This window comes from Macaca fascicularis, chromosome 8 (genome assembly GCF_037993035.2).
Source record: "Macaca fascicularis isolate 582-1 chromosome 8, T2T-MFA8v1.1".
Classification (NCBI taxonomy): Eukaryota; Metazoa; Chordata; class Mammalia; order Primates; family Cercopithecidae; genus Macaca; species Macaca fascicularis.
In genome coordinates this window covers 86,859,195-86,931,283 of record NC_088382.1, presented here as the reverse complement: position 1 = coordinate 86,931,283, position 72,089 = coordinate 86,859,195, and positions in this window count along the sequence as shown.

Below are 72,089 nucleotides of genomic sequence, written 5' to 3'. Positions count from 1 at the left end.
TTGAAATGATAAAAACACTACTTGTCAAAACTTTTGGGAAAGCTCTTGTTATTTAGGGAAAAATATATACCTTTAAACAATAATATTAGAAAAGAAATGCAGAAAAGGAAAAAAGACCAAAAATCAATCAACTAAGTAACCAAATTTCAAGAGTTAAAAGAAAAAAACTCTAAGAACGTAAAATAAATCAAATCGGGCCGGGTGCAATGGCTCATGCCTGTAATTCCAGCACCTTGGGAGGCTAAGGAAGGCGGATCACCTGAGGTCAGAAGTTAGAGACCAGACTGACTAACATGGTGAAAACCCATCTCTACTAAAAATACAAAGCTTAGCTGGGCGTGGTGGCAGGCACCTGTAATCCCAGCTACTCGGGAGGTTGAGACAGGAGAATCACTTGAACCTAGGAGGCAGAGTTTGCTGTGAACCGAGACTGCACCAAGATTGCGCCACTGCACTCTCAAAAAAAAAAAAAAAAAAGAAAAAAGAAAGAAATCAAATCAACGAAATGGGCAAACATTAATAAAATGAGAAATAAAAAAATAATGTAGTCCAACAAAACCTGTGGCCAGTTCTTTTTAAGAGCAAGCTCCATATGTACATACCTGAAAGAAGGTATTTGCAATTCATACCAATAAGAACAGATATAAATCTGGAATATATTCTACATATAAGGCAAATCAATAAGAAAATGGACATAACATGTATATAGACAATTCACAAAAGAGAGAAATTCAGACCCAACAAAATATACCCTTGCCTGAAGACGAGAAGGAGGACAGCAGTAGTAGCAATTTGTTTGAGCCTCACTTATAATTTAAAATTATGTCTAATTAAAAAATGAATCAAAATGCCAAGTGGCCCAGAAAACAGGGCTCAAAAATTATTCACTGGATTTAGTCATCTAGAGGTCGAGGGAGCTCTTTTCCAGAGCACCAGGGAAGCTAAAATCAGACTTCAGTACATTGAGAAATGAATGAGAAACAGGAAAACAGAGACAGAATAGTAAGTAATGACTTTGCTCAGTGGCGTAGATGATACAGGATGAGAAGAGATAGCTGAAGTTGGATGCATGCTCAAAGTAAAGTTGCTTTTTTTTCTTCACTTGATTTTTTCACTGTGACTGAACCATGAGCTCCTTACTAAACTAAGAAGTAGCCACAAGAGAGGAAAGTGTCCTGAAAATAAGAAAGAAAAGAAATGACGAAGCAATCAATTGCACCAATGCAAAGTGTAGCCTTGAGCAAAAGAGTAACAAGAACGCCTTAATTTTTAAATTAATGTGTATAGTAGGATACATGGCATGCATAAATTTAAAAATATTGAGTAATATAAGAAAGCAGAAGCCGGGTGCGGTGGCTCACACCTGTAATTCCAGCACTTTGGGAGGCAGAGGCAGGTGGATCACGAGGTCAGGAGCTCAAGACAAGCCTGGCCAAGATGATGAAACCCCATCTCTACTAAAAATACAAAAATTAGCCAGGTGTTGTGGCAGGTGCCTGTAATCCCAGCTACTTGGGAGGCTGAGGCAGGAGAATCGCTTGAATCCGAGAGGCGGAGGTTTCAGTGAGCTGAGATCGTGCCACTGCATTCCAGCCTGGGTGACAGAGAGAGATTCCGTATCAAAAAAAAAAAAAAAAAAAAAAAAAAAAAGCAGAGTAAGAGGCAGGAAGTCTAACATTGGGTGAAGGAGATATTAGATATAGGATTGTGAAGATCTAAGGAAATGTCAGCCCACAACTCTATTTTATTCACATAAAAAATATATAAAGTAAAATTAAACATGGGTCATTATGCCCTTAAGGAGCTCCCAGTCTACTAGGAAAAGCAAGATGCAAACAAGGTAACTAAAATGCCATTCATCTCTCTTTCTCAACAGACACATGCTATTTTGTTCTTTTCTTCTTCCATTTTCTAAGGTTATATAGCATTTTCTGATCCTCTTTCTCCCCAATTCTTTAAAGAAGGGACACATGAAAGCAGCAATATTTACCAAAGTGCCAACATTAAGCTTAGTCTCCCTTCAATGCCTTAGCATTGAGAGCTCTAAAGCAACTCATCAGAGTTGTGAAACAGTTCAGACTAAATGCATGAAAGAGATGAGGAGGAGGATAAATCATTAAAATCATCCTGTTTCTCTCATACCAAAACACACTTCACCTTTAGGAAATATATTACCTACTGATTCTCTACTGTGAAACTGACTTTTTTCACACAGTCAAAATATTTTAAAATGCACAAAATCAGTCTTATAGATCATTTCTCAAAAATCTGTTCTTTGAATACATAACATTAAAACTTAGGTTTCAGAAAGGTAGAAGTTTCAAGTTTCTATTGGTCATATTTCAAGATTCTTCATTGCAAATTGTTTTGATGATAGCTAATTAAAACTATCATTTTTAAAAATTTTATTGAAAACTATTCTACCAAACAGGAGAAGATAGTCAACATTCATTTTAAATACAGTTTATATCAGCCTTTGGTTTCAGCAGTAAATGTAAAGAACAATAAAATTATTAACAATTATGGTAAGAACAACATGTCTTTTTCTAAGACAGTAATGGTTTTCCATGCATGTTGCTAGAAGAAGCAAATTTATCATTGTCTTTAATTTTAACAAAACTGTCCTTTTTTTTAATGTCTCAGAATTAAAATAATTTGCCAAGACTCTAAAGAGATTATCATATATATAAGGTTAATCACAACTTTTTTTCATATTTAATTATGTTTCCTTCTAAAGAATAAGTATCGTTCATTCAATTAACTTCATTTTACAGTTGGCACATTACAGGGAATCACTGAGGCAGAAGAAAATGCAGAAAGGGGGATGGAGGTGGGGAGACGACCCAGAGTAAACAGTCCTCAGCAATTCCAAGTCAGTTACTCCACTTTTACTTATCAAAATGTCTTCAGTATTTCATTAATATCCTTCTTTTTAAGCACTGTAGGAAACAAAGGGTGTATGTCTGATACACTCTCACTACTTCTAGACTATGCAGTAGCACAGTGTATAAATTCACTTGGCTGCTATGAGTGACAACTTGAATTTCTTTAATATATAGTTACTTTCTCTGAAATTAAACAATTAATAAGCCAGCAGCTATGTGAATCATAAATTATTCACACTTACTATACCAATGAACATTAATCAATTATAAAGAGATACAGAAATTAAGACCAAGAGAAAGAGTCAACCATAGCCTTTTAATATTGAGACTCTGCTAAACCAGTCTCTTTAAACATATTTGATTTGTATAATAACATCAATATGCACAACTACGCTTGTGCCTGAGTTTCCAAGAAAATAACCAATTTATGAGTATACACATGCTGTCAACCAGTAACAAGCAATACTCATCACAATTCTGTAGTCTTTGAGTAAAAGGGCTTATTAGAGTTCTTTCAAATTATTGTACCTTATCAAATATTTAGTGTTAACTCTCCTGGCTTTCCAAAGAATTTGAAGCATACTGAAAAGCATCATTAGAATTCTTTTGTAGTTTGAATACCAATAACTCTATACCAATACATGTAAAATTATAATGATCACAAAAGCAAAAACGTCTACCTGGACAATAGCCCAAGTCAGTCAATTGTAATTCACTGCATCATTAATGGACACAGGTTCAGCAACAAATTCACAACTTACAATCACCTAATGAGATGTTTAACTTGCTTTTCCCTAACACATAAGGTTTCTATATTATGCAAGTACCCATTCTGATTAATTTATTTAAAATCAGTCAGGGAAAGATCTATATCTTCTAGTCTACATTTTACCAAGAGTAAAGCAACAGAATAATAAAAATATATGGATGGCAAATAGGGACTTAAATGGGGAGGTGGAATTAACCAGAGTAAGAAAATTGGAATAAACATTTGGTTATAGCTATCAATCAAATGTTGGTGTCAAGTATTACCCGGAAATAGGATATAAACTGTTCTTCAGTTGATGCTCTTCAGCAGTAATGAGCCTGTTTCTCAGCCCCTCAAGAAGAGGAAAGGGTCATTGACGGCTATCATTAGATTTCCTATTTCACTGCTCCTTGAAAACTGCAGAAAATGTAGAAGTGATGTTTTTATTATGGGAAATTAAGGGAAAAATGTATTCTACTTTTCTTGTGTCTTTAGTTAGAATTATTTTTATTTTCTGTGCCCTTGAACATGTGTAGAGATATGACACCTGTTCCTTGGACTAATATGATGTGTATTTAGTTCAAGACGATAGCCAAAGAAGTATTTTTTTTTTAAATCTTCAGTGGCAACGTAGCACCTTTTGCTATTTGAGATGGGTGGGGAGCAGAACCAGGACAGTTCCACCGGCACTCAGAAAATTTCATGACTAAAAGCAGTTCTCATTCAGCAGGCATAACAATGCGAAACTTGAAAACTCACATGATCAGTTTGAAAAATCAAACTACATGGTAGCACTTTCTTATAAAACGAATTGACAGATATCTACAGAGTTCTTAATCCATATTATCACTATGTTAAGTGCTATGAGAAATGTAGAAAAATATCAAACACAATTACTATAATGTAAAAATGCCTGAAATTTCATTAGAGGATTAATTTCTAGTAGTACAAAATAATAATACTCTACAAACAAACAAGTTACAGGCGGTAAATGATGCTATAGATAAAACCACTACCGCTAAAACACGAACAAGGTAGTTCTTCAGTGACCTACACCAATATGGTCATACCTTGTTAGAAGTGCAGAATCAGACCCCACCCCAGACCTAGTGAATCAGAACCTGCATTTTAGCAGATGTCCAGGTCTTGTGATTTGCATGCACATTCAAATTGGAGAATCCCCATCTTAGACATTTTCACTGGAAAGTTATTACCTAAATCAATTGTTAACTTAACTAGCAGGCCAAGAAAGTTAGAGAAAAAGGAGCCAGAGAATTTTAGGCAAGTTATCAGAAGAAAACAAAAGCATAGCATGAGAAAATCTGAGACATGTTCCAGGAAGAGTTTAGCTTGCCAATTTTAAAATTATTTTTATTTGTATGATTTTCTGAGACAGGGTCTTGCTCTATTGCCCAGGCTGGAGTGTAGCGGCATGATCTTGGTTCACTGCAATCTCAACCTCCCAGGTTCAAGCAATCCTCCTACCTTAACCTCCCAAGTAGCTGGGACTACAAGTGCACACCACCATGCCCAGCTAATTTTTTTTTTTTTTTTTTTTTTCCTGTAGACCTGAGGTTTCACTATGTTGCCCAGGCTTGTCTCAAACTTCTGATCTCAAGCAATCCTCCCTTCTGGGCTTCCCAAAGTGCTGGGATTACAGGCATCAGCCACTCTGCCTGGCCTATAACACCTGGCCAGTTCAGCTAAGGGCAGGTTTTTTCGGAGTGGCAAAAGAAAAGCCTTGAAATATAGAATGGATCTGGGTAGGAAAATTAGGCTGAGGGGATCCAAAGAATGTATATAAACAGATAGGTGCTTTTGTAATAAATATAATTCACTTTTCAGGTTCTGCCCTTCAGAACTCATCCGCTTAGCTACTGTAAGCATTGCTGCTGGTGCCTTAGTTGAGTCCTTCTCCGAAAATTGCCCACAGACAAAGAGAACTGCTTCACCCAAGTTTACACCTCCACCTGGAAGTAATTCACGTCCAATGGCTTGTTGATACAGGGTTACAAATGCCTGTCCTCCTGGACATCTTTGAATAATCATTCCAGTTTTAGAGTTCCCTGGATGAAATGTTATCTGGTATAAATGGTTCGCTTTTAGATCTCTCTTTTTACCCAGTCTTACTTTTCTCATTCTCTTGCAGGTGTCATTCCAAGACAGCTTCCTAATACATTTCCTGCACACAATTTTCCATATCAGAGTCTGTTTTCCAAAACTTGATCCAATACAATTTTCTTCAAAAACATATAGCATCACTAAAAAGTTTATAATTAGTTCATCTGGACAATTTTATTCTGGTATTGTTCATTAATTACTTTATTAATATGCTTTCACTACTCATCTAACATATGCATTTCTTCTGTATTTTATTTTAGGTTCAAGAGTACATGTGTAGGTTTGTTATATAGGTAAATTGCATGTCAGAGGGTTTGATGTAAAAATTATTTTGTCACCAAGATAAGAAGCATAGTACAAAATTGGTAGTTTTTTCTTTATTCCCACTCTCTTCTCACCCTCTACACTCAAGTAGGCTCTGGTATCTTTTGTTCCTAGCTTTGTGTCTATATGTACTCAACGTTTAGCTCACACTTACAAGTGAGAACATGCAGTATTTGGTTTTCTGTTTCTGTCTTAGTTCGCTTAGGATAATGACCTGCAGCTCCATCCATGTTTCTGTAAAGGACCTGATCTCATTCTTTTTTACAGTCACATGATATTCTATGGAGTGTATGTACCACATTTTCTTTATCAAATCCACTGTTGATGAGCATTTAGGTTGATTCCATGTCTTTGTTAATTTGAATAATGCTGCAGTGAATATACACATGCATGTGTCTTTATGGTAGAATGATTTAATCCCTTTGGGTATATACACAACAATGGGATTTCTGGGTCAAACGGTAATTCTGTTTCAAGCTCTTTGAGAAATCTCCTAACTGCTTTCCACAGTGGCTGAAGTAATTTACACTCTTATCAGCAGTATATAAGTGTTGCCTTTTCTCCACAAGGTTGCCAGCAGCTGTTATTTTTTGAATTTTTAATAATAACCATTCTGACTGGTGTGAGATGGTGTATCACTGTGATTTTGATTTGCATTTCTCTGATTAGTGATGATGAGCTTATTTTTATATGCTTGTTGGCTGCATGACATGTCTTCTTTTGAAAAGTGTCTGTTCATCTCTTTGCCCATTTTTTAATGGGGTTGTTTTTGCTTATAAATTTGTTTAAGTTCCTAGTAGATGCTGCATATTAGACCTTTGTCTTATGCAGTTTGCAAACATTTTCTCCAATTCTGTAAGTTGTCTGTTGATAGTTCTATAAGTTACTCTGTTGATAGTTTCTTTTGATGTGCAGAAGCTCTTTACTTTAATTAGGTCCCATTTGCCAATTTTTGGTTTTGCTGCAATTGCTTTTTAGCATCTTCATCCTGCAATCTTTGCCAGGTCCTATGTCCAGAATGGTATTTCCTGGGTTATCTTCTGGGTTTTTTTTTTTTTTATAGTTTTAGGGTTTACATTTAAGTCTTTAATCCATCTTAAGTTTTATATATGCTGTAAGGAAGGGGCCCAGTTACAATCTTCTACATTAATATATACATTTCTAAAGGTAAAGAATATGTTGTATCTTTTAAGAAAAATTTCAACTAAGATAAATACCGATTTGGATACATGATATGCATTCATCTCATACTTTATGAATTAACAATATCAAATAAACAATATTGTTAATTTATGATGAAATCATATTGTTCATTTATGTTAAAATTTATCTGATATGCATAAGATAAGCAAGTAAAAATGTTAGAAAAACACTTATAAACTGAGAATTACCTATTTCTAAGACTGATTTTAGCCCTGGGTGTCATCCAAATTACCTCTTTTATGTTTCCCTGTTACAGCACTTGAAGTACAGTAGGTACTCAATAAATGTTGGTTGACTTAGTGAATAAATGAGTAACAATATTTATTTAGAACATGGAACCCACAGAGAACTTTACCTGTGTCCTCATTTAATCCTCCCAGGTAACCTGTAGGTAACAGTGTCAGCTATAACAGGAAATTAAGCACACACAGAAACACCTAAGTTTTCAAAAAGCATAAATTCCTAGGTTCACCCAGACATTCTGAATTAGAAACTATGGGTTTTCATTGCTTCTCAAACTTAAATGTGTATTAATTTACAACAAGCTGCCAAGTAATTCTGTTGATCAGTGGTCCACACGATGAGGAGTAAAGTATAGTTAGAAAAGTGACAAGTTAAAAAGCACATCAAGAAATTCTAACATGTGGTTGCTCAGATTTTATTTTTTCTTCAAGTTATGCCAGACTCTACTTCCAATGACTCTGACTCAGTCCAGAGTCAGGGTACTGACTTTTTAGCCAGGATTGAGAACCACTGCTGTAGATTTTGCTCCAGCATAAATACCTATGAAATGGTAGAAGCAAGACTACACCTGGATCTCATTCTAGTATTTGTCTTTTCAAAAATCCCATACTACCTCCCTGAGGGTAAAACAGGGGTTCTGAATTGCCCTGCTTGCAATCAAGTTATGTTATACTCCAGTTAGCATATGAAATATACAATAGCCACTCTTACAGTTTTTAATTTCTAAAAGTTACATAGTAAATGGCAGATAAGTGAATCAGAAAGTGAAAATGGGTAAATACGATTTAATTACTGTCAGAATTCACTGGTGAAATTGTTGAATCTTTAACACATCCTTCCCCTAGGCATTCCAGAAAATAGTTCTATATAGTTATAAATAGTTATCTGAGCAAACATTTCATCATCTCTGGAAACTGCCACTTTCCAAATTCCTTCTATATTTGGAAAATACACAGTGCCTCTTACCACTCCCCAATTCCCCTGCAAAATTCTTCCTAATAGAACTACTAATAAAATTTTGTACTTATATTTTTACCCTTTTATTGGACTGAAACCCACAAATATTTGCTTGAAAAATTATAGTCACCCATCATGATGAGTGAGAAATATAGGCACAGTTAGCCACATGTGCATGACATCAATTTTTCAACATAATGTAGCAGGCGGTAAAGCGCAAAAAATTCAGCTGAAATCTCAGCCACTAGATGCCGCTGAAGTGTCTGGAGGCCTAGGAAGTGAATTCTCCAGAACTATAAAGGCTTACATCTTGGAAAATAAAATGCTGTTACTATGGTGACCAGCTGAGATTATGGATAATGAGAGTACCATGTTTTCCACTCTCTAAGGAGCTATTGTTCTCCACATATTGCTCTACGCTGAACATTGCTGACCTTCAAAATGTATCAAAATCATTGGTACTTTCCTTTCTAAAATAAAGGAAATTTCATTCAATACTTTTGTGTGAGTGAGAAGCTGTACACATCAATTATTCACACGTACATACACACACAAACACAATATGGAAAGAAACCATTATCCAAGGCATTTTTCTTATTTAGTACAAAAGTGTGATCGATGGCCTTAACAGTACCTGATGTCATAGTTTCTACAACTTTGTGTGATTCTATATTTTTTAAAGTTCTTCATCTATAAAGATAGATGAATTGAAAAAACTAGCTGAATACATGTCATCTAGATATGTAATAATATTACATATCTACCTAGCATATTACATATGTATTAGGAATAATTATAACAAAAATAACTTTTCAGAGGAACAGGGTACAAGAAATTTTCTGTTTAATTAGAGGAAGCAGACACAAGTAGTTTTCTTTTAAGGACAGCAGTAGACAGGAAAACAGAATCACAGAGAAATAGAAATATTTTACATAAAACAGTTGAAAACAGACATGGAAAAAAGATAAAAGGATAAATTATGCTCACTGTTTACTAACAAGTTATTGATTTTCTCTGAATCTTTAATTTACTATATTCAATAGGAAGTCTGTGAAGTTAAAATTCATACACTTTTAGGAAATTAAATTTAAAGAAAATCATAAATGGATATTGTGAGGTTCTATAAGTCTCTCACCACAAATATTCTTCCAAAATAATTACTTAAAATTGCATAGCCCAAGGAAATAAAAAGTAATTAATATATCTCAAAATTCAAGCAAGGGAAAAATTAATGACCAGATTTTTCATGTCAGAAGACTTTACATAATAATTAATGAGTGCGAAAAAGTAATAAATATGTCAGTTTTCATAATATATGATGAGCTCCCATTATCCTGGGAAACTACACCAGTCTTTCCTTTTAAAAACTATCCCTGAGCTGCATAAACCTAAAGTGAATTTGATATCCTTGAGTCCAGCTTCCAATGGCTTTAAATGATGCATAGAATTAATAGCTTGGTAAGTGGTTTCTTAACAGTAGTTGCATCTTTCAAAAACAAACAGAACATGGAGCTGATGGGAATATCTGGAAATAAATATCAAGGGATGTTGTTAGAATACTATTATTGGAATCATGGTTTTTCAAAATACAGGAAATTCTGAAGCACAAGTTTGTGGCCATACTTATCCAATGGTAACTTCCATGAAAATGTAATGGAGACTATAAACAATAGCATTTTATGCCCCATAGTGTATTTTACTCTCTAATTTCCTAGTACTGCCATAACACAGTACCACTAAACTCAACTGCTTAAAGCAACAGACATTTATTATTTCATATTTCTGGAGGGTAAAAGTCAGAGATCAAATATCATTAGGACCATGCTCTCTCTGAAATGTATGGAATAACTTTTCCTTGCATTCTCTCAGTTTCTGGTGGTTTGCTGGCAATTTTTGACATTCTTTGGCTTGCAACTGCATAATTCTAATCTCTACCTTCATCATCACGTGGTGAAATCCTTGTGTGTATCTGTCTTCACATGGACATCTTCTTGCAAAGACACCAGTCATGTTGGATTAGGGCCCCACCCTATTCCAGTATGATCTCATCTTAACTAATTACATCTGCAAACAACCTAACTCTAAATAAGGTCACATTCTGAGGTAATGGGGGTTAGAACTTCAATATATTCTTTCAGAGGGGACACAATCAATCCAAAACACCCTTCAATATCAGAAAGTGCTTGGTAGCATATCAAACTTTATAAAACACCACCATTTCCTCCTCTTGGCTGGCAAAGCTTTGTAGGAGATCATGAGATTCATCATCAGCTTTATGATGCTATAATGTAAACATTAGAAATGGAATCCAAATGATGAAAAGCAGGATGGACTAAAGACCTAAAAAGTGCAAAGAATTTTCCTATGGTCCATTATGACATCCACCTGCAATCAGGTAGAAATGTACCTAAATCAATTAATCTTCATATAGTGACTTTTTTTTTCCAGTTGTCATTGGCAGCTAAACAATTACCCTATGTAGATAGACATGAGTGAAATAGACAATTACTTTTAAGAAACATCTAATGATAATAATAATTTTGGCTTTATATTTTACTTGGGCATATATATCAATCACATGCCATTCTCCTATGTTTCATACAGTTATGTAAATGAGGAAATGAAAACAAATTTTTAGCTTCATAAATCTTCAGATTAACCATAAGAGACTCTGGGGCTTTAATCTGATCAACTATGGGCAGTCTAGTTATATTTAAGCAATGTGACTTTTTCAAACTTTCATCATGTATTCCTATCATATTCTCTTTCAACACTATCCCAAAAAAGAGAACACCAATGACCTCCAGAGTTTCAAAAGATCAAAAATGTGCTCACTCATCCATTGATTCATTTATCCTTTCGTCCTCATCCTTGAGGACCTACCAAATTCCAGGCATTGTGATGGGTCCTGAGTTTAAATGCTCCCCAAGCCTGGCAATAAAACTAAACTGCGGTAGTATGCATGCTCTATCTTAGCTAGACTATCAAGCTTTCCCAAATACATACTGAATATATAGTAAATTCCTTGAATTTGAATTTAAAGAAGAATGCAAAGGGCATTGCAAAATACATATTTTGTACATTACACTTTGATTAGTTTTCCTGACAGTGATGCTAATGTAATTTTCTTTTGGTTTTCAATAGAAGCTTTGGATTGATTTTGCAAGTGTTTTTATGAAGAAGCAAATATGTAGCCACAATTCTGGCAGCCTAATGGCAATCACCTATATGTCCCATCAATACCACAAATTAAACATTTTCAACACTAAACATACTTATTTGTATGCTACTGATTTATCTTATTGATACCATCACCTTTCCTTCACCCAGGCTCAAAAACAGTCTTTTCTCCTTTTTTTTTTTTTTTTTTTTTTAACATTCCCTTTGTAAGTCTTCTCATTCAGTTTCTCATTTTAATTGCACATTTTTTAAAATTCTATTCCCTTTCCTTTATGTCCACAGACACTACTCTCATTTCCTTTCTTAAACACTGGCATTCTAAATGTTCTTCCAACTTGTGTTTACAGCATATTTATCTCATTGAAGCACAAATCTGATCATGATATAACCTCAAATAAAAATCGTATGTTTCTCCCCTTGGCACAGAAGATAAAGCTCTTTGTCTAACATTCAAAGCCCTCCATAATTGGTCTCCTATCTCCATTTCCTATCTTCCGAATGCTCATCATATCCAGAACACTATTTTCAAACTAAAATAGCTGCTGTTAACCTGAGCATTCCTAACCCATGACATTACTGACACTGGTTCCTCAGTGAGAATGCTTTTATCTCATATCCAAATTCTGTTATTCAATCATAATGCTTTTTTTATTAATTATATGAAATGGGTGACTGAGTTGATTCATTGCAACTAAATGATACACTTCCAAGTCTTTCAAAATTCATACTTAGGTTTAATATATCAAACATATCTTAAGGAAATATGACATTTTCAAAATTCCATAAATTGTTACCTAATATATTCCTTTCTGTATAACAAAAGTCATATGAATTTATAATCACTCTACTCTGAAATATTCCATAACAGAATTATCCAAGAAAGTACAGCAAAGAAAGAGTAAAACCATCTGTTAACAATTATATTTCTAATTGTCATTTTGTTCACATAACTTTATATGCATTAGCCTAGATAATATTTGCATATTTAATGTGTTTAATATGATTATAGAAGGTTGGTATGAAGCAAGAGGAAAAAATAAATATCCAGTTACATATTGTTAAGAAATTTGACATTTTAGTTTTGCTAAATAGTCCAGAATTATTGCTATCCAAAATAATTATTTTTACAATGAAGACTAAATATACAAATAGAAATGGTCAAATGTATTCTCATCTAAATGTGACTCTTTCAAATCAAAAATGTCTTTAAATTTTGTTTTATTTCTTATGATGTTTGAACTTATAAAGAAGTCTTTATTAATTAAGGATGATTTGGTAGGCAATTTTGTTTGATAACATTACATTAACATGCAAAGAGGTGTTTTATAATTTAACATTTTTGACACTACAGTGTGAGAAAAAGATAAATGTTTTTCTCCGGAAACAATCTTTTAAGACTTCTAGTCCCCATGGCAAATAATGTACTTTGACATACATGATATGCACCAAATACATGGTAGTGTTTGATAAAATGTAGAATGAATAAACTAAAAATTTACCTGGACTCGTAATTAAGATAGGCATATCTGTAATGCAGATACTTAACAGGAGTTTACAGGACAAGTTCAGGGCAGCTGGTCTCTTGGATAGATCAGGCAGCAGTAACTTCTGCATGGGTTATTGAGGCAGGGGAGATCCAAGAGTCCAGAAGAGAACAGGAACCCCAGAAACAGCCATGTATATTTAATGGGCCCTTTGTATCTGTTGGCTGCATCTTGAGTTTCACTTCCACATATTCAATTAACCGTGGATCCAAAATATTCAGGGTGGCGTAGGGAGGGGCGATGGCTGGCACCTGTAGTCCCAGTTACTAGGGAGACTGAAGTTGGATGTTCACTTGAGCCTAGAAGTTCCAGGATGTAGCGCACTATGATCCTGACTGGGAATAGCCACTGCACTCCAGCCTGGCAACATAGTGAGACTCCATCTCGTAAAATTTTTTTTAATTAATAAATAAAAATATTGAGTCAAAAAATTAAAATAACTATACAAAAATTTTAAAATAATGCAAATGGAGTAGATCAGGGCAGTATAGCAACAATTTATGTAGCATTTACATTGTGTTAGGTAACATAAGTAATCTGTAGATGATTTAAAGAATATACATATTCTTTAAATTACATAAGTTACATGTAAATACCATGCCATTTTATGTAAGGGAACTGAGACTTCACAAATTTTCATTTCCTGGGTTGGGGTCCTGAGGCCTAAAATCAATCACTGTTGGGTACTAAAGGAAGACTTTATTGGAACTAGATATGTGATTAGGATGACCACACATGTTCAGTAATAAGTGTTCCAGCTTATACCTGCCATCTTTGTATTTTGTCTGGTCGAGGAAGTATTTCGTTTTCTTGCTTTCAGTTTTTCAGAAAATTGTTTTCAATCGTTGCATTAAATTAAGATGCAATATCTCTTATACTCCAAGTCCACCACACCCTGTCTAGGAGTGCATGAGTCGTATGTATAGTGAATTGAGCTCTAGCAACTTTGCCTGACCCTTTTCAGATACAATGTAGCTAACAACACATTCCAGGACAACATGCAAGTTGGTTACTGATAAACGTGTTCTAAGATGAGTAGCTAAAGCCTCCCTCTCAGCCTCTGGAGCTGGTGAGAGAAGTATTTGATGTTGGGTGGTTTAGTAAGCTATCTGCATACCAGACAATTTTTTCCATGTCCCACATTTTGGCCTATGAGATACACTTAACTCCCTTGCCACCACCAATAGCCTTGGCCTAAAATATATGCAAAACTGCCAGTTAATGTGGCGAGTAAATATTGTAGGAAATCATGAGATATGTTTTTAGAATACAGAGTCAGAGCAGTTACACTGTAGACTGCATAAACATTAGTTGGAGTGCACTTATTTAAATAATTCTGCCATTTATTGTAGGGTGAAAATATATACCTATTTCATTGCTTGCAAATAAATCTTTTTGAGAATGAGCTCAAAAATATGAAAGTTTATGATTAATAAAAAGTATGAAATTTCTGTATCTCAAAAGGTTGATGATGGACATGAAACATCAACTAAATGTTTATGTATATATGTCATTCACTATGGGGCTCTGAGGATATTACTAACTAAACAAAAACCAGAACATACAAATTTACTAAAGAAATAATAACATCTTATTCTGATTAGAAGTTGTTTTAAGGAGACCATGCATAAGATTACAGATTTACAAAGAAATTAAAGGAGGTGCAGTTTCACGCTTTCATGTGAAGCATGACTTTTCATTTAGATCAAATGACTGTTCTTCTAAGTTTATTTATTTTCAAACCAAGTTTTATTATGTACAATTGAAAAAGCAATACCTGTTTATATGTTGGACTCAATATTAGAATAACTTTGGTTATTCTAATATTTATATCCTGTTTGTAGATATAAATATATCCTGTTTGTGAATATAAATGTATTCTGTTTGTGGATATTAATATATCCTGCTTGTGGATATTTATGTCCTGTTTGTGGATTCAGAATATATCTACTTATATCCTGTTTCTATATAAGTGTTACCAAATGCTTCCCGTAAAATATAGATTACTTTCAAAATTAGATTTTTTTCCAACCAATTCACAGAATAAAACTACAGATATTGGAAATGCACTATGCTGTATTATAAACACAAAATTATTTATGAATACTGTTCTAAATTTACTTTAAAAGTTCAAATAATCAGGTAATTTTTTATTATATTTACATTTTGGTAGAATATATTTATGTAGGAATTAGTACATCTTACACATTCTTCAAAATCATTTATAGACCAATAAGAACAACAAATAAAATCACATTTTATGCATGTTTACAATGTAACTAGAAAATAGTAAATACAGGCTGGGCACAGTGGCTCACGCTTGTAATTCCAGCACTTTGGGAGGCCAAGGCGGGTGGATCATGAGGTCAGGAGTTCGAGACCAGCCTGGCCAACACAGTGAAACCCCATCTCTACTAAAAATACAAAAATGAGCTGGATGTGGTTGTACACACCTGTAATCCCAGTTACTCAGGAGGCTGAGGCAGGAGAATGGCTGGAACCTGGGAGACGGAGATTGCAGTGAGCCAAGATTGTGCCACTGCATTCCAGTCTGGGTGACAGAGCTAGAATCCATCTCAAAAAAAAAAAAAAAAAAAAGAAAAAGAAAAAGAAAAAAAAAAAGAAAGAAAGAAAAAGAAAATAGCAAATACTACAAAATTTAATGTATAACTAAGGAAATACAGCAGAGGAAGGTCTATTAAACAGATACTCAGCCTCATTTTTTTTTTTTTTTTGAGACAAAGTTTTCTTCTTGTCACCCAAGCTGGAGTGCCATGGAGAATGTCAGCTCACTGAAAGCACTGCTTCCTGGGTTCAAGTGAGTGTCCTGACTTAGCCTTCCAAGTAGCTGGGATTACAGGTACTCACCATCATGCCCAGCTAATTTTTGTATTTTTGGTAGAAGATAGGGTTTTACCATGTTGGCCAGGCTGCTCTCGAACTCCTGACCTCAGGTGATTTGCCTGCCTCAGCCTCCCAAAGTGCTGGGATTACAGGCCTGAGCCACTGAGCCCGGCCTCAGCCTCACTATTAAGCAAAATGGAACAACGACAAACTCAAAGAAAATGAAATGCCATATGTTTTCATTACTAAGTGGGGGGGGGGAGGGGGGAAGAGCTCTAGAGCCCCTGAAGATGGAAAAGAAATCATGACCCCAATATCCTTTCCAAAAAGTACATGAAAATTCATCTTACACAAAAAAATGAACAAGATGAAAATATCATATAGAATTCCAATTTCCATTTTTAAATAATTATAATGCCCCTATAGAAAATAAAAGCTAGCCACTAAGTCCTGCCTTCAAAATAATTTTAAACTGCCATTTAATACATCAAAATCAATGTAAAAAAATAAATACACGAATGGGAAAAGAACATAAATTTATAATTTAGAAAAAAACTCAAAACTAAGATGTTTGGGGAAAAGGAAAATATAAAAAGAGAGGTTACAGCATTTAGGCAAGAATTAGAAATAAATATTACATTGGAGATTTTTTTAAAAAAAACTAAACTAGAAAGCACAAAAGCATAACAGGTGAAGCTTTTAGAAAAATGAAAGATGGAAAAGAGAAAAAAATTAAAAACAAAATGCATGAAGAAAGAAAATAAGAATTTGGATATAATGATAAAGGTAGAAAACATGGAAATTCAACAAACATATGACAAATGTCCTGCAAACTAATGGCAATGGAACACAACAATGTTGAAAATCATAGATCAAAAAAAAAAAAGTCCCAATAATAAAAATCTTGAAACTACTTAAAGAGGAAAATTGACCTAAAATGGCCAACACCAAACATATATTTGTAAAACTATTGAACTTTAAAAATATTTTCTTACTGGCAAAAAACAAATCAAGTCTCCTAAAGGGAAAAATCAGATTGCTTTTAGTCTTTTTAAAAAGCAACACTTTATGCTAGATGTCAGTGGTGTAACATATTTTAAATACTGAAAAAAATAAAATAGAATTCACAAATTTTATACTTATGCCACACTTATCTTTAAGCATAAAATCCTCAGACAACGTGTTTGAAATAATAGAATTGTAAAATATTGTTCCTGTGTCTTTTCTAAGAATACAAAGAGAATGTGCCTCAAGCGACTGGAAAATCTAAAGATTATTAACATAAAGACTAATGGAACCTTGGGTCCTGATCCTACCATTAACATGGTGAGCACCTGAGGAAGGTTCAAATGCAACATCTTGCTCATCATCATTTCAAACAAGACCAAACAGAGCACTGACTTGTTCCTTTGTGTTTTAAGATCTTGAGCTGCTGGGAACCAACTCTTGCGGAGGTTCTGATCTAAGTTACTTGTTCTGTACATATTATCTTTCTTATCCAGCAGCTCCCATTAGGAAGTTCTGGAAGCTGTGTGAGTTATCTCAATTTTGTCCACTAAGCTTCTACAGGAAGTAACTGTGTTATAAACATCTTATGCCACTGTACTTACACTTCAAAAATATGAAATTATTTTATTTCGCAGCAGATTTATTTTCACAGTTGCCATGATTTTCTAATTTTACCTTTTCTCTTTCTCTCATTAAAGATCCATTTTCAAAAAGAAGAATGAAAAAGAGGAGGAGAATTAAGAGGAGAAGGAGGAGGAAGGGAAGGCGGAGAAGGAGGTGGAGGGGGAGCAGAAAAAGTAAAGAAGGAGACAGTGAGGGAGACAAGGAAGAAGAAAGAGGAAGGGGAGAAGAAAGACAGAGGGACAGGAGGGGAAGATGGGAAGGGAAGGAGGAGTATGGGAGGGTGACAAAAAACAAGGAGGACAAAGGGGAGGAGGAAATAGAGAAGGATTGGGAAACAGGATGAGAGAGAAGGAGAAAAAATGAAAAAGAGGAAAAAAATAAGGGGGAAGAGAAAGAGAAAGAAAAAGAAATTGAAAGAAGAAGAGGAGGGGAAGAATAACAAATAGAAGGAACTATGAATTCAGTAACTACACAGTGACAATGAGATTAAACCCCAGGGCAATATTAAAGTCAGACACTCCTGTGTAAGTGATAGGGACAATGGGAATTGCATATTAGAGTGACCAGGTTACAAGGCAAAGAGCAGCATGAAGGTAATTTTAATATCCAACAAGAAGACTTTGTGAAAGTGAAAAGGAGACTCAAAAGGCCAGAAGTCTCAGTGATACAGCCAGCTGGGGTTCAGAAAAATAAATTTTTCTATTATGTCTATCGTTTTATTGTTTCTTCAGGTTGATTAGGCCTAGAGACCAGGAATTATATTAGATTGAAAATCACACAAATGAAAACATTTTTGTTTATACTATTCCATGAAAAAGTTAACCAATGACATGAATAACAAGCCAAATAAATGGCTCAACACTAGATTTACCCTACCTTTGGCATTATGAGAAATATACTTGTGAAATAATAACATTTAATTGGTAAAGACAGAACTTATCTTGGCATCCTCTGCATGTTTGCAGCATATAGAATACTTAAAATTAACAAATTGCATTTTAGTGTGTTGTGTCTGAGAAACGCATCCCTCCACTTCCTTACATTCTGCAGGCAGAACCCACATGGCTTAGTTCATTTTGCGCAGCTCTAACAGAATCCTTGCGACTGGATAGTTTATAATGAACAGCAATTTATTTTCTTATGAGTCTGGAGGCTGAGAAGTCTATGATAAAGGCACTTGAATCTGGCAAGGGTCTACTTGCTGCATCATCACACAGTGGAAGGCAGAAGGGCAAAGAGACAAATGCGGTCCAAATGCACCCTTTGTAACAACATTAATCGCACCCATACTGGCAAAGCCCTCATGGCCCAATAACCTCCCAAAGATTCCACGTCCCAACATACACACAGGGGCAACCAGGTTCAACATGAGTTTTGGAGGCAATAAGCATTCAAACCATAGCACTGTATACGCTTAAGTTTGTCATTTCGTGTATCAAATATGAATTAATGGACTGTTCAAAAGTGAGAATTTTCTGTTCTTTTAGGAAGGCATTAGGTAGTCAAAATCTTTTGTAAGCTCATGTTAAACTATAAAAAATGTATACTTTAAAAATTTTTCTTCTTTATTTTTATTTTTATTGATAGATAATATTTATACATATTTATAGAGTATGTGTGATATTTTGTTACTTGAATGAAATGTGTTATGATCAAATCAGTGTATTTAAGGCATACATCACCTTGAATATTCATAATTTCTATATATGAAACATTTCAAGTTTTTTCTCCTAGCTATTTTGAAATATGCAAAACATTGATGTTAACTATAGGTATCTTACTCAGCTATCAAACATTAGAACTTATTCCTTTCCTCTAAATTAGTATACCCACTATGGAAAACAATATGGAGATTTTTCAGAAAACTAAAAATAGATCTACCACAGCATATAGCCATACCACTGCTGGGTATTTATCAAAAAAAAAAAGAAAAAAAAAGAAAATCAGTACATCAAAGGGTTGCCTACACCCTCATGTTTATTGTGACACTATTCATAATAGCCTGTATATGGAAATAATCTAAGTGTCCATAAGTGGATAAAGAAAATGTGGTATATATACACAACTGAATGCTATTCAGTCATGTAATTATTTTTAAAATGAAAATAACTAAATGAAATACGCACCTACATAATATTAGCCTATGTGTATACCTATCTATTAACTATTAAAAGTATCATGGTAAATATAACTAATATTTTGCAGAAAAGTGATCGTAAATTTTCAGTACAATTTCTCTTTCCTGGAACTAAAATATTTGCAATAGGAAATATATTCTGTTAATGTTAGATACTATCAGTTAAATTAGCTTTGAAGAAAAAAAATTGCTAAAACTTGGGAAATATTTGGGAACTAAGAGGCACATAGTATAATTTGTAATTTTAAATAAATACAAATGTCTCTTTTTAGAATTTTGTAGGCTTATATTTCCATATACAGAAACTAGAAATTGGGTTAAGTGTAGTATCCAAATAAAACATGTTTAACTAATACGCCAAAAGTATAATTATGCATCTATTTGTCCAAGGACATTTTTGCCAAACTTTTGAAAGTTTACAAAAAAGAAGGAAACAATTATACAATGATGCCTTTTCTGAAGGCCAGCTGTTACTTCAAACTTCTGTTTATTAAATGGCTTCTATATATTTGTCATAATTCTACATTCTTTGTTACCCAGTTCATCTCAAATCCAAATAAGACTTTTCATTTCAGCTTTTCAAATAGGGTGATTAAGGTGGATATTTTTAAATGACTTGTCCATGTTCACACAGATTGTAAGTGTCAAAACTGAAATTCCAATGCATATCTGTCAGAGACCAGTTCACACTCTTTTTACTATGCTATAGGAATACGATTTACTTTACAAAAAAGTTCATATTTTTAAAAAATTTCAGATAACTTTTGCTTAAAAGAGGCTCCTCCTTCAGATTTTTCGATAGAATTTACAAGAATTAATTCTAGATAACTTTAGCTGAAAACTCTCGAGACAGAGAAGCATACACTCTTTATGCAAATGAAGGAATAGTGAAGACAATAACGATAGAAGGGAGTTTGAACTCTGGAAGATCCAGGTTACTTTCCAGTGTTGTCCTTTAAAAGAGCAGTATCATCGTTATCAGTAGGGTTAATAAACTATTGTTTATTGTTATTGTTAATAAACACACCAGACATCTTGTTACTTACCTACCTTTCACAGTAAAAGAGTATCTTTACCCTGGGCTAGATAGTCATCATATACTAACCATCAATTTCAGCATTTTGTTTTCTTTTATGTGGTGTCCTGAGCCTAGAGAATATACAGGAATTTCTCTGTGGAGTAAGACAAATCTAGATTCAAATCCTCCCTTCTCTCACTTACTACTTAGAGCACAGGACATAGGAGTTATTATTTAGTCATTCTCAGCCTTTGTCCCAGAGTGATGAAATTAATAGGTACCACATAGAGTTATGGTGAAAATTAACATAACTCTGGTATGAAAGGGTTTAGCCAAATCTTGGACTCATAGCAGGCACGCAATAAAATTTAGTCACTTTGCTTTAGGTCTTTTTTCTTTTGTTTTAACCTTATAATGCTTAGTAAAGTACAATTTTCAAAAAGTTATAAGTGTAACTCCCAAACAAATAATAATTGAGCATGTGCCAGAGGTTTCATTCTACCTTTTAATTAATGAGGAATCCAATAAGATGTTAAGACTGGTTCAAAAAAGAACTTAAAAGACACATATATGTTGGCAGTCAATAATACTAGAAATGAGTTTGCCAATGAATGCAAAACTTAATATAAAATTTTTAAAACTTTGGTGTTTTTTCACATGTTCTCACTCATAGGTGAGAATTGAACAATGAGATCACTTGGACACAGGAAGGGGAACATCACACACCGGGGCCTATTGTGGGGAGGGTGGAAAGGGGAGAGATAGCATTAGGAGAGATAACTAATGTAAATGATGAGTTAATGGGTACAGCACACCAACATGGCACATGTATACATATGTAACAAATCTGCATGTTGTGCACATGTACCCTAGAACTTATAGTAATAAAACAAAAAAAAATTGGTGTTTTCATGTTTGGCAATAAAATGTGATATTTGGGGTTACATTTTTATGGGGTGAAAATCAATTGCTTCTCTACTAGACAAAATGTGTTTGTCTTGCTATGGACAAAAATCATTTGCATTGCTATTTGTTTTCTACAGGCTGACATCTACCCCTACTGAGTCGTAAAATAGCTTAGTCAATAAAAAGTTAATCAAATGTGCACACTCCTTTACAATCAAATAATCCCAGGCATTCCATTAGACAATGCATAGGCCTTTTCTAAAAGAACACCCAGAGTAATCTCTTTGTGCATTCTCAAACCTTGTACATGCTGTATAAAGTAGAAAACTTTGGTTTTGAAAATTCTTAGTTTCTGAACAAATGATTCCTAAGACTCCATTATCTCTACAAATATGCTTTTAACATTATAGGTAAACTATATACGTTTTTTTCTCATGTATTTGTATCTTTCTAAGTCTTGTATTTTGATAGTGTGTCTATTACATTGATTAAAGAACTAGTCCAGATGCATTTCTGGCTCCTCATTAACTAACTGAATGGTAACAGGCAAGTCGCTGTTGCTTTCTAAGCCTCAGTTTCCACCTGTGAGAAATGCAGATAGTAAAGACAAATACTTTAATTGTTGTAAGGGTTAAATGAAGTAACACATGCAAAATTTTATAACCATTTCTGAAATGTGATAATCATTCAGCAAATATTTTTATGTCATTGCAATGTCCTTGAAAGTTGAGATATGGAAACAACGTCCATTGAGTGTTTGCTTGTACAGTAGCCAGTAGGTGAAAATGGGAAGAGAAGCAAGTAATAGAAGTTCTAGAAACTGACAATAATGATAAATGTGATGATGAAGTACACTTGAGGACCAGATCAAAATTGTGGTTCAAAAATCAAAAGGAAGTGCATTTACTGTTTTTAGATGAGTAATTTTCTTTCTTTAATTAAATGGTTCCATGCATTTTCACTCGGAAGACTCAGTTATAAAATAGAGATAAAGGTAATTCATTAGGCCAGGCATGGTGGCTCAGTCTGTAATCCCAGCATTTCGGGAGGCCAAGATGGGTGGATCACTTGAGATCACGAGTTCAAGACCAGCCTGGCCAATGTGGTGAAACTCCATCTCTACTAAAAATACAAAACATTAGCCGACTATGGTGGTGCGCACCTGTAATCCCAGCTACTAGAGAGGCTGAAGCAAGAGGATCGCTTGAATCTAGGAGGTCGAGGCTGCAGTGAGCCGAGATTGCACCACTGCACTCCAGCCTGGGTGACGGTGTAAGACATTGTCTCAAAAAAAAAAAAAAAAGATAATGCACTCAAAGCAAAGAACTTTGCTTCACAGAAATGATAATCACCAAAATAATGTTACTTTTACACTGTTGATTTATTTTAATATAGGTTACATTTGGAGTTTATTAATTTATGGAAAGAAAATTAATTCTAACTCAAGTTTCTTTCTTTTGCTTCTTTTTTAACATATAAAATATCTCACTCCCTTATAGTCAAGAATTCCCAGAGGTTAAATGGTTCAATTTGGAAGGTAATAAGTAACCAGCCCCTCAAGTGAGACTGGTACAGAAGGGATATGCCAAAAATTACTACACGGTTACCTCTATCTCTCTACCATGTGGCCCAGAAACACATTCTGCTACAGCACGGAACCATGTATAACAAGTTAAACTCAGGTCTCTAGGTTTTTATTTTGGTATTTTGTTTTGTTTTGTAATGTTTTGCTTTTTACCCTTCAAAAATAAGGATTAGAAAAAAAAAACAGTATAATGTAACCTGATATCTTTGGGAAGAACAGTTACATGTTTATTTTAGGAAAATTATTATGCTAGGATTTCAACTTAAAAGTTCTATAATTGCTTAAAGTTTCATGACATACCAGAATAAGGTTACAAAATGATGTTTTAACCCTCACCCTTTTAAAAATATATATAAAACTTGACAAAACACACTAAATGTTATAAAGTATATCATTGGCAGAGATGACTCATATACATAAGAAAAGTCTCTATTTGCCCTGTAACTCAGAAATGGACAAATATAGAACATATCTTATGTGGGAAACAAAATTTCTATGTCCAAAGCCATGAAATTACTAACGAATAGCCAACATTTTAGTCTCATAAATTAACCAAGCCATATCACATGATGTTTGAATTACAGTTCTTTAATATTTTACTGCATAATTAAGCTGTAAATATGTAGTCTTTATATAATTCCATGGTTTGAAATTTAATTCCAAGTTAGAAAAGATTTTATAGTATATATTATTTAACCAACCACATTTTATTTTTGAAAGTAGTTGTGTTTTAAGCAAAAAAAGAAAAAAAAAAAGAAAAATCTCAAAGCAAACAAAATGGGGCAAAGTTTTGACTTGCTTTGAACATTATACATAATAAATGTTTAGAATAAGTTGTTAGATAAATATGTTAGACACTGAAAAAAATAGAAAATATAGGAAATAAATGTAAAACTTTTATTATAATTTAACCAGAAAAGCTACTGAAACTCTTTTTCTAATTCATTCATTTAATCTACTACTTTTTTGGACACTCAGAGCAAGCAAGCTAAAATGCAAATTAGCTCATAATTTGAAATAAATGCATTTTCAAATGCCAAATTGGGGCAAATCAAAGATATAACAGTGGCCTTATGAATCAGAAAAGAAATGAAATTAGATGGAAGACACATTTTACCAGTTTTAAAATGTAGTCTTCTAAAGCTAAATTTTCTAATTCTTTGTCTTCTCTGAGCTTCCATAAAAAGATTTTAAAGGGCATTGTGGGCTAACATAAAAAACGTACTACTAGGCTTAAAATTTCTTAAGAATATTATCTGCTTAGGAGATGGAATCGGATACTCAGTTCAGTGAATCTGTAGTCACTTTTCTAAAACAGCAGATTTTGGCTTTGCACCCCATGACAATTTCTTTGTCCAAGCCACACTAAAAATAGGTCTTCGTATAATGGAAATGTTGAGACCTTAACTACAGCAATGTGAGTGAGCACCACTATAATAAGGATTTCTCATCAACTCTTGGTTTACGTTATATTAACATATGAAAAAGCTATTTAAACATTAAAATTAATACATCATAAAACAATGGTAATACTTCATACAAAATATAGTTTTATTTAAATCACAAATATTCACAATAGCTATGAATATCCCCATTCAAATTGCTATCATGAATATTGTATAAAATGAGAAGAATAAACTAAAAGTAAAATTAGAATACTCCTTTATAAATTATAATATGTCAAGCTAACAAATGGTAGACTTGTCATATTGAGCAACTAAATGTCTAAATGATCATTCAGCACTCATAGTGTAGGAAGAAAAAAACATGGGCTTTGTTGCCTCTAAAGCAGTTGCTCGATTTTTCATACTGTCATTCTGCTCTATTAGCAAAGCCTAACACAATTAGGTATGAATATGCAGTAATAACATGCAAATTGTTCCCTCACAATTGCCCTAAGGCAGCAGTCTCAGCCTTTCTAAGCTTGATTCCTTCTATATCATTACAGGCTTGGCATAATTCATCAGAATAAAAAATACCTTAGCCTTATTGCAAGTGGCCAGCTAGTAAAATCACCGCTAGTTGTTAACCACTCTCCCTCGATGGTTTTGTTAGCGATGCTTGTCCCCAGCTCCCTGCCACTCCTGCACTTGTACATGTTTCCCTTGGGTAATGTTAGACACTACATTTGAGCCTGCCAGAACAATTAACCCTACTGTTAATTAGAATGAAATGTCAGGCGCACAGATGGTACAAGCTGGCACCCTGCCATCCCGCCAACTGCTGCTGAAAGCAGCTACCCTACTGCTGACAGCTGCTCAGCCATGTCCCAAACCAGCAGATGTCAAAACTTTCCAGCTGAGGAAGGTTAAAAAAAGCAAAGAGGAGGGGTTTCTCATCCCAGCAGCGATGATGACTGTTTTAGTGCTATTGTATCTATTACCTGTTGTCATACTGTACCAATCAAGAGGAAGTCTGCAAGCAGAGAGACACAAATTTAAAATAATGATACTAATCATCATAACATAAATAAACACAATATGGCTATAATTCAATACAAGTATAAAAACAGCACTGGCAACAAACAAAATCACTGAACGTTTTCACTAAGTTCACATAAGTTGAGAGGCATATTTTCACATACATTTTTAAACAGAAAAGAATATTTTAACATTCCCAAATCAGGTAATTTAAAAGGCCACAAAATATTGCCCATTTAACCTTTAGACAAAATATCCACTTTGTTTCCAGAAATCACACCTAGGGGTAAAATTGTCATTTTTCCTGGTGTCTTGTGTTGTTCATAATTTATGAACATAATTTTTGAAATGATAATTTATGTTTCCCTCTATCCTCATACACATATATGTGGCCACCAAAAAGAGATAACAAAGGATTTTCCATGAAAAATATCAAAACTAAAGTCTGATTAGAGAATACATTTGCAACTGCATATCATTTTGGTTAGAAACCAGCTTCAGAATTTTGGCCTGAATGTTGTGTTAATCTTGTAGCTAAACAAACAATTAGTGATCTTATTATGAATTACTTGGAAGTGCAAGCTCCTTCTAAACACAAGAGGACTGGACCATAAATCCCTAATACTTAGTTTTGAGATAAGAAAACAATTTTGTGTTGCTGATTGCTATTAAACATGGAAAGTGCAGAAGTGTGAAAGTAATCTCTTTTCAATTATGCTATTTTGAGTCATTCTCTTTAACAGCATGAATGCAGGTGGATATTATAACTTAAATGCCACAGGAAATATGCCATAAAATTTAAAGTTTATGTTTCTGCTATTGCTACTTCAATCAGACATTATTTATTGATAAATTATTTATTCAACATTTCCTAAGTATGTACACATACTGAAAAACACAATGTAAAATCTTTTGAACATTCAAAAGGAATTAAAAATTACTCACGTACTAACTGCTCATTCTAATCAGGCAAAAAGAAACATAACACAGATACATGGACCATGAATAATTAGGATTCTTCTGTCATGCATAACCAAAGTTAACTATACTTTGAAGATACCCATCAGGGCTTTTCTGTCCTGCATAACCAAAATTAACTTGAACTAAAAGGAGGTTTATCAGAAACGTATGAAATGGTTTATAGTAAATATTTTTGAAAAGCAGAAAGGCTGGCTTGGAAAAGACAGGGACAGCTTAAGGAATGAGGTGGCAAAAACAATGGGCAAACTAAGACACTAAGATGAATCAGCTCAAATCATTTCTTCTAGGAATGTAAAAGTTCCCCTGGCCTACTTTGCTTCATATGCCTAAGCATGATATGCACACTGTAGCTTAATTAATGATTCCAACAAGACTGAAACAAAAGTTTAGTTTGTTACTATCTGAAAATGGGCAAGTAAGTACTATGTGTCAAAAACATCAGTGTCAGATGATCAATATCTTATGAAGTCACTGCTAACGGATGCCATGAAGAGATTTCATGCAATCTTGGTTAAAACTACAGAGAAGATTATAAGGGGGGATAAGTAGGCATTCCAGGTATAAAAGCGAGAGTAAATCAAATGTTGCATGGTGAGATAACAAGCCTGGAATATTTGAGCATTGAGCATCTCACTAAAACAAGCCAGTACCATTAATAAAACAGTGACAACTATGACTACTACTACTTCTAGTAATTTATTCTACTTATTACTACATTTGTATAGCATTTTACCATTTATAAAGTACTTTCTGAGAGATTCTTCTTTGATTTTTACAATAGCCCTGAGAAATATGTTACACGTAGTGACTTTTTATATATAAAGAATCAAGAGGTGTGTTACAGATACACTAGAGTCAACATATGAACATACTATCGCTAACACATATGAAGAATTTGATGTTTGTTAGATATACCTTAATGCTCAGAAAGCTGGAATTCTTATTTCAGCTTTTTTTTTTTTTCTGGAAGCAATCTAAATAAAATGTGTTATATGCTATTTCACATTTCATTATTTTCCAAAAATATCATTTGATTAACTATCAAATGTCAGGCAGAAGTCTAGACACCAAGAATAGTGAAATGAGATATAGTCCTGCTTTCAAGGAACTTAGAATCTAATATGAAGAGACAAGTGAAGAAGTGTGAATGTTGTTTATATTTGTTACAAAAGAGACAGGATGAAGTCTCGTGGACACAGGACACAGATAGGTCAAGTCCTACAAGGGGGCCATCAAGAAAGAGTTTTGAAAGCTATGTGACTCAGTATACTTGAAAATCAATTTGTTTCAGAGATTCACAAAATATCACTTAGCATACAAACGGAGAACAAGAAAGATAACTGAATTAAAATAAGTACAAAAACCCATCAAAAATGAATCTGCCCCTAAAATGCACAGACAATGCATTAAATAAGTAAAATGCTTCTGGTTTGAATGCTGTTTTTTGTAAAATGTCTCTTTGAAAGTAATAATACTAGCATGCTACTAAATCCAGAGTATGTGTTCAACTGGAAAATATTTTAATTTAAACTACCTCTTGAGATTAAAATAACATATTAAAGATGCACATGGTATAATTTTGAAGTGTCCCTTGACTTCCACAGAAGTTCCAATACTGAAAAATATGATAATTTTAAATGAAATAGATAGGGACAAAAATAATTGAATATTTTTGCTGCAATAAAAGTAAAAATAACTCTTGCCCATTCAAAATTAAAGTATATGCATGTACATTTATATTTGTATGATTTTATTATCACTGTTAGAGTGTAGTAATTTTATGTCTTTTAATCTCGACATAATAATTCATAAAGGTCATTTTGAGCATAAGTGCCATTAGATATTAAAATATTAAACATTTTTAAATGTACAAACATATAGCAAATTCAAGTCATACCATTTAATAACAATCAGAAATAAGATAAAATATACTTTTCTTGGAAACTCCTGTTGTGGTTGCTTTTTTGTTATTCAACTCTCTCTTACAGACCAGGGCTTGTTCTTTATACCCATTCCACAGATCACAGTTTTCAGCTTTTATTTTTCCTGTCCTACATACATAACATCTGTATTTTGTTCAACATATTTAAATAGGCAGTTGAAATTTTCTAGTTGTATGCATAGTAAGAATTAATGATTGATGTGATTCAGTTGTGTGTTCCCACCCAAATCTCATGTTGAATTGTAATCCCCATTTGTCAGGGAGGGACCTTGTGGGAGGTGACTGGATCAGGGGGACAGATTTCCCCCTTGCTATTCTCATGATAGTGAGTGTGTTCTCACAAGATCTAGTTGTTTAAAAATGTGCAGCACTACACCCTTTGCTTGCTCTCTCTCTCTCCTGCCACTGTGTGATGGTGCTTACTTCCTGTTGCCTTTTGCCATGATTGTAAGTTTCCTGAGGCCTCCCAGTCATGCTTCCTGTTAAGCCTGTGGAACTGTGTGTCAAACTTCTTTTCTTCATAAATCACCCAGCCTCAGTTAGTTCTTCATAGCAGTGTGAAAATGGACTAATACAATGATCAAATTTGTATGAGTTTATGAACCATTATAAGTTTCTGAATTGCATTCACATGTAGTATTTCATGCAATCTTTACAATGCTTCAAATGAACGACAGAAGATGCTATCATCCTCACTTTTTAGTGAGTTGTTCTCCATCAAACAACTAACAAGTAGAAAAGCTGAGGCCAACCCAAAGTTGCTACCAAGCCCAATCCTGTTTCTAATTTAACACCATCTGCCTGCAGAGTGGACATGAAAGTCCACCAGCATAGTGTTAATGTCTTTTAAAAAATCAATTATGCCTGTTTTCATTTATTACAATCAAATTATAGAGATTAGCCTCAAAGAAGCAAAACACTCAATCATCTATTTTTTCTTGGCAACCATGATGCAAGTCAAAGACATCTAGATGAACCAGAGAAATGAACCAGGGACTTTTAGTGAACAGTTGTGAAATGATTCACAGTGCAGGCATTAAATATTTAAGCAGAAATAATGTAGCCTCTGTTCCCTGCAGATTTAATAGTGGATATACTTGATAAATTTGCTATCAGAAAAATACATTTAGATTAGAAGATATTCCTATTTTGAAAAATAAGCTAAGTATTGCCAGATTAAGTGTAACTTCATGCTTATACCTCTCTTTCCTCTGTAGTCTAGGACTGCACTGGTGAAGAGATAGATGAGGAGGGCAAAAGAAAGGCAGACACAGACAGAGAGGAAAACAGATACAGATATATAGGAACAGGAAGAGAGGCAATTTAGGAAACTTGTGACTGTTATTAAGTGGAGCAAAGAAACATTGTATTATTCCAAGAAGGATGATTTTAGATGGAGCTAGTCTGCCTATGCAGGTGCCCCTGAACCAAAACACTCTTCCCCTAAATATCTGAATACTTTTACTTCATTTGTCACACTGTCTCAATTCTACCACGGGATTATTCTTTTTTAAAAAAATAATAATGTTTTAAAAAATTCAAATTATCTCTGGGAGGGTTAAAACACTATTATTACTAGAAGAATAATATGACATCACTGGGAAAAACTTTATCACTTAGCTCAAAAATCCACTATTTTAAACATGAGGATGCTGAGACCTCGTCAGGTCAAGCTATTGTCTTAAAATCACAAAGCCCAACTGTTTCAGAACTGAGGCCTCCAGTCTCCTGAGTCTCCATGTGAGGAGAACTACAACAGTAATAACAGACAACATTTCTGAGTGGTCATTCTGGAGCAGCCAGTGCTCTGAGACAAATCCATATGCCATAATGTTAAATGGTACTACCTGCATATGTTTTGTCCACCTTTGTTAAGCAGAGAAATAAGCAGCTTGTGGGTTGTTTCAGTGAATGGGAAGAAGGGCAGAAGAATGGATTGATCCTGGTTTCAATGAGAGGATGTCCATGCTTACCCATGTTATGCACTGGGGTTTTGCCCAAGATTTGAGAGCACCTTTTTTTTTTTTTTTTTTTTTTTTTTTTTGAGACGGAGTCTCGCTCTGTCGCCCAGGCTGGAGTGCAGTGGCCGCATCTCAGCTCACTGCAAGCTCCGCCTCCCGGGTCTACGCCATTCTCCTGCCTCAGCCTCCCGAGTAGCTCCTTGCAATGTTTCCATTGATATCATTCATCTTCACTCTCTACTGCCAAGGAAATCTAATCAACTGCACTTTTTTTTTGTTTGTTTTCTTCTAGACGGAGTTTTGCTCTTTCATCCAGGCTGGAGTGCAACGGTGTGATCTCGGCTCACTGCAACCTCCGCCTCCCGAATTCAAGCAATTCTCCTGCTTCACTCTCCCGAGTAGCTGGGATTACAGGCACCTGCCACCACCCCCAGCTAATTTTCATATTTTTAGTAGAGACAGGGTTTCAACATGTTGGTCAGGCTGGTCTCAAACTCCTGACCTTGTGATCCGCCTGCCTCGGCCTCCCAAAGTGCTGGGATTACAGGCGTGAACCACCGCACCTGGACTGCACTTTTCTTATGAGATAAAAAATTAGAATTTATAGCTTAAAAAGGTATTTCATAAGATTCTCATTATATGTGAGAAGTTCTTAACAACCTGTCATAATATTATCTTACCTTTAAAATATTACTTAAGATCTCTGTTAGTTATCACTTTATTTATAAAATTGACAGTTATTTCAAGTGTTTGAAAACAGTAGGAAGGGCTAATCTATAATTCATCTTTGTGCTCATTTAGACTGCTGCCCTTACCTATCTAGCTAGTCTGGATTACAATAGTTCGCCTTATTTAAAAATAGGAAGATTATGTGTTTTGTTCTCTCCAGATTGGTCACTTTCCATCCCAGACTGAGAAAATTCATTTCAGCCATCAAAGTTCAGTTTGAATGCTACCTTTATTACAAAGCTTTCCCAAATCACACTGCCAGAAGTCATCAGCTGATCTTTAAATTTGTATTTGCAATTTATTTGAAGCTCTTTCCAAGGTTTACCATGTATCACTTTAGATTAGAACTATGTATGTACATATCTTATCTTTCTTCCTAGATGAGAAATGGCTTAGGACCAGGAAACCTGTGCTCTGACTGAGAACCTATAGTGCTTCCATAAATTCTCAATTAATATGTGTATATGTTTAAATGAATGATGAGCTGAAGCTATGGGGCATGTGAAGGAAAAAAAATGGGAGAAACAAGGTTCTGAGTGGACTGGAGAAAATTCCTTGAGAATTTCTTTTATGGTGCGTCACAGTCAAATCACTAAAGATTACTCTCCCAAAGATAAATCAACTTCTCACAATAAATGTTTACCTATATTTGGATCATTACAAGACATAGGTAAAACAAACTTGCCAGGAAATTATCCAAATATGTTATATACTGTCTCCATTTGCTAGCATAGATATAAACCCTTATATCAGTAAGAAAGAAAAACTGAGTAACCTTTGATCTGGCCTAGAATCATTCAATCCAAAGTTCCACATTCCAGTTCTACTCCCTTTTGTGACTATAACTTCCACTGGCTTTCAAGGGAAATAAATACAAAAGACTTGTGACAGACTCTGTAGAAAAACATGGCTATCTGATTTTAAACTTTTATGTAGCTACTTATTGACTTATGAGTTATGGTATTTAGTTTCCATTAAAATAATCTAAGATTTGCTTAAACTTTTGAAACAGCAAATTAAATTACATATATTTCAAAGAAAAAAACCTATTTTGTCTTCTGTGTACAAGGCACTATGTTAAACCTACATAGGGAAGAATCAGAGGTGGATTCTCTGCCCTTGTGGAGTTCATACTCTAGAAATTCAATAACCGTTAATCAACCTATCATACAATTAAAATTTTGGGAAATAGAAAAGGGAAACATAAATTGGAGATCTGTTTTTGACTCAGGCAAGGCTTCTTCTAAGAAATAATTTAACTTAGTTTTGAAGAATTTATTGATTCTCCAAAATTGTCATCTATAATTTCTACAGATTTCTGAATGAACAATGAATGATTTAAAGTTCTAGAATTACACACTGATCTTATTTAATCTTTTCTTTGGAATGTGTTTTCTTCACTCTTACAGAATATAAATCAATTATTTATAAACATTTATCAAACTTCATATTTATATCTTCATTAGAGTTGTGGACTGATTACACAGTTGGAACACTTGCATTTTTGCAACGTTATTTATAAAAAACAGTAGACTAAAAGAGCTGGCATTTAAACCAAATAATTTTGCTAGGATGTTCTGATATATTAAGAGGAGGTTTAAGGTGCCATATAACTACATGTGTAAGTACACCCTTATTGCTGACCTTACAATGCACTTAGTATCTTATACTTCACTAATGCTGTCTCTACTACCACAAGCAATTTATTCTGCCTCATGTTCCTCAAGTGCTCATAAATCAGCATTAGATCCTTTTTACTGAGTTGCTGATTTTAAGCCAGCACAGTTAGAAGGAGCATTTGGATTCAAAGTATAATATTGGCACACATATTGATTTTAATTAGTCTAATTAGTTCATTACACTAAAAATCACACAGACCATTTATTACATCAAACCTAATGGCATATGATCAAGGATTTAATATGATAATGAAGTAGATCAATTATCACTCATAAAGGAAGTCATTAACAAGTGTAAACATTGTCAAGTTGAATACCATTACAAATTATGAAGTCATACCAAAGAAAATTTACATATACACACTAATTTTATTTTGTAGTTAATCTTCTCTTTAAAAAATAGGTATATTTCCATTTTTAAATTCACTTTTATGTGTCTGTTATTACTATTTTAAGTTACACGCAAGTTGGTTGACATATGTTGTATGTTTAAATACCTGTATCTTGGAAATCTATATGTCGCAAAAAAAAAATAACATCGTTAGCTGCAACTAAAGTCCATTTCCATTTCTTTTTTTCCTTCTCCTTGAAAACTTAGAGTTTGTTCCCTCTGGCAGTTTAGTGGTCCTGGTTTGCATAACAATAAACAACCAATGAAGGTTCTTGAAATATCTGTGATACTTGGTATATCCTGCAGGCTAATTGATGTTATTTTTAAATCTTTAATTAAATAACAATAACAACATATAATTACATTCAGCAAGGATCAAGATTTCTGCAAAAAGATTTCAGATTACAACCCTGCATACTCATTTATTAATGCTTTTTGAGGCTTTAACATTACCAAGACATCTTAAATAAAAGCAGCCAAGTGTGCACACTGGTCCTAACTCAATGTATTGCCATTTATCATTATTATTGCTATCATTACCCTTTGCTTAGGGTCCCTTCACTCTGTTTTAAATCCATTTGACAGTAGTGCACATTCAAGCCATTGAGAATTTATTTTTCTGGTGAGAACTTGGGAGGTAGTATATAAAATATTTCCTTCATTTCGAGATACAATATGATCTAATTATCATTACCTCAATGTTAAATTTCAACAAAAAAATGCTGTCCCAGGAATTCTTCTAAATCTCTTCAGAGTTCTCAAGCAAAACACCTTGTTATTGACAATTTTATATATTTTATATATATATATATATATAACTGATGTAAAGAGCATCATAAGTGTTTTTGAGTAATAAACTACAAGAGCTAATAATAATAATAAAACTAATAAAGTAATATAAAATAAAATATCTTCCTAAAATACCACCTCATTCTGTTGTCAAGATAGCAAACCTGGAAACCAACCTCTGTGGATTCATCACCTGGTCCCTCCATTTTAATATGTGTACCTTACAGGCTTGGTGTGAGGATCAAATGAGTTAATATCCCTAACATACTTAAAATGGGGCTGGCATGCATTAGTCACTCAGCTGTTAGCTATTTTACGAAGAGGCAAGTCTTGGTGTGTTCAGTTGTCTGACATTTTTCTAGTCTAACAGCTTCCTAGAGCAGACTGTAGTGTAATGAATATGCAAAGCTCACCTTTCTGCTTTACTTTCTGCCACTAGTGTAGAGTATACATCAATAGTATAATTTCTTAATGGCATTCTCTTACCAGACACTCTCACCTCAATGTATTCTCATTGCCATTATTGTTCAAAAGTGAAATTGACTGTATGCATGTCTTCTTTTGAGAAATGTCTGTTCATATCCTTTGCCCACTTTTTGATGGGGTTGTTTTTTCTTGTAAATTTGTTTGAGTTGCTTATAGATTCTGGATATTAGCCCTTTGTCAGATGAGTAGATTGCAAAAATTTTCTCCCATTCTGTAGGTTGCCTGTTCACTCTGATGGTAGTTTCTTTTGCTGTGCAGAAGCTCTTTGTTTAATGAGATTCCATTTGTCAATTTTGGCTTTTGTTGCCATTGCTTTTGGTGTTTTAGACATGAAGTCCTTGCCCATGCCTATGTCCTGAATGGTATTACCTAGGTTTTCTTCTAGGGTTTTTATGGTATTAGGTCTAATATTTAAGTCTGTAATCCATCTTGAATTAATTTTCATATAAGGAGTAAGGAAAGGATCCAGTTTCAGCTTTCTACTTATGGCTAGCCAATTTTCCCAGCACCATTTATTAAATAGGGAATCCTTTCCCCATTTCTTCTTTTTCTCAGGTTTGTCAAAGATCAGATCGCTGTAGATGTGTGGTACTATTTCTGAGGACTCTGTTCTGTTCCATTGGTCTAGAGCTCTGTTTTGGTACCAGTACCATGCTGTTTTGGTTACTGTAGCCTTGTAGTATAGTTTGAAGTCAGGTAGCGTGATGCCTCCAGCTTTGTTCTTTTGACTTAGGGTTGTCTTGGCAATGCGGGCTCTTTTTTGGTTCCATATGAACTTTAAAGCAGTTTTTTTCCAATTCTGTGAAGAAACTCATTGATAGCTTGATGGAGATGACATTACCTTGTAAATTACCTTGGGCAGTATGGCCATTTTCATGATATTGATTCTTCCTATCCATGAGCATGGTATGTTCTTCCATTTGTTTGTGTCCTCTTTTATTTCACTGAGCAGTGGTTTGTAGTTCTCCTTGAAGAGGTCCTTTACATCCCTTGTGAGTTGGATTCCTAGGTATTTTATTCTCTTTGAAGCAATTGTGAATGGAAGTGGATGTGGAGAAATAGGAACACTTTTACACTGTTGGTGGGATTGTAAACTAGTTCAAACACTATGGAAAACAGTATGGCGATTCCTCAAGGATCTAGAACTAGAAGTACCATATGACCCAGCCATCTCATTACTGGGTATATACCCAAAGGATTATAAATCATGCTGCTATAAAGACACATGCGCACGTATGTTCACTGCAGCACTATTCACAATAGCAAAGACTTGGAATCAACCCAAATGTCCATCAGTGACAGACTGGATTAAGAAAATGTGGCACATATACACCATGGAATACTATGCAGCCATAAAAAAGGATGAGTTCGTGTCCTTTGTAGGGACAGGGATGGAGCTGGAAACCATCATTCTCAGCAAACTGTCACAAGAACAGAAAACCAAACACCATATGTTCTCACTCATAGGTGGGAACTGAACAATGAGATCGCTTGGACTTGAGAAGGGGAACATCACACACTGGGGCCTATTATGGGGAGGGAGGAGTGGGGAGGGATTGCATTGGGAGTTATACCTGATGTAAAAGACGAGTTGATGAGTGCTGACGAGTTGATGGGTGCAGCACACCAATAAGGCACAAGTATACATATGTAACAAACCTGCATGTTATGCACATGTACCCCAGAACTTAAAGTATAATAATAAAAAAATTTTTTTTTTAAAGCGAAATTGATTATACCTTTTTCCATTATTTTCTGTGAAGAGAATAAAGTCCAGTTCAAACTCCATACCATGACATTTTCTCTGTCCTCCCCGATCCTATCTCTCTACTCTAGGTTTGCGTGCTGCAGCAACACCAGGTTCTCATTGTTTCCTAACAGGCATTGTGCTTATCAGCCTCCGTGCTGTTCACTTCCTAGGTTTGCTTCCTGACAGGTTCCCTGTTTATCTCCCTGATGAATCCCTAATGGTTCTTCAATATCTATTCCCTCCAAATGTATTCCATTCTTCATTATGAGTTACACAACTCTGGGAAAATTATTTAATTTCTCCAAATTTTAACTTCTTCTCTGAAATGCGTGAATAAATATGATCATCTATGCTAACGTGTTTGTAAGATTAGGTACATATTCCACACAGAGTTCAGCATACAATAGGTGCTTAATGAATTGTAGCTATTATTATTATTATTATTGCTAAGATCGTTATTATTCCATCTACAATAAGAAAGCCTGTATTTCTCAACCAAAATATAATGAAATCTACACCGGGATCAAAGCATTTGAGCCCACAGGTACTAGGTCCCCAAACTCTAAGAAATGTGTTAACAGGTAGGACACCACCAGTGGTGAGTAAGACAGAGGTGGTAGTTTAAAATTCTGTAGCCAATGCTTATGACCTGGGTGATTAAATAATCTGTACACCAAAACTCGGCAACACACAATTTACCCATGTAACAAACCTGCACATGTACCCCTGAACCTAAATAAAAGTGGAAAACAAAAAAATAAAAACTCTGTAGTCAAAAGTCAAAGATTGCTTTGAGAGAAGGAGCTTAATTGGTAACAAAAAAGACAACTAATATGGGGGGAGGAGCAACTCCAAAGGCCAATAATGTTGCTATTATTGCCATCCTGCACAAATATAAAAAATATGTATTTTTAGAAAACATTTAAATGTAGCAAAATCCTATTATCTGATGAGATCTGAGTAACACAACATGTCATTTGTTTATGAAGCATACCTACAGATTGGTCTACTCTGCAAAAGTAAGAAGAAAAGAACACCTCCACCTCGTTTTATGGATCTGTCAAATAAGTGCTGTGCTTTCTCTGTCAAGATTACAAGCTTTGGTGAATTAGTCATGGAGTTCTTTGTTTTTAGTTCAGATAAGCTGATTGTTTGCTGTTGAATGCAGCATACAGACTTGTTGGCAAGTTGAGAGAAGGCCCCCAAGGAATGCACTGAGGACTACAGTACAACTCCAGCCAAAAGCAGTACACAGACTGCTCTCCAGATTCCACTGCATGAATACACACACCGCCTTAATTAATCCATCATTAACATCAGAGAGCGGCACAGCGCCTACCACACCTGGCTTGACAGCTGGATTGAAAGCACCGTTGACAGCTGGTGCTTATGCACTTGCTGGAAGTAAGGGGGCTGATGATGGGCTTGCCTAGGGAGCTAGCGCCCTGCCGAGAGGTTATGTGTTTGATGAATGTAATAGCAGTTAATGAGAATACTTTATGCTAGAGTTTGCGGACTGATGTAACAGCATCACAATAAAATGCACATACTTGGCAATTCAATATCTAACTCTGCTAAATATTGTAAAGCCATGTAAACATTTGAACAAATGTCTCATAGGCTAAGCAGTAAGCTCCCACGGAGCAGTATTTTTAACCTTAAATAGCTAAATAGAACCACTGCAGGTCCTTGTGGCCTGGGGGATGAAACATTCCCATAAACATCAAGGTAATTTCCTTCTAAACTCTTGATCACACTCTGCTTACTATCCCGGAGTGTAACTTTAACCCCAAATGCTCGTCTTTTCCCTAAATCAATGTTCAGCCTTTATATTTTAGGGCCTTATTCGGGTAGTGTTATCTATCATAGCAATTAGGGATGATTAAGCGACTTCCAGTGGTGATTGATGGTTCCTTCTAGTGTTTTACTAAGTTGGGAGCACTTCTCCCTTGTTAATATAACGAAAAAGGCTGGGTCAGTTGCATCTCCAGTTTCAACAGGCTGAGAATCTGATTTTTCTCTAAGTGTCCTGCTTTTGGCTCAGCTTAGCTTAGCAGCTGTGGCAGCACCATTAATAGTTTCACAGGGCCTATGGAATTAAGGTTAAACCCTGAAAACCCTGAAATTGGCACTTAGATCCTTCCCTGCCCTGCTTCCATTGATCAACCCAACCTGCCCCTTCAGACTCTAAGGTGGCTAAACTGAATTTGTTACTGTTCTCTGAAAACTGCTTTTTTTTTTTTTTTTTTTTTTGGTCTCTCTGTGCCTTTGTTCACATTGTCCCAACTCCCAACTAATCTTTCATGACCCAGGTCAGAAACCACCTCCTGATCACATTTGCTTCCTCAGAGCTATGTAGAAGAATGAAAGTGACTTGACCCACTGCTGCGAGATTTTTAAAGGCAAGGGACTCTGTCCTATTTATCTTTTGCCAATTCATTTTTGGAATAAATGAATTAGTGACAAAATCAAGAATAGAAGCAGGTCTCACTGTATAGTACGTGTTGCCCCCACCACCTTACATTATTCCCCAGCTGTGACTAAGTGAAAGACATTTAAAAAGGTAGAAAGAAAAATCCAAATCTATCCCTTGAATTACGTGTAGTGTGCTTCTCTATTAATAATAGCGGCTAACAGTTTTTAAGTCTTTATTAACTACATTCAATACATTTTTAACTTATGACTCACAGTCAACCAATGAGATATTATCACTCTCATTTTATAAGTGAGGAAAATGTGACTCAGAGCGAAAGTTAGGTAACTTAAGTTTACAACGAGAAAGTAAAAGAAGTTAGGTTTTCTAAAGCTAAGCTTTATTGAACAGATAGTATGCTTTGGAGACTGTTCTAGGTTCTTTCCCATAGTAAGTCACTTAATCCTCCCACTACTCTATGAGGTAAGTACTAATATAAATTCCAACAATGAGGAAACTGAACAACAAAAGAGGGTAAACACTGCATGTCAAATGGTAATCAGTGGGGCTGAGATTTAAACTCAAGGAGTTTAGCCCCAACTCTCAACCACTGTGCTATAGCGATTCCAGCATCTTTGACATCAAGCTCAGACTATGAACTGCTATGTGACCTTGCCTCAAAAGGAACATTTATGCCACTGTGTTTATAGTGTATGTGTGTGTACATGCCTGAACTCCCAGGCTGTGGCTTTCTCATCACTGAGCCTCCTACAGTGTCTAATTATCTAATACTGTTTTATAGACCTAGGTTTTCAATAAATATTAGAGGCATTTCACTTATGTACTCTGCCTTAAATCAACAGAAAACTATTAAGAGACAATTTTCTATGACTCTCTCACATTTCTGCACATCTTAGAGAGGTAGTGACACCATTTGTTCCAGATTATCTTCTCATCAATGCTTGTGTAGCAAATAGCCTTGAAAGACAGAAATTGTATCTTCCCCTGGAGTAAAGTGCAAGTGTGCTTATAGCTTTAGGGAGTAGAGATAATACATTCTCCAGAGTAAAAAAATGGATATGTGTACTGCATGTTACAAAAACCCAGATTCCCTAAACTCAAGATTCCTCTCCTGTAACATAACCCATTGCTTATGTAAACATCTCTCTGGGTCCCATGGGAGACCTGAAACAAATAGGCAAGAACTGATACAAATAAGCCCATGCTAGTTACTGGCCATGAGTAATAAAAGTCCTTTGTCTCTAACCTGGAAATCTTGGGTCTTCTGCCATCATGGTAAGAACTGCAGCAGGCTACCTTGTAAGTTTGCAAGTACAATCAAATCTTAGACCCTTCAGAGTTTTTACCTAAAACAACTAACGTTATGAAAACAAGTTTCCGTGGTTCTCTATAGGTAACTAAAAAGTTATTTCTAAAGTAGAAGTTGGAATTTTTTAAAAAAAATTTAAATTATTGATTTACAAGTAATTTATTTCCTAATGAATTAATTCACTGTCCAATAAAGTCTCAATAATATTTCTTTCAGAAGACCACAGGCAGCTTCTAAACTATCAACTGATAAATCTTAATGAATTCAATAAAAGCAGGAAAACACAATTATAATTATTGTTGACTAGTAATCATAGTTAGTTAAGTAACATTTTTAAACATGTCATAATAAATCTTGAAGGCTCATTTGAGAAATATCTATCCGAATTTTCTGTTCTTTCTCACATGTGCGGAGAAGATTCTGGCTGTCTTCATTCTTGCCTGCAAGAAAAGTGTGACATAATAAAAAAAGACCTGGGTTACAAAGAAAACCAATATTAAAACCATGCCTCCTATTTATGCATTCATTCACTCATTCATTCATTCAACATAGTTGAGTGCCAGGCACTGTGCTAGGCACAGGGACTCTAACGATTAATAAGACTCAGTTTAGTAAATAAATGGTTATGTATGTCTCCAATCAAGTGGCTTAGATTCTGTGGGCCTTAAATTCCTCATCTATAAAAGTGTTTCATTATATTTTATAAGTTTTTGCACATTTGAAATCATACAATTTTTTGAATAAAAACTTTAAAGGCTACCTTCAATTTTAAAGTCTACCAAACCCATCATCATAGACCATGTGGCACAAATCTAAATCTTAAAAGATTCAGAATGTTCAAATACATTTTTAGTTTTTTAAACGAAATCCCTTGTGAATCACCCTTGAGGGCATGAACCACTATAAGGTAATGTTAGGAGGAATCATTTAATCCCTTCTTCTCAAGTTAGAAGACAGAAGACCACAGGCAGCTTCATTTCTAAAAGGGAAGGGGTGAATTCACTAACTAGTGAATTTAGAAGGAACAAGGACAGCATGATTTTGTTCCTTCCATGTTTCTCCCCTCTGAGAATCTGTCCTCAGGATGCTCCAGTATCTGCTTCTCAATTGTAGCAGGTCTATAACGGCAGGATTTACCTTTAGAGGACTTACAATGAAGGAAGAGAAGCATCCAGTTTTGGGTGGATACACCCAAAAGTGAAAGTGTTAGAAAACCTAACTGCCTGCAGATTTAAGCCATGTTTTCCAAAATTTTGAAAAGTAAAGCTGATATACTGATCTCATCTATATGATTCTTATGTCTCATGTTTCAATTGTTTGACAACATGCACAAAGATAAAGGGTGGGTTTTAGTAGCCTCAATTCTCAACAGAAACATGTTTCTAAACAGTGTATGTAGTTTTGCCTTACACTGTTACAGAAATATAAAATAGTTGTTGCCAAATTTTGAAGTCTTTCAAAGAACATGTCTATTACGAATTTACCAACAATGCATAAGTTCATTCTTTATTGTTTTTCCCATTGGATCACTTCTCGGTGGAACTTGTGGACATGTCTTTCAGTCCATATGTCCCATATTCCTTTTAAAATATTATATGTTAGGAAAACAATAAACATGCGCATTTCACTTCATTAGGGATGATAATCTACAATTTGTTAATATTATTGTTGTGGGCAAAATAAAAATAAAGTTAGATTTCTTAGTGCTTCACCATCAAAGACAACATTGTATTTAATTAGACTCTGTGAAACGTCTATTTGACACATAAAGAAACTGAGATTTAGAAAGATTAAATTAACACTAGGATGTGCCAGTGTTGATTCTTAAACCCAGGTCATTTGATATGAAATTTTCATTATTCAACACTATGACTGCTTAAAAATAAGTTTGAGATTAAGACACTTCTATAACTGCTAATAATTATCTATCAACTGCCTGTCTAATCTTAGAGTTTGCATTTGTTGAACTCTTACACTAGAGTAAGAGAGCAAAGGTCATGAAGGTGGTATATGCTGTATAGTGCAAATTCAAATGACAAGAAAAAAATCCTGCTGACAAAACGTCAGTAGGAAAAAAGTGGGACTAATTCAGAAAAATAAGGGAATCATTTTAAACAACGCTGTAAGAAATAACAAACTACCTTTAAGGGTGTTGTTTGATCTTTACAACCAAAGTTTTTAATTCTGGAAACTATTTTTAGAATGCAATTAATATGTCATCAAGACTTTTAGATTATGCTCATGATTCATTGTAGACTATACAGAGAACAGACAAGAATTTTTTTTTCTTTCAACAGAAAGCATGGATCACTATTTGATTAAAAGTGTGAAGGAAATGAAAAATCTGTAGCAAATACATAGCACGCATCCTGAATCATTTAAAATAATGTTTTGCCTAGTTTACATTTGAGTGGCTTCAATCAGTACAATGAAACCTCTTTCACTGGGTATCTAAGTGTATAATAAATTAATTAAGAATGTTGGTAAAACCTATACTCAAAATATATGATAATCTCAACATATTAGTAAATTTATGTTTTATTTTTTAATTTTAACATTATAATTTTGATGAAAATTTCCACAGTGGAAAAAAATAAATACAATTCTGTCAAATAAGGAACAAAAAAGAAATTAGATAAAGTGCATTGATATTTTATTTGTGAGGAAGAATTGTATCTTGTATTACAAATATATTTACCCACAATTGGGTAGTCTTTTTACCATTTACAATACTTTTCTTTCCTCTTTCCTTCAGTTATTCATATTAAACAAGCATTTACTGCACACATACTAGCGAGCAATAGTAAAATGAAAGAGAGGCAAAGTCGAAAAAGAAGAGAGGGTTTTGAGATCCTCAAAAATCTATTGTGTTAGTTAACCAGGAGAATGACATGTAAACAAATGATGGAGAATCAACAGGGTAACAACTCTACTAATATTATGTTAAAACTGTTACAGTAGCAGAATTGAGAAAATATATGAATATTGAGAACAATCACCAAGAAAATGACATTTGAACCAGGTCTGAATTGACCAGACAGAGAATATAGATAGATCGGTCATATGCAGAGGAAGACTGTGTAGAAAAGCACCAGGCAAGTGTAGGGAAGTAGAACAGTGGTGCTGTACACATAATATATGTGAAGGTGGAGATGGGGAGAATGGACACAAGTAAAGGTAAAAAGGGACACCTGCATTAAGAGCCCTATATAGGATCAAATACTAGATCCAGTTGAATACCAATGGGAATTTTTGGAGTAAAAAAATTAAAAAATTAACACTGGTTTTTAGAAAAAATATTCTAATGAATGTGAATGGAGATTGTAGCAAATACAAATATCTCAAGCCTCAAAGATCACTTGGGAAATTCTTCGTTTCTGTGAGATGAGAGGGGACTGGGACCCAAATCAACATAGTGACCTAGAGCTGGAGATGGACTTTGAAGCACATTTGAAAAGGACAATAGCCTTCGAGCCTGGTGAGATTTGGAGTGAGAAGTTCAGAAGAATCTGAGAGAGTGCCAAGCTTTTCAATTTAGATGACTCTGTGGTACTACTATCAACTAGAGGCAATGGACAAAGTTGATAAAGGGGGATACATTGATAATGGGTTCTTTTTGAGGCATGTTGAGTTTAAGATTCCTTCAGAATCCACGGAGATATAAATAAAGGGGACATGGAGAAACATGGCACTGGAGGACTATGGGAGAGTTGAGCTAGAGCATCTACTTCTGGGGCATCCAATGTGAAAAGAATCAGTGACTGTGTATGAGATCACCCAGAGCAAGTGTGAAGAAGGTTGACTGCATAACCAAGTGGCACCTTGATTTTCAAGGCATACGTGGAAAATAGCCAGTTATAAAGACAAAAAGAATCTCAGAAGGGAAGCAGAAGGAGAAAAGTTCAAGCAGATATTGATCAAGAGTGTTCCATGTTTCAAGACAGTGAAGCAGATGAGGACTGAGGAGCATCCAATTAATTTATCATCAAAGAAATGCAATTGATGGAAATTTGGGTGTAGGAGTAAAAAGATTGTTTAAAATTAAAAGATGTCATAGATAACAGAATAGGTAGTTAACAAATAATTTTGCTTTATTAAAATATTCAAAACTACCAAAATAAATATTTTTTTCTTCATTTATTTTCTTAAGCACAGTAAGGTTTTGCAAGTCATTAGAGATTCCACTAGAAGTGAAATCTTCTGTCATAATTTATGCAAATAGAACCCAAAGTGACTGAAAATATAGGTAGGACACAGAACATCTTCTGGTATACAAAAAGAAATTATCCCAACATCTATGTTTCTTTATACACTTACTAACTTTTCATCCCAATGTATGATGAGCCAAGTGAATAAGACCCATGTTTTTATTTTTACTTTCATGTTAACCCTCTGAATTCTTTTCTGTTTAGTCCTGGCATGTTACGTTTGTATTTTCTGTCATTTCAGGATAAAAGTGATTTTTACTATCCTAAAATATATTGTTTGAATTTCCCCCTAAATAAATAACATTATGTGATTTACTCCCCAAAGCCACACCGACATTAATAATAATACCAGTGTAAATTTTGACAAGATATCATAAGTTACAAAACCATTCCATGAACTGTCTCATTTGACACCTTCTACAACTGAAGAAAGTGAATAAGGCAGATATAGTTATCTTGCAGGTTAGAAGTATGACTTTAAGTGACTTCTCACAAGTCACATGATGAGAATCTGGACTGTTCCTCTACAGCCCTGCCTCTTAGTTATCTTCAGCCTAGAAAATAAAACTCCTTAGCAAATTAAAAACATCTAATTTATTTCTGTAAAATATTCTTTATTTCAAATTCTCAAAGAGAAAACATATTGTTTGATTTTCTTTTTAATGGCCAATACACTAACTTATGTTGAATAGGACAATAATTAAATAAGAAGTATAAAACTTTTTTATATAAGCCAATTTATTTTATTATGAGAAACCATATGGCATAGGAGTTAAAGTTTATAGACTCTGGAGCCACCTAACTAGGTTCAAGTCCTAGCTGTGCTACTCACTTACTGTGCAGCTTCAGTCATGCCACTTAAACTCTCTGTGATTCAGTTTCCTCATTTGTAAAATAGATGTGATAACAATAATTGTTCCTACTTCCTAAATTTTGTTGTTTGAGTTATTACATTTAAAGCACTATGTAGGTGTGCCTGTTACTATCATTATTCTACAATGTACTAACATTTTTAAAATGAAATGAAAGGAATTAGAGAAAATACTATTTTTCGACCAGGTAATTTTTGAATCTAACAAGACTACTGAGAAGACCAAGGAAAGAAAAGATTAGAACAACTTTCTACTATCTTAATTGCCAAATTTGAGAGAATGTGAAGGTCCATGGCTGCTGATGACTTGAAGATATAAAACTAAATACCAAATTATTTTTTCCTGTTCTCACAAATTAGATATGTTTGTTTTGAAAGCAGACCGACTTTTTTAAATGAGCAAAGAACATGAGTATACAGTGCACAAAAAAAGTGAAAAGAATATAGATAATTTGTGAAATAGTGCTGCACCTGAACTCAGGTTTAGGGACTATGGAAACCCAGGCAGCCCTTGGGATCTTGGTGGAAGGAGCCCATGGGCTTCTCCACTTAATAATGTTGCCTTTAATATGATTCTGCTGCCAAAAATGCCGGTCACCATGTCTCTCATTTTAATACTGCAAATCCTTTGGAAATCTCTGATACAGTTTCCATCAGGTGTCCACATTAGGCAATTAAGCTACAAAGGAGAGGCAAAGTAATGTAGACATTTTCAGGATGAGAGAACTTCCCTATAAGCATGGTGGGCAATTCTAATTGGATGGGGGCAGAAAGTGGAGGGCTAGACAGATAACTGTCCTCAAAAAAGATACTATAAATTGTCATACAGAAATATTTGAATCCATCTACTTATATCAATTAAAGAGATTCCTTTCATAAAAGTATTTAGTTAAAAACTATTTTTGGAAGCTTCTTAAAGTATTTCCATTTCTTTTCAGAAAATTTGTTCTGTTACCTCCCTTCCCCACCCCAAAACTGACTGAAGTTGTATCTTTCCACACACCTTTGCTGAACATTGATTATTATAATTTTTTTAAAATATCAGCTTCAATGTGACAGGTTAAAAATAGTAGCCATTATGTTAACTTCAATTTTGTAAACGTTAGACAACCCACACAATTTCAATAAAGTTTTATACCACTCTTCTCTTTTTTGTCTTAGACTAGCTCAAGTTGGGTTCTCTTACTCACAAACAAAATTTGAAAAAGGAAGTTAAAAATGCAACATCGTCAATCTCAGACCACTAGTGAAAATTTGAAAATGATACATATGTATCAACAGGAAAAATGGCTAAATATGTTTGCTAAATGTTTACCAAAAAATAATATACTTAGAAATTCATTTTCAAACAATACTTGAAAGTATAAAATGTGCTCATGGTGTCATATTAGGCACCAAAAAAAATTGTTGCAAAAGCCTTTGTATACATTGCCATATAAAATGTATGAAACAAATAGAAAACAATTGAAAATTTAATTAAAATGCTACCAATAGTTATTTCTACATAGTGGGATAACTGATTTTGTTTATTTCCTTCTTCATATTTGTCTATTTCAAATTTTCTAACCATATGCTATTTATATAATCCATCAAGATTCCAAGGGCTGCCTGGGTTTCCACGGTCCCTAAACCTGAGTTGAGGTTCAACACTATTTCAAGAACTGTTTACATTCTTTTTATTCTCCTAAGCACTGTTTGTTTATTCATGTCCTTTGCTCATTTAAAAAACAGCAGGTCTTCTTTCTAAACAAATGTATCTAATTTGCAAGAACAGGAAGAAATATTTTGGGATTTAGGTTTATAGCTCCAAGTCATCAGCAGCCATGGACCTTCAAATTCTCTCAGATTTGGTGAGTAAGATAGTGGAAAGTTGCTTTACGATCTTACTCATCAAATAGATAGCAGACAGATAGTAGATAATTCTTTGTCCAGTCCTTTCTTTTCTTAGGTCTTCTCAGTAGATTTTTAGACTCCTGTTAGAATCAAAAATTGCCAGGTGGCAATTTTCTTTTAGTTTCTTGTGTTTCATTTGGAAATTGTAGCTATATTATGGAATAATAGTGGCAATAGCAAAATCTACATAGTGCTTTAAATATAATAACTCACACAATAAACTTAGGAAGTAGGAGCAATTATTATCATCACATTTATTTTACAAATGAGGAAACTGGCCAGTGTGTTGGCTCACGCCTGTAATCCCAACATTTTAGGAGGCCAAGGCAGGTTGATGGCTTGTGCTCAGGAATTCGAGACCAGCCTGGACAACATGGCGAAACCCTGTCTCTACAAAAATAAAAAATCAGCCAGGTGTGGTGGTGCACGCCTGTAGTCCCAGCTACTCAGGAGGCTAAGATTGGGGAATTGCTTGAGCCCAGGAGGTCGAGGCTGCAGTGAGCTGAGATCAGGCTGCTGCACTCCGGCCTGGGCAACAGAGCAAGACTCTGTCTCAAAAACATGGGGAAACTGAGGCACAGAGCGTTCTAGTGTCATGACTGAAGCTGCACAGTCAGTGAGTAGCACAGGTAGGATTTGAACCTAGTCAGGTAGCTTCAGAGTCCAAGTATGACACTCTGGGTTGATTAGGGTAATGTTTCGCTTCCCTTTCACTGAACTCTAAACTGTTTACCTCACTCAGTCAATGTCAAGGGGCTATGAGAATCCTTGGGAGATACAGTGTAGCACACGGAGAGTTACAGATGCAGTTCTCTGAGCAGTGGCCTGTACACGCAGAGAACAAACTGCTAAAATCATGGAGGCAGTTCTGAGAGTAGCAGAACCTGGAGGGAGCTTGAAACTTGGAGGGTGCCAGATACCTAGAGACAGGGTAACAGTGGCCCTGTGAAAGATTTCTGTATACACCAGACCAGAAAAGTCAATTGAGAACTTAATGGATGTGCTGATAATTGGACTCCTCTGAGACTGGGCCAGAAACTGATGCCTTGGCAGGAGATCAACATAGTAACGTCATCAACAACACAGACATATAAGATTGCCAGCATGTGTGGTAGACTACAATAGCTAGACCTATATTTTAATGTATAGTTGACCCTTGAACAACACAGGTTTGAACTGCATGGGTTCACTTACTTGTGGATTTTTTTAATAAATATGCTGGAAAACTTTTTGGAGATTTGTGATAATTTGAAGAAACTTGCAGATGAACCACATAACCTAGAAATAATAGAAAAAAAAATTAAGAAAACGGTAGGTATGTCATGAATGCATAAATTATATGTAGATACTAGTCTATGTGTTAATCAGCTCTTTCTGTTATCAGTAAAGCTTCTAGTCAACAGTAGGCAACTAATAGTTAACTTTTGGGGGAATTAAAAAGTATACACAGATTTTCAACTGTGTGAGAGATCAGCATCCCTAAACACTGCATTGCTCAAGGGTTAACTGTATAGTCTATTAATAACTAATTTGAGATATAGTAAGGCCAACGATCAGGAGATGATTACCACTGAAAACAGTTTGTTACTCACAGTGCCCTAGAGAGAGGGCACACCACAAAACAGGGGGCTACATGGGGAAGCACTGGAGTTGGTCATGAAGCAGAGGGAGAGAAATTGGGCAAAAGCCTTTATTGTAGTCTCCATGAGAAGGTACAGGAGAGACAGAGTAAGTAGGCTTAAGATGGCTACTCTGAATGAATGATTTCAGTAGGCTTCGGGACAAAGCAGCTGTCCCTAGTTGTCTGTACCTGGCCGTGGGGTTATTAGGGTAAGAGCATGGCAGGGGATGGCTGAGGATGTGGGCTCTGGAATGGTTGGTTTGCACTTGAAAAACACATGCCTTGAAGAGGATTCCTCCTAATGAGAGGAGTAAGCAACGAGAGATGCAGGAGGGCAAGACAAAGTGACTTAGACACATTTTTGAGTTGTCCAGAAAAAGGCATGTCGAGCCTAAGGCTGATGTTAAAGCATCAAGTTTACAGAAGCCAGAAACATGATTACTACAACTTAGCTTTTGTGAGCCAAGAAATAAAAAGAGCAATTCATTTAAGGGGCCCCAACAACTGAAGGGAAGGAAAACAAACAGAACTCACTTTGCATTATATAGAAATGATGGAATATTGGATGTAAATGTGAATACAAATAATAAAATCAGTTAAATTCAATAGATTGCTTGAAGGAAAGAATAATCATTTATGAATTATCATATGTGAGAAACTTTCTGGTGTTCAAGAGATTTATAAAGGGGTAAATGTCATGAGGAAAAAGACACAAGACTTAGAAGGTAGATTTGAAAGCCCATACATTAAAATAACAGTAATTCAGAAGGCAAAAAAAAAAAGTGGAGATAGTTTTAAATCATTTTTGATGAAAATTTCTCTGAGTTGAAGAAAGTCCTGACTCTTCAGACTGACTGTCCCCTAGCTCACTAGCATCTAGACTACATTAAGGAGAACAGAGAACCTCCCAGGCATACAGTAGCAACATTCCCAAACTCTAAACATACAGAGAAATCTCACAGGTGGCCAGGAAGAAAAACAAATGCATACAATTGAAAAATATATGTATCTGTGTGACTCCAGGCTCTTTATCTAGCATTTTGGAGGCTATGAAACAGGGGAATAGCAACTACAGAAACTCTCAACAGGAAAAGACTACAGCTTATTCTTATCAAGTTATCACTCATCTCATGTGACAAAAGTAAAATGTTTGAGGATATGTAAGAATTCAGAGTATACACCTACTAACTCCATCTAAATAAAATGCAGGCAAGAAAACTTATTACCAATTTACAAATGAACCCATTTAGAGACACAATAAAGCATGCAAGATATAGCAGTGAATAAAAAACTTTGACATTTATAATTACACTATGTTATATACATGATTAGCTCCATGTATATTTTATATCAAACATTATTAAATCTACATGGATAAAAGTAGACTTAAAGTATACAGTATAAATGGCAAACAAGCATTCTTAAAGATAAGAGATTTACTATTAAAAGCACTAATCTATATCAGGCAAAGAAGTGGTAGCGAGGAGGGGAAAGTAAATTTTCTGAAGAGCTTACCTTATTGGGGTGGTTGGGGAAAAACAGTGGAATCAAATCTGTGGAAACAGTGTTATGAGTTGAATTGTACTCCTCCAAAATTCATGTGTTGAAGTCTTAACCCTGACAACGTAATCTTTTTTTGAAAATAGGGTTGCTGAAGAGGTAATTCGTTAAGATGAAGTCATACTGGGATAGAGTGGGCCTCTAATCCAATATAACTGATGTCCTTATAAAAAGGAGAAATGTGGACACAGACATACACACAGAGAGAACACTATGTGAAAAGAAAATCGGAGATCAGCATGATGTATCTACAAACCAAAGAATGACAAGGATTGCCAGCAAACCACCATAAGCCAGGTGAGAGGCATGAGACGTACTTTCCCTCACAGTCTCAGAACGAACCAACCCTGAAGACAGCTTGATTTTGGACTTCTAGCCTCCAGAGATATGAGATAATAAATTTCTGTTGTTTAAGCCACCGAGATTGTAGTACTTTGTAATGGCAGCCTTAGCAAACCAATACACTAATATGAAAGAGCAAGTTGGTATCTTGCTTCCAGATATTAGCTGAAATAATTGCATCTGATTACATATAAAATCAGGAAAAGGGAAATGTAAAGATTAATAGAATGGAACATAAAAATAGAAGCTCTGGAAGGAAAAATCACAACTTGATTATCAAGTAATATCAAGTAAATGAGTGAACCCCGGTCTCAATAGAAATACCAAAAACTTAGCTGGGTGTGGTGGCAGGTGCCTGTAATCCCAGCTACTTAGGAGGCTGAGGCAGGAGAATCAGTTGAACCCAGGAGGGGAAGGTTGCAGTCAGCTGAGATAGCACCACTGCGCTCCATCCTGGGCAACAAGAGTGAAACTCCGTCGTGGAAAAATAATCATAATAACAATAATAATAATAAAGAAAAACAAAAAAGGAAACAAACATGCTTAGTAAAATCAAGTATATCATTCACTATAGTAAATATAAACAAAATGAACATTTCATAGAACATAGAAATCGTAATATTCAACTTTTAAAACACTGTACCTTATTTGCAAGAAACATGTTATTGTAAACATTAAAATTATTGACTATTTATTAGATTCTCCCCTTCTTCTTGGGTGTGCAGAAGACTCTAGTTGGTAAATATGTCACATGACTGGTTTTAGAAAATGGGCTATGAAACAAATAACCTTCCTTTTTTTATTCACTGCTATATCTTACATGTCCCAGCTTCCTTTTCCCCTGCCACAGTGAACCCTAACACCACAGGTTGAGATGGCAGAACTTCAAGATTGAAGCTGCCTGGATTATTGAGGGTACAAATGGAGGGCAGCTGAGTTTGCAAGTTAAAACAAAACGAAACAACTAAGAAAACCTAATTGAACTTTAGTGAGAGCCTAAAATAAACTTTGTTTCTCTAAGCCTTTTAAATGTCAGGGCTAATTTGTTAGTGGAACATAGCTTTTCCTTTCTAACTGATAAACACAATTAAAACAGAGCAAAGTTTTTAAAGATTGGAAATAACAGGATAAACAGAGATACCAGGCAAATGCAAGTAAAAGGAAAGCATGAATGGATATATGGTGAGATGGATAATTGTATTAAAAGCACCAACAATGATAGACAATATAATGATGTAATGATAAAAATCACAATTCATGAAAAATATAAACAGCCTTAAACACACACACACACACACTCGTCAATAATATGTTATAAATCAACAATATGGTAGTTTAAGGATATAAAACAAAAACTATTGAAACTGCAATAAAGATTTGACTAAATTAGAGTATGAAACTTAAAGAATTTGACAGCTCTAATAGATAAAATATAAGTAAAGTCATAAAAGAACTCAATAATAGTATATTTAATAGATATATCCCCTGTATAGAGAATATACATTTTATATGCTTAATTTAGCCACATCATAAAGCTTGACAGATTTTTAAAAGGTGGCTTTCTTTTAAAATAATTGAATAAAATTAGAAGTTAATAAAAGATTAACTAAAATAATATTGAGAATTTATTAAAATGAACTCTGGGGAGGAAAAGACTTTTATATCATAGCTCTTCTAAGCTCTTGACTCATCATCAATATAAAAAAAATATATATTAATACTATCCAACATCCCATCTTCAAATTATTCTCTACATAAACTTCCAAGTTAGACGAAAGCTTGTATTTTTTTTCAAAATGAGGGGATAAGTAGTTTACTTCCATATAAAGTCTTATGATAGCCTGGCTATAAGGAAGCAGAAGACACACAGACAATGTGAGGGAATTCAGCTCAGAAAAATATCTCAAGCCAAGTTACATTGTAGGCTTGAAAGATCCTGTCCATACATCATTGTACTGTCACCATGTAATAGGATGACCACACGTCCTGGTTTGCCAGGACAGTTGTGGTTTATGTCTGTTGTCCAGGTGTAATTATTAATAGTACTCTCTTTCACTTTCAAAAGTGTTGCAGTTTGGACAATAAATTTTATAGTCACCCTACCATGTAGTGATACAGCCCCATTGCTTAAGAGGGTAAGAATCTCAGGGCCTTTTCTATACAAAGATTTGTGAACACACCCAGACCATCCATAGACCCTCTTTCATTGTCCTGCTCTTCCCTATCTACGAAAGAAACATCAACAGAATTAAGTATTAATTAATAATGAGAATGAAATGACTGGAAACAGTATCTATGGCCCTGTACAAATATGTTTATTGAAATAGATGGTAAGGGAATCACTGCATAGGATTATACCAGATAAAATGATAATAGCATATTAGGAAAAAATGTTATAGGACCTTATTAAACATATAATACATATATTTCTAAACAAACTAAAACTCACCAATTAAATCAATCAACCAGTACAAACTGGAATACAGTCCATGCTAGTGTGATGGAAAGGATCAATATAAATTTGATCACCTTATATACATTAAAAAAATAGGCAAGATAAATTAGGAAAGCTATTGGTGTAGCTTGGATAATATATTAACTTACGATTTCGTTTTACCCAACACTGGCAATTTTTGGTACACATGTTGACTTCTACAATATACTTCTATTAAGAAATACCAATCAACAGATTTATATCATAATCATCCCTATGCTAACAAAGCTTACCTAATAATGTAAAACAAAGTCATTCATTAGTCTTTTCTCAACACTCAGTCAATGCACTACAAGTTTGGAATACAACCCATATACTTCTGCTTACTGTTTTTTATTACATAAGAAACTATGTACCACTTTATTTGTCCCTGGACAATCCTTGAGTATCTAATGTCCCTATTGCTTAAGACTCACTACTTTCTGCTTTTCATTTCACTTTCACAATGCCCACTACTGGCATAGCCTTAACTTATCTATTCCTTCCAATCTCCCAATGCAAATATCTCTTTTTATAATAAAATGAAAGCAATGTTCTTTTACATTTTTTGCTCATTAGGTAACCAGTATTATTGGCATTATAGTTAATAGCCGCCTGGTATTTAAATATTCTTCTTTACCAACATTATATTGATCAGATTGCTCTAGATACTTGCCAATTTGTATAGATAGACAAATTTTTCTTGAATCTCTGTGAAATCAGTGCTTAGAATCCCACTTTATTTATTTGTCACAGAAATCTATAACATTTTTCCTCAGAGATTTAATTAATAGCTAGTTTAGGGATAATTATTAAATATTGAACTTGAACTTTATTATTACTCCTTGTCATATACTGGTGGACCCATTGACCATCAGAGTTATTAAGTAATAGAAATGACAAATACAGATTCTTCTCAGAGGAGTAGTAGAGTTGTCAAGAAATATAAGAAATTTGTATATTTCCTAAATGCTCAGTTCCTAGAATTCAAAAGTAGCATTTGGAATATGTCCGTGGAAATTTGATAAAATGAAATAAACTTAATTTTACAAAAATCAAGTAATATTATTTTTAATGATTCAGATGTTTTCTATATGATTAAAGATAATTTCAAGAATCATTGAACTTCAGATTTTTTTAAAAGGTCAGTATGCTGGGAATTTTGAAAAGGACCAAAGTAAATGTGTCCAATGCCAACATGAAAAGAATATATGCATACATTTATAGATGCCTCTTAAGATAAACTTAGGTGTATCTCAGAATTTCACAGCTCCGATAGACAAAATATAAGTAAGGTCATAGAATAATTGAATAGTAGTTGATTTAATAGATACATTCCTTGTATAGAGAATATACATTTCCTTTATATGCCTAATTTAGACACATCATAAAGCTTGACAGATTTTTAAAAGGTTGCTTTCTTCGAAAATAATTCAATAAAATTAGAAGTTAATAAAAGATTAACTAAAATAAAATAGATAATTTGTTAAAATTAATTTGGGGAGAAAAGACTTTTGTACTATAGTTATTCAGAAGCTCCTGTCTCATCATCAATATCAATAAAAATAACTATCAATACCACTATCATCTGGTATTTGAGCTGGTTCTGTAATACCACATGAAAACGTTTTAATTGCAAGTGAGAGACTAATTCTAGTAAATGTGTATGTTTGGAAAGAGTTTATATTTCTTCCTTTTTTTTTTTTCCTTTTAAGAGAGGGTCTTGCTCTGTCATGAAGGCTAGAGTACAGTGGTATGATCACAGCTCACTCAGCTCACTGCAGGCCCAAACCCTCCAGCTCAGCCTCCTGAGTAGCTAGGACCAGAGGTGGCGGATCACCATGCCCAGCTAATTTATATATATATATATTTTTTTTGTACAGCTGTGGTCTCCCCATATTTATATTTCTTAATTAACAAAAGTAGAAGGGAAAATATTTTCAAAAAAAATTTATATATAGTTTTATTGAGGAAAACATTTTTAATTCTCTCTGTTTTCAAAATCGAGGGAGTAAAATTTTAGACATTTTAAAGCTAACACCCATGTTAATATATATGACAAAATTATTTGTCATAAAAATTACAATGGCAAAAATGGTAATGCTAAAAATTCTCTAGTAGGCACAACAGAAAACTGCAGCTACTATCATGAATGGAAAAAACAGACAAGTTTGGCTTTAGCCTATTATTCAGCCTAAATCGACATGATAGTTTCCTCCTACGCCAAATGCACACTTCAGTATCATCTCTAGTAACTTAGAAATTGTGCATGACAAATGACAATGTGATTATAGCATGTTACCTTCTTACAAAATCAGTAACTCAGCCATTATGAGTACAAAGTATGTTTTTCAGATTTGTGTTAATATCTGAATATTAAAATTTCATACATAAAAAAGTTCAATATGTACTTCGTTATGAAATTCTGTCTTTGTATCTTGAGATTCCATCAAGTTTTTGAAGTATAATTGTGTAAATTTTTTTGCCAGAGTAAAATAATTAATAAGCACTTTGATTCCCGTTACTTTTAAGTGAAACTATTTTATTCTATATTTACAGAAGTGAAATTAATAGTTAAAGAGACAGTAAGAATATTAAAAAGAATGAGTTAGGTAACCCTGGGAAGCATATTATATAATTTTTTAGTCAATAGTTTATCTAAAAATTTAAATAGTGATATAAAGCAAAACAACCAATAGTAGATAAAATTATAATTCTAATATTTGTAAAACTATTCATGTGCTAGTATTCCTGACATTAAAGCAAATAACCTTAAAAAATGGCTGATAATTTGAGATATTTAATTATATTTAGGCCATAAGTATTTCAAGATTCATATCTTGCTTCTCCAATGGTATCAGTCAAAAGACAGCATCTATTTACTATACAAATAGGTAGTAAAGTGTCTACAGGAGCAATCTAGAAGCCAGCAGTGCTGAAAAATTATTGTTTCTAAATCACAAGGTGAAATTATGCAAACATGAATCTTTAAATGTAAATAATTAATAAATATATATATTGTAAGTTTTGGTAAAATTGAAACCACCTTTGCAACATTATAACTGAGGAAATTATGACAGGGAAAGAAATCAGACCGAACCAACTCTGTCCTGCTTCTAACCCTCTAACCCTTGCTTTTAACCCTTAAACTGTCCTTGTTCATTCCTAGGCACAGGTTGAATTAACTTTGGGAAGGAATTCAGTTCATGGTTTGACTCTGAAACAAAATTGGTAACAGCCCTTTACCAAAAAGAACCCCTTCTTGCCTGGAGTCCAGTCTGCCTTTGCAGGACTAACAGATTAGCTAAAAGATCAGAAATTACAATTTATGGGTCATGCAGCCTCTGGCTCCAAGAGTCTAAACCTCCCAAAACTGATCCTGGGGATAACATCACTATTGTAAAACCTAAAATCAGTGCTTGAGATACTTTGCAGACCCTGCGCTGGATGGATCAGCTGACACCACCCAGTCTGGAAATCTGTCTCAACCAGTTCTGCTGTCACACCCAGGAACAGAACATATTAAGAAAACCTAACTTCTACCCGCTATGATTCCATCCCCAATCTGACCAGTCAGCACTCCCCACTTGCCAAGCCCCTACCTGCCAAATTATCTTTAAAAACTATGATCTCCAAATGCTCGGAAGACTGATTTGAGTAATAATAAAATTCCAGTCATCTGCACAGACGGCTCTGCGTGAATTACGCTTTCTCCATTGCAATTCCCCTGTCTTGATAAATCGGTTCTGTGTAGGCAGCGGGCAAGTTGAACCCATTGGGCAGTTACAAAATCTTGGATTTATTTTTGTATCACAGACATTCTACACTGATGATATTTGGCTTCAACTTTGACTTCAACCAAATGTTTATTTCAATATCCAGCCATTGAACATTTGGCCCATGTTCAGCCCCCAAGTAAGGGTAGAATCATTTTAATTCCCCAGGGAGCTCTCCTAAAAGTGAACCTTAGAGAAGGGCTCCTCAAACTGGAATGTGAATTAGGGTCTTCTGGGGAACTCTTCAAATGCAAATCCTGATCCAGAGTCTGAGGTGGAAGCAGAGATTCTGCATTTCAAATCAGTTTCTGGCTGATGCCAGAGCTGCTGGTCCAGGGTCCACATTTGAAGGAGTAAGCTCCTAGAGAACCCCTAACATTCCTATGTGTGAGTGAACACGTGAACATTCCGAGCCAGAATTTCCGGGAAATAACTCTGTTCACTTCCCAAAAGTTTGTGCTGGGTTCGCAGCCTAGTAAGGGAGAAATGAAGAGAATCAAATTACCTCCTTTATAGCTTAAAGGTGTTCTACTATGTAAATTAAAGCAAAAGCATGAACAAATTGAGCAATTCACAAACAGATTATATTAAACACAAGAGTTTGAGCAATGACTAAATCATCCTGAATTACATCGTTAAGTGTAAAAATTTAAAAGGACTACACACGATTTCTATTGATAGTACAAAGTGAAAAGAAATCATTAATAGGAAGTCAAGAAAAGTAAACCAAAGACTGTGATTTAAAGATCCTGGAAATAAATTTCAAAAAGAAAAAAAAAGAATACACAGCATTAATGGAAACTTAAAGGGAAAAGAAAAAGTAAGATAAAATGCTAGGCATCAGGATAAAGCAACAAGATGGAATTTTATAAATACTCTATCTTAAGGAAAAGATAATTGAGGAAAAAATAAACCTAATAAACCAATAGGGGTATACAACTTACTGAAAATGGCTAAAATATTAAAGGACTTCATATTAGTCTTTAGGTAGAAAAAAATGAAGAAATAAAATATGTAGAGTAAGAAAGAACTGAAAAACTAACCCATCTCCACCAATAAGAAAAAAAAAAAAAAAAACAGCTATACAGTCAGAGAAATATTTGAAAATTTGGAGAACACGTAAATCATCCAGCTACCATATATTACCAAGAGGATGACACGTAATCTAAGGGAGAGGAAAATTTAATAATGTTTCTGTGGGACTAAACTTTTATTGTTATAATCATTATTTAATATATCTGAGCATCAACAATACATTAGAGCTGTACTTAAGGTAGAAATAGCCACTTCTATATGAATTTATGATTCAAGCTGAAAGACAAAACACAGGAGAGAGGAACAAAATACAGTCAGGGGAAGATGCAGAAATCATTTTCCCAGAAAATATTAGAATATACTACATAAGGGTAAAATTGTCTTTAGAAAAGAGTAAGAAAAATGAAGGCTATGTTTGTAGAAAACTTGAATTGAGAATAAGCTGATGAAATATAAGAATTTCTGTGCCATTTAGTCTAGGCCTAAAGTATTTTCTTACAACTAGGTAATCCATGATAGCATAATATGGGAAAACCATCCATTATTAACACAGAGGAGTAAATGAAGCACTTTGGAAGAGAACTATCTTTCAGACCACCAAGGCTCTATTGACTTAATTGCGCCCCATTGTACTAAGTGGTCCTTTAATGGGAGGGAGGATGTAATGCAACTATGAGGCACTTGACACAACAGGGAATATTTTACTCATCTGAGAGGATACTTACAGATACTGCAATGATAACAATTGTCTAGTACCACTTCACACAAACACCTCTCCACATTTCTATGTATAAATTCACTTTGAAATTTGTCACTGGAAGAAAGGGTGATTTTTGCACACTTCAAAATTTTAAAGAAAGCAAAAGGAATTTTAAACAAAAATTAAACTTTAAACTAAAAGAGCTCTCCAAATGGCTTGAAAGCAACAGCTCCATGTTCTGTATGCACTATGGTGTCCAATATGAAACACTGTGTGGGTGTATGAGTGTGTGCATTTTGAAAATGAGGTGGAAGCAGCAATATATTTGTCCATGAGAATTTATATACATTGTGAGTAGCAGACATGCATGAAAAAATGCTTTGTCCCTGTCCCTAGGTCATCAAAAAACAGGATTCACTTTGAAATTCTAACCTCTTTTTGACCGTAATAAATAACTCTTGGCTAAGATTCACTATGCCGGGGACCCACTGGAGTCCCTTTCTGCTTAGAGGACACAGCCCCATTAAACATTAAGGTGGGTTATCTCTGGCTGGAATGCCTGAAAAGGCCTTAGCAACACTGTTTAAAGGCAGCAACACATATACTTTGCTATAGCTATCTCACTTCTGGGAATTTATCTTTAAAAATGACTGTGGATATATGTGGAGTAAAGGTATACACTTGAGAATGTGTTTCAAAATGTTGTTTCTTTTAGCAAAAATTTAGAAACAAACATGCATGGTCAATAGTAGAGAACCAAGAAAGTACACTGTGTTCTGATAGTTAAATACTAAATAGCTATTATAAATGAAGTAGAAAACTATTTTTATAGCATTAAAAATTCTGTTAAATTTAAGTTACTAAAACAAATTGTCAGTTAATTGTTAACTAGTGTTTCTTTTTGTTATTATCAGTTAATTGTTAACTAGTGTTTCTTTTTGTTATAATATCTACAAATATAAATATGCTAAATAAATTATAGACGGAAAAGAATAAAACATGAAGGCAGGCTAAATGTTAACCTCTTTAGGAATGGTATGATCAGATGATCTTTATTTTTCTTTGTGCTCTATTTTTTATATTTTATAAAACTAATATATTATCTTTCAAAATATTATGTATATTCATATTTGGCAAAATTATTTCTAGATAGGGAGCTGATTTTTAGAAAATACTTTAGTGAACCAATTGAGGCTGAGAGTAATTGCTAGAAGCATGAGCAGCAATGTCAGTAGGAGTTAAAACAAGAAACGCAAATGTAGGTTACCAGGAAAGGGAGAGGGCTTTAGTTTGATCTTAAGAGGAAGAGAGAGAACCAAGGAGAAGAAAAAGAGAAGCAAGAGCATGAGGGATGAGGTCTGAAAGTGGGGACCATGCAGGAAATCAACCAGTGGAAACCTCTATGAAGTGTAATGGCTAAAGGACTTTTAAAGAATAAAATGACTAGTATTCAAATCAATGCTTTTATGTTTGTTGTATGTGATCCTTAAACCTCTTCCAAAATTCTTCAGTAAAATTTAACACGCTCATATATGTTATGTATGAGAGTGGGTTTGTTAGGGCAACTTCAGAAAGAGTTGAGATTTTTTTCTCAGTGCAAAACAGAAGTGGCACACCCAGAGGGAGGAGTTTAGAAGCAGAGGAGGCTGAGAACCTAAGCCTGGTGAAATTCACAAAGATCTTGGTGAGGGCTGTACATTTCCACAGGACTTGGAAGTCAAGTGGGGTGAGGGAGTGAATTAACTTTACTGGTTGCTGTGAGGATAGAAGGAAATTTCCCCTCTGCCCTCTGAAGTTCCCACTGAAATGGGCTGACAATAGATTAATAAGAGAAAAGGCATACAAATTTTTCACAAGCACATGGACATGGGAGTCTCAAAAATATGAGACTCAAAAGAAGGGCCACATGGGTGAGGTTTCAATACAATTGATATGGTTTGGATCTGTGTCCCCATCCAAATCTCATGTTCAATTGTAATCCCCAATGTTAGAGGTGGGGCCTGAGAGGAAGTGATTGGATTGTGGGGGAGGTTTCTCTTGGTTTAACACCATCCCCCAGTGCTGTTCTCATGATAGAGTTCTCACAAGATTTGGTTGTTAAAAAGCGTGTAGCAGCTCCTTGCTCTCCCTCTTTCCTCGTGTTCCAGCAATGAGAGACATGCCTGCTTCCCCTTCACCTTCCGCTATGCTTGTAAGTTCCCTGAGGACTCCCCACACACTGAGCACATGCCAGCATCATGCTTCCTGTACAGCCTGCAGAACTGTGAACCAATTAAACCTTTTTTCTTTATAAATTACCCAGTCTCAGGTATTTCTTTATAGAAATTCAAGAACTAATACAAACCCCTTTATAAGAAAGAGGAAAGTGAATTAGTTGTAGGCAATTTTAGAGAGGGAATAGATAAATTTTTAGGTAACGAAAGATCCTGAGAGGCAGACATTATCTAGCAAACAAAAAACTGAGTGGTATTGGCAAGTTACAGGAAGGTGGAACTGCATTGTATACTGCCATCTAAGGACACGAGAAACAGCCATCTGCACGTTAGGAAGGGAGCCCTCATCAAAGAGTCTAATCAACTGGCACCTTGATCTCAAACATCCTAGCCTCCATAACTGTCAGAAAATAAATTTTTGTTATGTAAGCACATGATTTATGGTATTTTGGTATAGCAACTGAAGCAGACTAACACACTGGTATTAAAAAGCTTGAGTACAACTGCAGCTTAGATCCGGGTTACAATCTTAAATCTAATAAAAACTTTAGAGAGTCAGACCCAATGGTTAGCCTGATTTGTGCCACTTGCCTTTTGGAGAAAAATTCCAACTGTTGTAACTGGCCTCAGCCTAATATTTCACCATCTATTTTTAAAAAGCTTCTTTAGTTTCTGTATATCCTATTAAGTTGTTATTTCAACTTGGTGTCCCACTTTGGTTTGAGTGCCTTTCTGCTGATTTATTGCCATCTTAATATTCAAATGGGATGTAACTGCAGCTCAGATTTTTTCTTTTGTTTCCTCTTTAGTTCACTTTAAAAACTATGCAAAGATCCACACTCTAGTTTTTAGGCTTTAAGACTATTTTGCTTTTAAAGTTAGTCCTCAAGACCTGTAGACACGCAGAGAGAACCCTTGGCTTCCTGCTCTGACATTTCTGCCAACATCTTCTCATCTACAAAACTAGATTCTGCCTACTGGCTCCTGTGAACATCAAAGTGTGAGTTTTTATTTCTTTCATCAGGAAATCCTGTCCTCGTAGCACCTGGACCAGTAGATGGTTTGATGATCTTCACACCTAAAATCTACAGGATTTAGGAAAAAAAAGTATTTATATTCCTGTAGGTTCAAACTAAAGCAGTTTCACAGGATTAAAGGCAAAGACTGGGGAGAGTCCCACTGAAAGAGTGCTAGTGGATGGAGGTTTCAAATAGTGCTGAGAAAACAAGAAATCAACTGCAGCATCAAAGTAGGAGCTACATGTGGGCAGTGATCATGTCTTGTTACTACTGAATTTCCCAGGCCTATGAAAGTACTTGGCATCAAATAAGAACTAAATTAAAGATTTGTAGAATGAATTAATAACACATTGATGGTTGCATCTGCACCCTTTTTTATGGGGACACGTTTCCTAGAAACACAGAGACTATTACTTCTTTATTAGTAGTGGATATTTTAATCCCATTTCATATAACTTGCTTCAAAGGAGTTGCATTTAATTTAAAAAATGCTTACATAGTCTCTAAGTGAACTAGATTCCTTCATTAACAAGACAGTCAGTCAGAAGTACAACTGTAAAGTAGAAGGCATTATTCCTTGGCTTCGTGTTCTCTATGATTTTTCCCTTGTAGGACCCACTTCAAATTTCCTAAGCCCAGAGATTTACCTCTCAGGCCTGATCTGCTCTCATGGTCTTTATTCTAACAAACATCCGCTATGATTCTTTCCTTTTTAATTGCCTCTTATCTGGGCAAGGGTCTCAGAATATTCTAAAGTGACACATTATCTCACTTGTAAAATTTATATAACTAACCATGCTCACTTGAGAAGTAAGGAATTGTTGTCCCCAATGTCTCGCTCCTTCCTTCCACTTTAATATATGAGCTTTCTAAAGACAATAGGCCTTCTTTCTTCTCTCCCAGTCATAAGTTGCCAGTAAGTACCTGTGTTAGTCAGGGTTCTCTAGAGGGTCAGAACTAATAGGATAGATGTATGTATAAAGGGGAGTTTATTAAGGAGTATTGACTCACACAATCTTAAGGTGAAGTCCCACAATAGGCCGTCTGCAAGCTGAACAAGGAAGCCAGTCCGAGTCCCAAAACCTCACAAGTAGGGAAGATGACAGTGTAGTCTTAAGTCTGTGGCTGAAGGCTCGAGAGCCCCTGTCAAACCACTGGTGTAAGTCCAAGAGTCCAAAAGCTGAAGATCTTGATGTCCAATGTTCAAGCGCAGGAAGCATCCAGCATGGGAGAAAGATGAAGGATGGAAGACTCAGCGAGTCTGGTCCTTCCAAGTTCTTCTGCCTGCTTTATTCTAGCCACACTGACAGCCGATTAGATGGTGCCCACCAGGTTGAGGATGGATCTTCCTCTCCCAGTCCACTGACTCAAATGTTAATCTCCCTTAGCAACACTGTCATAGGCACACCAGAAACAAAATTTTGCATCCTTCAATCCAATCCAATTGACACTCAATATTAACTATCACAGTACCTCAAATGATGGAAATTTCAAACCTGAAAAGAGGAAGAGGAGAGGTTAACATCAAGATTGTCTTTCAAAAAGTTCCATATCCCCTCAAATTGTACAATAAATCATTGAGACATGCCCTCAAACATATCAATTTCAAAATGTGCATTATTATTTTGCCAATCAGATTTATGTGCATTTGCATTCATGTGTGAGGGCAAAAATAAGGTTTTCAATTGAAAGAGAACTCAGCTTTAAGTTTGACTCTTCTACTCAGTAAATGTTACTTACTGTTTCTAAATTTAATTTTTTTATCTGTAAAATGGAGATATTACAAATAGATGCCAAATGGAATAAGTGATAAGTAGAAAGATAGATAGATAGATAGATAGATAGATAGATAGATAGATAGATAGATAGGATATGATGTACACACATTTGGCCCAGGCCATAATCCTAAACTAACTCAATGTATTAGCTATAATGATAATGATTTAGCCATAATCTATCCTTATTGAACTAAAAAATGTGAAGCTTAATGAAAACTTCGTTAGTCTTAAAATCTTGATTGCTGGCAAAAAATGAAGAGCTTTTTTCTCAGTAACTAAATGATGTCTGGTTGTTCCACACCACTGTTGCTTATTTATTAGATTAAGACTTCAGCCACTTTTAATCTTCAAAATAAGACTCTGTACTAAAACATACTTTTTTTTGGAAAATTACACCCCCTAACACAAATATTTAACAGCAGAAATACAACTAAATAAGACTTGCAGTAACCAAGAAGTTGAGCAAAACTGCCATTTGCTCACTAGTTTGCTTATCTTGGCAAGGCTCAACGGCCCACAACCCCTGTCTTGGAATCTTGACCCTTCTCAGGAACATGCTGTGTTCTGGGGCCCTGCTGCCTACCCTTCTCACTTCTTTCCAGTCACAGGAAACACAGAACACTGAGTGCCACTGAGCTCTACAGGTTTCCACATAATTGGTTTACCAGTAAGTAAAGTACTGTAAGACAGTTGTGATGGCAGCAGCAGCCCATTTGGAGTGGCCACTGCAAAAACGCTGGCTGAGGTGGGAAAGGCACAGCGGCAGTTGCATGCTCAGCAGGGCTAGCAGGAAGTGGGAACAGGTGGTAGCCCCGCCCCCTATGGAGTTGGCAGGAGGGGAGCCCATGCTTCTGGGTGCAGCTGTGGCTCCAGACCCAGGCATCCCTGTCCTCTGAGGGTTTCAGCAAGCCCCTGCCCCTGCAAGCTTAGAAGTGCCTGTTCCTGCTACCTGGCCTCTCCCTGATCCCAGTGCCCCCGGAGCAAAGGAGTGGCTGAGCCCAGGCACTGTTGCAAAGAGCCAGGTATGTGTGCACTCAAGATAGTCCTGACACATCAGCCCCCTGCTGTCTCAGCTTCCTCCAGACTTGGAGTGCTGAGAAGGAGTGGAGGGTGGGGGGCTTGGGGGAAGTCAGGTTCCTGGGTGGAAAGGGGCAGGTTCCTGGTGAAACCCCACTTTCAAGCCAGGAATGTCCTAAAGAGAGGGGGAATGGCTGCCTGTTCCAGGTGGAGTCCATGTCCTGGAATAAGAACTGATGGTGCTTTTTCTGTGCCTGCCATGGCTGCCCATGGACCAATCAGCACACACTTCCTCCTTTCTGGGCCCATAAAAGCTCTGGACTCAGCCAGACATATCACTGGGGACTCCAGCTGCCAGTAGTGGAAGGAGCTCCCCAATTCCCTCCCTGGGGGTCTCCTCAACTTGTTGGGACAATCTGCCTGTGGAAAGGAGCTATGTACCATGGGTCTCCTCTCTGCTGAGAGCTGGACACTCATCTGGATGACCTGCCTGCAGAAAGGAGCTACTCACTTCGGGTCTCCTGAGAGCTGCTCTCTTGCTCAATGAAGCTCCTCTCCCCCTTGCTCACTCTCTGGTTGTCCATGTACCTCATTCCTCCTGGATGTGGGACACGAACTCTGGATACAGCAAATGTCAGGATTGAAAGAGCTGTAACACAAACAGGGCTGAAACACGTCTCCTGCTTGCCACATTGTGGGTGATGAGAAGGGGAGAAGAGTTGCAGCCCTTTGGGAAGCCCAGACCTAGGGGACCCTTAAACCAGAGCTTTGAGACCCTGTTTGCCCTTTTTGGGACTCTGGCTCCTGGTGTCTCCAAGCTTCCAGGTGCCACTGCATTCCCCAATGCCCAAAGTGGAAGCCGCTTATCCAGCCACAGCCTCACACAGAACTGGAGCCTGTGCTGGTGCCTTCAGCTGCCCACCCCACGGCACCTGGCACACCTGGCTGTGCACAGTGCACAGACCCCCATGCTTGCTCACACACCCCTCACCACTCTGTGCCTAGCTCGCCCTTGGCAGGTGTGAAATTCAGGCTGGTAGTGCAGGCTAAGCACAGCTTGCCAGGCTAAGTGGGCAGAAAAAGACCAGTGGGCCCAAGCAAAACTTGGGCAAAGGCACCACCAGTCACAGAGCCTTCCAGCTGGCAAAGTGACACCCCAAGAATCCTGTTACAGTTGTCCTGATCAAGATTTTTAAGGGGAGATCAATTACATTCCGCAAATGCAGCTTGAAGGAAACAAGTGATTTAATAAAAATTTCAGCAAAAATATCAGATGTGGTTTTAAGGTAATACTTTGCTAAGTTCCTCTGGGTAGAAATGGGATATAACAACACCCCCCACCCCCAAACCACCACCACCACCAACTAAGGAGCATGCCTAAGTAACATGTGGTGGCCACACATCTCCTTACATGTCTGATTTGTTGGCTGAGTGAGGGGCACAATTCAACCAGAGCTGATTTGCTGGGGTAAAGAAGAGAAAATGGTGAAGGTGATATCGATAATCTCCCTTCATTTCTCCCCACAAGATGCATTTCTGCAGTGCCTTTAGTATTTCCTATGAATTAATATTGAATACTTTTTTAAATAAGATTGGTTTGGCTGAGGCCCATGGTCTTATCCAGTCCAGTCTTCTTCATCTTCATGTGGAAACTCATGCAGCCCAAACAAGACCACTGCATATTTATATCTAGATAAAAATATGTTCGTGTTAAGAAATCTCTAGCTAGAGATGGTAATTTCTTGGCTGGATAAAAGCCAGGATAATTAGAAGTTACCTAGTCAAGAGGTCCTCAGAAATTCAAATTTCCCATTTGAGGTAAAAGAGATGACTAGCTTGCTTTTATTATAGCTCTGACCAGGGACAAAAGTCAAAAATAAAGGTTGGTTTTGATGAATACCACCCTCAGCATTATAAAAATGGAGAGCAGAAGGCATGAGCTTCCTATTACAGAGTCAGCTGAGAATCAGATGATATATGTAAAGAGTCACCGTGTATTAAATAATTTATTCATTTGACAAACCAGCAAGTGGTAGGCATTATGCTAGGTTCTGGGCTGGCAAAAATATTTACAAAACTGCCTCATCCTTGAAGGGTTATAATTGTCAGTGAAAGAGAGACATATAAAAAAATGTTCAAAATAATGTTTTAAGTGTGACAATAAAAGTATCTACATGACATTCGTTGGGAGCATCCTTTCACTGTATCAGTGATGAAGGTAGCAGTTTGCAAGGAAGAGCATAATGGAGGAAGTGGGCTTGAGTTAGAGATGGCCATTCTGACAAGACAAGATCATGAATGAAAGCACAGGAAGGAGTACACAGATGACAAATGAATGCTTGGACTGGATGATATAAAGTGTGAGACTGGCACCAGTAAAAGTCATCCTGGAAAGAGGTATTCACTCATCCATTCACCAAACATTGAATGCCAATTCTGTGACAGTCTGTGTGCTAAATATGTTACAGAAATACTTGTCCTCACTGACTTGCAGTGTAACAGTGGTCCATACATATAATAAAATTATAATATTCTTAAGTGATATAAGTACAATATGAAGGTATACATGGTATATTATGGGAACACGGCTTATAGTAAGAGAAAACTTCCTGGAGATCAATTCAAAAAACATTTGAATGCACTCTTAAGAAAGAGAAAGAACAAGTAAAGCAGACATGAGAGGAAAAGGCATCCTATAAAAACAGGAAAGCATAAACACAGGAGAGACTTTGACCAAAAACAACACAGTGAATGTAGCAGAATCACAATTGCTAAGTGATACGAAGTTAGAAAGAGAAGTAGGGAGAAGATGATAGACTAACTTTTATGAATAAAATGCTTGAACTTTATTCTATAGGAAATAAGAAACTTGGAATAATTCTTACATACTAAGAACTTTGTTAGATGTCTGTGATTTTGTAATTTCCTCATGTTAATGATTTAATTAATCTGAATAGCTTTCCCTAATGTGATGATCATTAAAATCCTTCAATAGAAAAGCATCTCTGTTTGTTTTCCAAAGTAGCTAGAAAGAAAAGAATGATAGAGATTGCTTTACATCCTTCAATCAGGCTTGAATTAAAACAGAAAAAGAGGGCCAGGCGCGGTGGCTCATGCCTGTAATCCCAGCACTTTGGGAGGCTGAGGCAGGCAGATCACAAGGTCAGCACGTCGAGACCATCCTGGCTAACATGGTGAAACTCCATCTTTACTAAAAATACAAAAAATTAGCCAGGCGTGGTGGTGTGCACCTGTAGTCCCAGCTACTCGGGAGGCTGAGGCAGGAGAATGGTGTGAACCTGGGAGGCGGAGCTTGCAGTGAACCGAGATCACGCCACTGCACTCCAGCCTGGGCAACAGAGCGAGACTCCGTCTCAAAAACAACAACAACAACAAAACAAAGAAAAAGAAGGAAAGAAAAAAAAATCCCAAGGAGTAAAGTGGATAAGGTCACAGGAACTGAGAGCAGGGCGGAAAGCATGCCAAGTCATTGGAGCTTCCTTCAGGGAAGAAAGAAACTCTCAGGAAAAACACCTGGGCCCAAGAAGAGGGCTTGGAACAGAGTGACAGATGGACTCTTGGAGCTCCCACAACTTTCCCAACAGACAAACTGCAAGCTTTATCACAGCTTAGTTACTCAGTTTGAGTAATAGCAATCTGAGCTTATTTATAAAAACTGGATGATCCAACACTCTTGATTTTGGTAATACTGGGGTAAGTAGTGTCTTGGCTTTTTTTAAAGGATAATTTATAGAATATTTTGAATTTTTTATGTCACTAGTGATATGTAATTACGTGACACATCAATGTAAAATTAGTCTTTCAATACAGTTTTCCAAGGATAATTATATGTAATTGAAGAGAAATAAGAGTTTTTCCTACTTTAAGGTGATGATCATATCATACTGTCATTTATGAGTCATATGATAATCATACCCACAGCATAAGATCAAAATGTGTGTTTCTAAGTGAGGATGCCAAGTGGCATAGTATACCAAGCAATTAAAATGGAAAAAGTTCCTATAAAAAAATGTCCAAAGTTTGCAAAGAAAGATGAATTTTTAGAGCCCATTGGGAGATAATTCTCCAAGGATTTCTCACATTGTTGCATGTCTTGTGAAGTAAGGCATTGTCTGTCATTTGTTTCAAGCAGTAACTGCCCTCTTTTTCTGACTATCTTTCCAAGTATGTTTGTACAGAAAACAGCCTTGGAAAATAATAAGGTTTCCCTGCAGAGCAGGACAGGTTTCCTTGAGACAAGGATGTCTCCCTCTAGATCCAAGGACCACTTTACACAGCCCGTTATAATGATTCACGGTTTCTAAACTCGGAGTCCCTGTAGCACATACTGCATGGACAGGCTTCTCTCTGAGCCCATTCATAGGAATTTCTCACTGCCTAGCTTTCTGTGGAGCCTTTAGTTTTTTATTGTATCCCTCAGAGCACACTTCTATCCTCAAGATTGTCTCCTTCTCTCTCTGCTTCTGTGTGTTCTAGGCTTTCTCACTTTATTAGGCAGAACAATTTAACTTTCCACTCAATAGTCTATTCTGAGCTTAATTTTACATATTCACAGACTCACTAAAAATCCTTTAAAAGACAAAACTAGATTCTCTTGAAAAAATAAAAATAACTGGGTGCAGTGGCTCATGTCTGTAAACCCAGCACTTTGAGAGGCCGAGGCCAACAGATCACTTGAGGTCAGGAGTTTGAGATGAGCATGTCCAACATAGTGAAACCCTGTCTCTATTAAAAATGCAAAAATTAGCTGAGTGTGGTAGTGCATGCCTGTAATTCCAGCTACTTGGGAGGCTGAGGCAGGAGAATTACTTGAACCTGGGAGGCGTAGGTTGCAGTGAGCTGACATTGTGCCATTGCACTCCAGCCTGGGCAACAGAGGGAGACTCTGGCTCAAATAAATAAATAAACAAATAAAATAAAATAAATAAATAAAAATTAAATATATATATACTCACACACACAAATTAAAATGAGGAACTCAATAAGTAAGTTTAAGAGCATGTTAGACACAACATAGAGACGATGAGCAAACTAGAAAATAGATCAATCGAAAATATTCAGATCGAAGCATGAAGAGAAAATGACCAAAAAAAAGACAGAATTGAGTATAATTGCATAAGAAGCATATTGAAATAAGCTATACATCAACTGCCAAGATTTCACATAAGAAAGTTCTACTCATAAAGCTCCAAAAAAAATTTCTTGTCAAACAGAATCAGATTGAGAAATCTCCACCAGAATCATTCAGTAGTTCTTGAAGGTGATGTTTTTTAAGCTCTTATATCATACAGGATAGTGTTAAAATATTTAGTCAGTAAGTACACTGACTACAGGAAATAATCAGAGGCTTATTGGTGAAAATTATTATAATTGTTTGCAATTGAGGATGTAATTTTAATCTATATTAAACACCTTGTAACCTAATACAATTGCTTTTCTCTTTCAGTGTAGTCATGTTCTATAACATCATTGTGAAAGAAGACACACATGTGGCCAAAAAATGTGAAAAAAAAAAAGCTCAACCTCACTGATCATTAGAGAAATGCAAATCAAAACCTCAGTGAGATACCATCTTGCACCAGTCAGAATAGCTATTACTAAAAAGTCAAAAAACAACAGATGCTGGTGAGGTTGCAGAGAAAAGGAACACTTTCACACTGTTGGTGGGAGTGTAAATTAGTTCAAACATTGTGGAAGATAGTGTGGGGCTTCCTGGAAAACCTAGAGGCAGAAATATCATTTGACCCAGCAATCCCATTACTGGCTATATACCCAAAGAAATATAAACCATTCTATTATAAAGACATATGCACATGTATGTTCATTGCAGCATTATTCACAATAGCAAAGACACGGAATCAACCCAAATTCCCTACAATGATAAACTGGATAAAGCAAATGAGGTATATATACACTATGGAACATTGTGCAGCCACAAAAAGGAATGAGTTCATGTCCTTTGCAGGGACATGAATGGAGCTGGAGGACATTATCCTTAGCAAACTAATGCAGGAACAGAAAAGCAAACACCGCATGTTCTCACTTACAAGTGGGAGATGAATGATGAGAACACATAGACACATAGAGGGGAAAAACTCACCCTGGGGCCTTTTGGGGTTAGGGGGCAGGAAGAGAAGCAGCATCAGGAAGAATAGCTAATGGATGCTGGGCTTAATACCTAGAAGATGGGATGATCTGTGCAGCAAACCACCATAGCACATTTTTACCAATGTGACAAACCTGCACATCCTGCACATGTACCCCTGAACTTAAAATAGGAGTTGAAGAAAAAAAAAGTTATTGTAAAACTTGAATTAGTGAATACCGAATAATTGCTCCTCAGGGAAAAACAGGGTTAGGTTCCTGTGACCCTCCAGTCACAACACTTTTATTAACTTATTAATACATAGCCTTGTTTTATGTGCATTTCTATTTAAAGATTTTTTTTCGTCTTTAGTCACAGCTTCTTGTTTACTTTTTCTGTATCATGTATCACAAATTGAAATGATATTGCTAATATACTTGTCACCCTGCATCCTTCTTTCTCTCCCCAAAGTAAAGCTCCAGCAGAGTAGGGCTTTGTTGACCTGCTCACTGCTGAGTACTCAGCAGAGTGCAGTGTGTGGTAGATGCCCAGAAGGTGATTGTCTAAATTCATTATTTTTTGAGAGACTATACTATATGATTATTACTTTTAACAGACCACCTCAAAGGGTATTTTTTCCTTTTTTCCTTCTTCTACTTGACTTCTTTTTAGCCTTTCTCTTATTTTTGTTTATTTATTTATTTTTTTGTGACACCTCAGTTCAGGTGTTCTCTGTGGCTGTGGATGCTTTCCTGTCTTGTTCACAGTTGATACTGGAAGGCTCTCCAACCTTGTTTATTTTTATTTTTCTTTTTTTTAAATTTTACTTTAAGTTCTGGGGTACCTCTGCAGAACATGCGGGTTTGCTACATAGGTATACATGTGCCATGGTGGTTTGCTGCACCTATCAACCCGTCATCCAGGTTTTAAGCCCCGCATGCATTAGGTATTTGTCCTCCTAATGCTCTCCCTCCCCTTGCCCCTGACCCCCTGACAGGCCCCAGTGTCTGATGTTCCTCTCCCTGTGTCCATGTGTTCTCTTTGTTCAAATCCCACTTATGAGTGAGAACATATGGTGTTTGGTTTTCTGTTCTTGTGTTAGTTTGCTGAGACTGATGGCTTCCAGCTTCATCTATGTCCCTGAAAAGGACATAAACTCATTCGTTCTTATGGCTGCATAGTATCCCATGGTATATATACTCCACTTTTTCTTTATTCAGTCTATCATTGATGGGCATTTGGGTGGGTTCCAAGTCTTTGCTATTCTAAATAGTGCTGC